At 40.6% G+C, this 60,948-nt stretch overlaps 2 protein-coding genes across 2 annotated transcripts; both read right to left on the bottom strand.

Annotated features, from left to right (window-relative positions):
* Positions 1 to 2,835: 2,835 nt before the first annotated feature.
* fgf4 (fibroblast growth factor 4) lies at positions 2,836 to 9,211 on the bottom strand (the record flags this gene model as incomplete). The annotated part of the gene is made up of 3 exons (XM_084376669.1): positions 2,836 to 3,051; positions 6,870 to 6,973; positions 8,818 to 9,211. 3 exons carry the CDS (start codon positions 9,209 to 9,211, stop codon positions 2,875 to 2,877), a joined length of 675 nt encoding a protein of 224 aa, XP_084232795.1. The 3' UTR covers positions 2,836 to 2,874.
* A 7,489-nt stretch (positions 9,212 to 16,700) lies between these two features.
* fgf3 (fibroblast growth factor 3) lies at positions 16,701 to 19,537 on the bottom strand (the record flags this gene model as incomplete). The annotated part of the gene is made up of 3 exons (XM_084352906.1): positions 16,701 to 17,932; positions 18,264 to 18,367; positions 19,294 to 19,537. 3 exons carry the CDS (start codon positions 19,535 to 19,537, stop codon positions 17,552 to 17,554), a joined length of 729 nt encoding a protein of 242 aa, XP_084209032.1. The 3' UTR covers positions 16,701 to 17,551.
* Between the last annotated feature and the right edge of the window lie 41,411 nt (positions 19,538 to 60,948).

Genomic DNA, 60,948 nt, shown 5'->3' with positions numbered 1-60,948 from the left:
GGTGGCTTTTACACTAATTCTGAAAATGTATACAGTGACATGTATCTCCCAGTTGTGAGCCTGCATTGCTTGGATCAGACTTGACATCCATAATGGTTTGAAAGAATCACAGCCTAAAGCCACTATAGTGACAGTTTGCATTATATTTTCTTGAGCTATGTGTGTCTTAATACCTAGCATGTGCATACAGTGTGGCTGGCCTCTACAATAATGCTAATCAGTTCTACTGAAGGCACTCTTGCTCAACAGAAAAAAAACAGTACTATTCTAAACAGGGGTTTGCTGGTTAAATGCATATATGCTATCATATGTGGAATGTTGAAACTGAGATTTCAAACCTCTTAGATAAAAGACTGAATAAGAAAAAAGGAGAGTATAGCAAAGAAAACTGTTAAAATGTGGTCACCCATCTCTCACCAGTCCCTTTTTTGACCGGGGTTGTTGATGATTGGTAGATTTATTCATCACTTGCACCAAAGCCAGCAAAACAAATGCACCTCGCGCCTTCAGACATCAACTTCCACCCAGCTATGTTGGTTTAAAACTGTCCTCCCCCGAAACGGAATACCAGCACCTTCAGTTACTTCGAGGTTATATTTACAAAATATATAAAGAAAAATATAGGGTTACTGGCCCTAGCCTATAGTACAGTCAAACAGCTGTCCGTAAATATTTCTCCCATGATTATCCTTTCTAAAAGTACATCATAGGGTAAAGATAGTCGGAACGTGACAAGGCGCAACTAGGACAACATGGCCCCAGAGCTAGGCTGCAGTCAACTGCAGAGACTCACAGTGAGACAGAGAGGAGAAAAATACAAGGAAGAAGGAGTCTGGGAGACATGTACACTAAACTGAACTAGTGCATGGAACAGCTTAGTCTGTAGGAAGTTAGCTAGAGCTTGAAAAGGGGTGTTGGTTTTAGTGAAAGAGAGGGTACAGAAGGAATAGCAAATTGGTTGTACCGGAACTGCAACAAGGTTTGTATCCTCACCAAAATGTATTTGTGAGCTTATTTTATCTTGAGTGTGTTGTTATTCATCACTGCACGAGGAAATGACTGGAGGGGAAATTCACTTAGTAAATGACACTGATGTATAGGTTGGGAAATTCCTTTAAAAACCTGAAGGAAGATTGTGCCTCACTATAAAAACATTTACGGAATAGTTCATTATGTAGAAATATGCTTAATTGCTTTCTTGCTTGAGAGTAAGATGTTCAGATTGATACCACTCTCATGTCTGTATTGCAAATACTGTATGAAGCTACAGCCAACAGCTGGTTAGCTTGGCTTGGCACAAGCTAGCCTACCAATATCAAGCTTGTGCACCCACTTTGGATAAGCAGTTACAGTACAGTTGTTTTTTCTTTTGGGGTTGGGGTTGTTACATTTTAAAACAAGTGAGCAGTTAATGACTGAATTTAAATTATTAGATGAACTTTTATTTTAAGCTCACTAACACTATATCTCAAGTCCTCATAAGAATTGAAGTATAAAATGAAGTATAGTCATTGGAAGGATCAGGACAAGCCTTTTATACTGAGTGACATGACACCTGAGAGTGATGACCTGTTCATCTATCCCTGAACAAGAAAGGAAATAAGCATTTTTCCAAGATGTCAAATATTTTTTTTAAATCCAAAAACATTTAAAGTAATTCCAAAGCAAGACAATGTTACTTTTGCTGGAAAGCAGACGTTGTAGCTACAAGTGAAAATGGCAGCAGTAAAATGTAATAATGACTGTTAGTGTGTGTTTTGGTGTTATGAATTCAACCTTTGATTTGTAAGAGTAAGACTGTGGTATTTCTTCTATCAAAAGTTAGATAGAGTTCCTTTAGGTCAAGGCAAATATGACTAGGTGATGGTGATCAATTTTGGCACAAAACAGGCAATATGGCAAATACCTGTTCAATTTTCACAAACTTCCCCAGTCCAGAACAATGTTGCCCAACAATCTCTGCCATCCCCAGCAGAAGGACTTATTTGTTCCCATCCAACAGCTATTGGACAATCAGAAATAACTTGACATTAAGAAACGTCCTATTCCACAGTCAAGGCTATGGTACCTCCATTGTATTTCAGCTCTTTGACCTTGCCTTTACATTCCCAAATTCTCCACTTATATAATGTCAAAGAGGATGCCTCTCTCTATCTGCAGTCTTATAGGTCTGACTGAGATTGACGGCAGGAAAGTTCAGAGTTCATCCCCCCTCGGTAGAGCTATAAACAGAGCGGTGGAGGTTGTGGGGGTTTTCAACTCCCCCCTCCTACTCTCCTCCCTGCCCCTCTCTCCCCGACAGTAAGATGATACTATTTCAATTAGACTCCAGTGCCACACAAAAGAGTTGGAGCGTTGGGCAATAAGTGCCACTTCTGACACCAAAGACACTCGCGCCTCATCTCTTTCTTTTAGGCTAAGACTTTAAAAAGTCCTGTTTTAGTGAAAATGTATATATAAAAAACAAAACAGTAAAGTCATAATGTCTCCTGTGCACTGCTGCATATTTCCTCATCAGTGCAAAGAAAACCAACATTTGATGACAGGATTTCATTCCGTAGCAGCAAATATCTGATAAATTAGAAAATGAAAACATAAATAACGTGTTTAGCATCTTGGATCTTACTGACCCACAGTAAAAAGACAGGCCTTCCTAAAAAATATAAGCTGTGAAACATAAATGTATATATATATATATATATATATATATATATATATATATATATATATATATATATATATACACACACACACACACACAAAAGATTATATCAAATATGATACACTTGCATAAAGCTTGGAGTAAAAGTGCATCATAGTCTGGAGTGCCCCCCCACTGTCTCCATATTGAGGTGAAGTCTATTTTTGAGGCCACTAGATTCTTGGCAAGAAATGTGTCACCGTCATGGCGGGTGACACTCGGTTTCCTCTTTTTGTTTTGCCATTCTTACTCAGGCCGATGTACATCCTTGGGTAGACCACCGACTCATAGGCGTTGTAGTTGTTGGCGAGAAGCTTTTCTCTAAACTTGCACTCGTTGTTGTAGTGTAACTGAAAGAGAAAAGAAGTAGATATAAGGATTATTTGAAAATGCTGATTGTTTGAAGGCAGAGACAAAACAAAGATGCCAGGACAATTTTTCTTTTTTATTGGGGGAGTGGGGAGGAGGAGTCTGCATTGTTCATAGTGATTACTATCAAACAATTGCTTTATTTCAGGGCTATTGTACAGGAGCTGTTTTAGTCAGAGATTTAAACAAAAATGAGATCGTGAAATGATTAATGTTGTGAGTAAGGCAGGATTCAGGATTACATGCTCTGATTGTGCTATTTTCTCTCTGTGGGTTGAGTAATAGCTTATGACCTGGCTCTTTCCAATTTAACTTATTTACTCATTTTTGGCTATTGCTTTATATTTATCTGGTGTTGTATTCTTAACAGAACCAGTAACTGCTGTTTGTAAATTCAACCCAGTGTTTCCCATAAATCAATTAGACTCTGGCAGCACACAAAAGTATAATTTGGCGTGCCATAGTCTCATAATGATCTGATGTAGCACTGTAGATCTGTAGAATGTTTTGTGCCATTGCTTCAGCAAAACATCCTTGACTCCCAGTCAGTCAAGCCCCCCACCCCCTGCTGTACGCTCATACACCGTCTCTCACACACACAAACACACACATACATGGCGTTTTTCCATATACATCTGCCGGCCTGGTTCTCCTCGGTTTGACTTGGAGCGGCAGCCCAGCACAACTGGGATTTGCATTTCCATCACAACTTGGCTACCTGCTCAAAGGTGTGTCTTAAACCAATGACGCGCTTGTCCCGATCCCCGAAGAATCACCGCTAACAAAGTGGCTGCACTAATTCAGGTACGAACACCTTTCATTTCCATAACTTCTTCACAATAAAAGCCCCCGTTATTTAGTCATTTAAAAGCTTTTATTATAAGCAGCATTACAGGAAACGTTGTGTTTTCAGCAGCAGTAACTAAACATGACTCCTGAACAGCTGAAAGTGAGCATAATGAAATAGTCAAACACAGCAGATGCTTGAAAGTACAAACGGGACGAGATAAACTTCAGAGATTCAATTAGAAGCTACAAAAGTACTGAGAGCTGAACACACTGACTTTTATGTCTTTCTCTCAGGTTTCCTGCACAGACATGAAAGTATCAATTTGAAACGCACACTTGTTTGAGGGAGAGATGGGTGAAGTTACAGGTTGGCCGCAGTTGCAAGACATCACCACAGCCCAGTTGGAGGCGGGGCAGGCCCTACTCCGGAGCAGGTCCATTGAGTACACACATTAATATGCACGTGCACTCCAACTGTAGCCTCAACCAGACATGACAATTATTATCTGATCTCTCAGTCAAGTTCACTTAGTAACTAGTTATTAATTAGTAACTAATCACCAGGAAACTCTAGGTGCTGAATCGTAGGCGACTGGACTCGTTTCAAATCACCAGGAAGCAGACCCAAAGCTCAGTGTTGTGTTTTTTCCCCTACATTTTATATTTTCTACTATTTCTGATTTGTGTTCATGTTTTTTATGATATAGCCTCCTATTTTATTTTAGATTGATGCAAATTTTAAAATGTGCAAACATTTCTATCAGGGGCCATAGTTTCATAAACTCCTATGGGAAACACTGCCTTCCCATGTTTGTGTGTAAAGTAGTGTTGTCACAATACTGGAATTTCTAACTTTGGCGCAAAACCTTGAAAAATATTGACATTCAAAACCATCGTTTTATACCATGGTGAAAATACTGACACAACATTTTAGGCTATAACATTAACATTAACATTAACATCAGGGATGTGGCACTCAAATGAAAATAGCTGACCCACCCTTAAGGTCAGCGGGTTAGGCTTAGGGTCACAAGGTTTAACAAACCATACAATAAACTTAAATTCTAAAAACACAAGGGGAAGCATATCACCAGAGTGAATGACAACTGATGCTCTTTGCTAGCTACCATTAGCTAATTAGCTAAGTTAGTTTGTCTGAACCGGTACCTCAGATCACATGGGGAGTCACCAAAGGCAATGAGGCCCAGCTCAGCAGAATTTGACAGCCTGAGCGTGAACACAGCCTCCAAGACCGAGGCACAACACAGTTCATAGGCATCTTTGACAGAACAGCAACACTGTAGTGTCCTCACATTCTGTTGATAATGTTTGGGTTTTGCCTTACACCGCCATCTCCCAATCGTCTTTAGGGATTACAGGAGAGACTTAACAAGTTTAAGCTCAATTACATCTTTCACAGTTTTGCAAAAAGGTTATCATGACAGTAAACATAGTTTACCTTGATCCTGATACATATAGAGGTGTATATATTATTATTTTATCATTATTCTTATTTTCAGTTTCATTCAATTAATTCATTTAGATAACAAGTTTCAGCGGGCTGAATATATTATATGAATGTCCGAATATCGTAATCTATATTTAATCAGTTTGACTAAAGTATTTATTTCACTGTACATACAGTACCTGGATATTCTGCATCTCTGAAAAGACCCTGCCTGACGCTGTGTCAGAGGTCTGGGTGCTGAGGCATTTCCCTCCTCCTCCCGTCTTCTCTGGGGCAGTTTTCTTTCTCTTGTTTGTGTGTGTGTGTGTGTGTGTGTGTGTGTATGTGTGTGCGCGCGCGTGTGTGTGTGTGTGTGTGTGTTTGTGTGTTTAAACAAGTTTGGGGTGGTGCACACAGCCTTCCTACACACATCACAGTTTGCAACGTGTTAGTTTGCAGCTGTGAAATAGCTCCAAACAATGCACCTCTTTCGTTCAACCATCACTGCATGTCAGATTAAACTAGTCAGCTAGCTGCATGTGCACATTGTGCAAGTTGTGCACACGACAGGACAACAGCACAGCAGTGGAGAAGCAAAGAGCAGGCTTACATGTGTTCACGAAAAAGGAACGCTTTTCAACAGCTCTACTCATTCATGACTATGTGGGTTTAACGTAGATAAGAGAAACTGAAATGGATCCTTTTGTATCTATCCAAGTGATTTGATCTTTAAAGGAGTACGGAGTACTGATAGTATTGATATTTTGGGATTGAATCGCCCACCCCTTCTGGCCATGTCTTACAAATTGCGTCATCATTAGTGTAATGATTTGTCATTTACATATATGATATGATTATTATATTTTCAAATCTTTTCAGTTTGCATCATTAATAAATGCATTTTGTCAGGTCAAACATGTCAACCAAATACCATATTACTTCTTTTACTCTTCAGTCCCAACAGGCCATACATCAGCAAGCTAGTCTTGTCTATTGATATAGTTATCTAAGTAACACTTGCCCCTGTAGTCACTGGGTGTTACTATTGAGTAACAACTTCTCTGTGGTGCCACTAATTGATCGTAGTTTTATAACGTTTTCCTCTAGTGATGTGCAAATCTCCATCTAATGAGCATGTTCTAACACAGCAGGTGGTACAACCTGTTCCTGAAAGTTTTGTTTCAGCGATTTAAAGTTTTGTCTGGTGTAAAAGAGTCATCTTTGCTGTTGTTTTTTTGCACAAGATCCTGAACTAGATTTTTTTATTTGAGTCTTAAAGTGTGAGTCATCGCATTATTAGAATTAACCCATTACAAGGGCTGTAGCACACCATGGTCATGTATTTCTCTGGGAATTTGTGAGTTTCATGAATCTGGAGGGACTATGGTGATTATTTGATATTGCTGATTCCAGTATTCTAGACTCATTAGCTTCACATCACTCAGCAGACAAATATAAAATCAACAAAGTCAGTATTTCCCAGAGATTGATTTCTGGCAGTGCAGAGAAGGATTTGAATGATGCATGAGACAGTGGCAGACAGTCACAGTGTTCTACACTCACAGATCCGTACAGCTTTCCTCGCCGGCTCATGGCCACAAACAGTCCACTGCGAACGCCCATCAGAGTCACCACTCCTCTCTCTACTGGAGAGATCTGCAGAATACCTTCAGAGAAAACAAACCACACACACTGAAACATGTTCTTCTGATGGAGAGATCCAATGTTGCTGCTCCATAAATTTGTTACTCTTCCCAAAAGATAAGTTAGACAGTCAGGAGCTCATCAGAAAGCTAAAGAGTTTCCATTTCTATTTAAGGTTTGATCTGTAAATGCTGATGAGCACTTACATCTTCAAACACTTTACAGGTGAACTATTTGATGCTCAACAACAAACAGATTGACTTTAGTTGTCCTTGTTGTTTTATTGGGTTTGCCAGGTGTGGCCCTGTAAGCCTGATCTCATTCTAGGTTCATACCTTAAACAAATTTATGTATGAAAATTTGTGGACTGCATTCAAACTGGGAGAATTCTTACATGAAAGACAACTTCCCACACCTAGTATTTCCAAGTAGTATAATTATTGGCGCAAATATGTAAACTGGATTGTTTAAGTTTTCCTCAGAGCAGTAACTACAGAACAACAGAAAACATGTATTCATTCATTTAGTCTATAATGGAGATGATGCAGACAGAAATGGTGCCAGGCTGTCAGCCTGACTAAACCAATCATTCTTCAAATGCACAGTGAAGCAAGGATTAAAGGGGACCAATCTAATTATTCTCATTATTCTATTGCCACTGTGCAATTAACATTTACTTAATAATGAAACTTTTTTTGCCAGTTTAAGGTTAACCAAGCTATTTTTACACAACTGAACTCTCAAACTGGGCTCAAACTACCTTAAATACCTCAGACTATCTGAAGAAAAATAGTGCAGTCATTTTGTGTGTGTGACATGATGTGAAATTGTGTGGGTTTCACAAGTCACACAATGAACAATATTTCTTCTGAGGTTTGGTGTAACAACTGACCACATACTGTAGCTCTCACTCATCAGTCACTGTGAGTAAATTAAAGCCATTAAATGCAGAGATATTTGAAGATTCAGTGAACCCCTGGTGCAGTTTCTCACTTGGTTTTGACAAGCTGATGTGTTCCAGCAGGCTATGTGTTCCTCTCTCTCTCTCTCTCTCTCTCTCTCTCTCTCCGTGTGTGTGTGTGTGTCCTTTGTTACTGATATCATTTTAAAATGCTTTACAGTAGCTTGAATTCCTCACAGAGATTCTCTGTAATGTATCTCCCTGAATTTGTATGCCTTGTCTTTAAATAGTACAAGGAAAAAACAACAGGCAGCCTGTCAGCTCCACTGTATAAGGCGTTCTGCCTGCACACGGGAGGACGGGGATTAGCTCTGACATGTTAGGTACAGAAATGTTTGAAATGTTCTCTTTATGTCTGCATGTGAGTCGGTATAGGACTTCGTCTGGGCCGGACTGCTTGGGTTAATCTGTCTTAACAGATGGGTCTAGGCGCCATGTCCTAACTTTAGTTGCTGGCTCGCCGCTGGCCTGGATCACAGCGAGCTCTGGTTACACACAAGGCGGAAAGCACCGGCACATGCATGCTCAGCGGCACTGTGGAAGGACTCCAGATGTTGGCACTAACGCCTGGCACAATAGCTTAGCTGTGGCCTGAAGTGTTCACTGACTGACAGCAGAGCAGCATCTCATCCAGCAGCGTATAAAGTAAAGGCTGGGATCAGGTGTCAGCAGGTGCCGTGGGCCCAACAGCTTCGTAAAACATGCTCAAATAACTATACAGTGTTTTAGTCATTCTAGTTCTCTAAAGTTCAGCCTGTTAACTTCAACAGTAACCTTGCTTTTGTTATTTACGTTTGAAACCAGTAACTGTGAGTCAGACCACACTTCCATCAGGCTGAACAAGTCCAAAGTGTGGACCTGGTCGGCAGATAGCCTAAATTATGATAAATAACTGACACAACTTACTGTGGCGGTTTTCGTTGTGTACTCCGGTTATTCTACCGTCCGGTAACACTTGAATATGAAAGCCGATCCCCACGTTGCAATAGAGGCGCCGCAACCTTTTTATGCCCAGGAGGTAGTCACTGTCCCGGCTTATCTCCTCCCGCTTTTCCCCCGGGATCCGCGCCAAGGACCGTGAGTAGAGGGCTTCCAAGCGATCCGCCGTCCCGTTCAGACCGGGGACGCATCCCGCCAGCCCGGTCACAAGGACCAGTACCAAGACGGTCTGCAGGGCCACCACAGAGCCCATCCCGGGTCTGGCTCTGAAAGCAGCCTCCTGACGTTTGCCTTCCCGATGAAGCGAGAAGAAAAAGAAGAAGCAGCGGCGCGGCAGAGAGCGTGTGGAAGTTGCGCTCATTCCCAGACCGACAGGCGCACTAACCTCACCGACGGGGCGACATTGATCTGCATGGACGCTGTGCAACCATGCCTCTATATTTATACCTGCAGACACATTACATCACAGCTCCACACTTAGAAGATTTCTGCAAAGTACATTTTCACATTCCAGACTGGCGCAACAGACGCTTTATTGGAATGAATAGCTGCCTTATCTGAGAGAAAAGTCAGGAGTTTGTAGAAAATAAATGAATAAAGGCGTTATTATAGTAAAAAAAACTTCTTTGTGTGCGGCTTTCATTATCAGCAGCAGAATATCATAATTTATGTATGGGAGGATGTAAAATAGGAAACGGCCAAGTTAACAGACCGTGGTGTCGAGACAGGAGACAGTTCTATAAATGAACAATAACAGGAAAAAACACAGGTCCAATTCAACCGAATGAAAAAAAGCGCTAACTTAAGACGGCAGAAGGGAAATCATGTCCCGGGCCCTTATAGAAAACAATGGTAAGACTAAATAGAGAGTTTGCAGCATGATAAGTAGGCTGTCATTGTCATTGCCAAGAGTTTACACAGTTCTGAAATTACAACTGAAACACTCGTCAAGTTTGTCAAATGTCACGTGTTAATAGACCATGTAGTAGGCCACAAAATAAATTATATATATAAAAAAATATATATATATATAAATATATATACATATATATATATATAGCTATAAAATAAGTCCTGAAGAGTTTACCTGTTTCTTTGAAAGTTGTATTATTTCAGCCATGTTGTGTTAATTTCATTCAAACAGCCTTCACATGATTATTCTTACTTTTGGAACTAAAACCACCTTTGAACTGTTGTAGGGCCACACCAAAATAAGTGGTCTCAAACTTACACAATAGACAGAAAAGACAAAAAGCCTTAAATGCTTCCCTGAAATAATAGATTTTTGTTGAAGCATTTGTTGTTTAAATTATGATAATCATCTGGTGTCATGGCAGCATGTCTTTGATGTGTCATGCTTGACAGTCTTTCAGATGCACTGGTGCATTGCCTTGGATGTCCATTGAAATAAACCAAACTAAATAGCTCACCCTCCCTTTTACTTCAGCTTCTCATCACTGGTATTATCCCTGCTAAATCTATGTTGAGCACTAACATTTACCCCCTCTGCTGAGAGTCCCATTATTCATCTGGATGTTCTAGTAGTGAAGGTCTTCCCTCACCGTCGGCCTAAAGACACAATTCTTTGATCTCTGGGGTGGCTCGCTTCTGCTCCTCAATGACCACGCATGACACATTTTCTCACGTTCACATTTGGCTGATCCTCAATGTACAACTACATTGTTTCTTTGTGTGCTGGGAATGGCTCCCTGAATGCAGTCAGATCTCAGAGACGAGCCTGTGGTGTTGAGGTCCTGGTTGATAACTACAAACCCCCCAAAATGGCTGACATACCAACAAGTCAATAGGACCCAGTCTGGTGGACCAGAAGAGTTCCAAGATGAATGGACCAAATAATAGCCAGTGGCCCATCAAACCTCCATGATGGCTGACAAGGACCGGCATAAGGGCTGCCAGGACATTTCTGCAAACAAATCACATTTGTACGTGTCATAGGCTTCATACCATGTTGACATTTATATCATAAATTTTACATTCATAAAGACTTGTCATATCATATTCACATTACATGTTTATGACCTGATATTCATGTTGGTAGGTTTAGGTGATGGTGGTGGAGTTACAGGCAACAAGGCTGCCAAGCCAATGACTGCAGTTTGAGACTGCATTTCAGCATATGTAAACGAGACTCCAAAAACAAAACAAAAACAGGTATTTTAAGCCAAAACATGATCTTTTCCTAACACTAATCCTAATCCTCCTAGGCTTTTGTGCTAAAACCTAACCAGAGCGTAAGCACAGCATTGTGACAAGAGACATAAAAAAAAATTGAACGAATAAAACACATAGTTTTAACTTACACATGGTTTTGCAGAAATGTACTTTGCCACCATTAATTCTGGTGATTGGGTTAGGGCAACTGATGACCTACTGGACCTGCAGGACAACTGTTTAATCTAGGCTCCAGTGTAGCTGTATGGCAACTGTATCACATCCAGGGGATATCATTGATAACACTATTACACCTTTAGGAAAACTGATGGATCGCTGGACCTCTGCACCATCGAAATGTTGCATAGCTGAAATTCCATCAGCACTCCAGGACAGCTGCTGAATTGTTCGAGCACCAGGACAGTCGATCGATCCTAAATCTCCGAAGCAGAGGTCCACTCAACCTTTAGGGTGAACCCGTGAAGGAGGAGCCAGGTGGACTGGTTGACCACAGGATCTCCAGGATGACTGTTGCAACTGGACCTCCAGCAGAGCTTAAGCTGGCTGGTTCAGACTGTTCTTGGAAATGCAGGGAGGATGTTTGTGAGCCATGTAGACCAGCAGGGCCTGTGCTGTTGCTGTCCATGGTTCTGCAATCCCACTATCAATTTTCAATAAAATGATTTTGAGATGTTGTCTCCTGCTCACCGAGATTTGTAAGTTATTTACAGCTTTATCTTTTGTTTATGTTGTATTGAAGGCATTGTGGTGTTAGGTTGCATGTATGCAGTGAATTATGGTAAGCGAAAGAGGTTTTAGATTTCAGTGTGTGACAGCTGGAATTCAGAGCTTAAAATGTCTCAACATTCAACACAAACATTTGTTCGCTCACTCTTTTATTCATCATTGAATCTTCTTATAATTCATAAATGCAACACATGACCATGCTTTTTAAATTTAATTAAAAAGCATTATCACTGATTATAAATATGGGGAAACTATGCGTATATTGACTCAACAGCACCCTACTCCTTTGTCTTTGTGGTTGCCTCGAGCACTGTTTTCCAATTAAAAGAAGACAACCTTAGAAGATGGAAGAACCTCAGAAAAAAGCTATTTCCAACATATGGTGAGAAAAGTAACGCATAAAACGAGTGGATCTTCTGAATATTGGAACATTATCAAAAAGATTCTCCCCACACGTGTACTAAGTCATAGAAATTCTCAAATGTGTGTCTGACACAAAGAGAATAGTTACCACATCAAAATCCCTATTATGGAACCTATTTATAGTATGACTGTTGCACTGGTGGGGCAAACATTTTTTAACTGTACACTACACACGGTCCAACTGTCCCACTTTTGCATGGTGTGTTATGCATACAGTCACAGAACACAGTAGTGTCATGCTTTCCATAGAGCCCAACAACAAGGCGTACATTTAGTGTCTTACCACTTATTTTTTGTCTTTCATACATGAGCGCACACTCGCAACCATACGGATATAGTTTGTTTTAAGTGAAATATACATTTTTTAGGCCTGTATTATACTGCTGTGTAGTGTAGACATACACATGAACCTAAAAACTGAAATATGCATGCTCACTCATACATTACTGCTCATTGTATAACAGAAAGCTAAATCACTGACTGCAAAGGAGGTCATTTCACATGACCGCTCGAACATGAATGTATGACAAAAACACAATAGAATTCAAGAGTTATATCTTATCACTTAAAATATGTACAAAAAATATTTTTTTTGGACCTATTTTAGATTCAGTGTAGCGACATTCTTCAGCCATGGAGGCCAAGCCCCCCCTGCCTCACTGCAAACCTGCCAAGGCAACTACTCCTTCTCTCTCATAAAACCTCAAGGATATATAAATATGCAAATATTTTTTCATTTCATTAGTTTAACTGCTGGACACAAGATGTCCATTTCCAATGTGGCGAAATGTATACTGAGCTATGAAAAAAGCCTTCAACTGTCAAACATCGTGCAGATTGGTAGAATGAACATGACAGACAAAATAGTATTATTCTTTTTTCTCTGTTGGTAGTCTCTGCTGATTCTAAGCACTTGGAATTACGATGACCAGGATGACAGAACCTTCATCAACATGTTTATGCTCTGATGACTCTTTGTCCAAACACTTGGACTTTACAGGTGTTTCCAGTAAATTAATAAAGGATTTTATCATATTTATTAGTCACTGTTTCTTCATTTGTATTTTTTCTGTGCATGCATCATTCTGCACAGTGAAGCCCAAACATTCAACTGTAGCATCAAGGAGGGGGCCTTTATTTAGATCATTGGGGCAGGATTCATTCCATTTATTTCTTTTCTTTCCCTTATTTCATTATTTATTCCTTGCATTTTTGTGCTGCAGTGAAATAAGTCTTACTACCTAGTGAGTCCCGCACTAAATGTTAATCGACCTGAGTTCATGAATTCATGTCACACACGTCTGTAATTGTTAAATAGGTGTGCTACCTACCAATGAAGTTGTGTTTTCACCCCTGTCAGCCTGTTTACACTGTTGGGGATTACAAAGAAAAAACTGACCGAATTCCCACAAAACTTTGACGAAGGATGGGAATAGACCCCATTAACTTTTAGTGTGGATCCAAATTTTTTTCTCACTTTCTTTACCATTGTGAGATAGAATGTGTTTAGGAGGCTGGTATCTGTGAGGGAGTACAAATAGGGACTGGTGGGCCTTGGTGGGGGTATGCAATCCATTGAGTGGCATTCAAGTTCTTTATGGTTTGCAGGAGAAACACAGTGTTGTTCCTCCCTGCACTAAACTGTATAGAGATTAATGACAATAAAGTCTCTCTTATCTCATCTTACATGCTGGGCTTTCAAAAACCATTACATTTTATACCAGTAAATGTTTCGATGGGTTGAAACATCATTTCAGTCATGAAGAATAACATTATATATCCATGGCCCATGGATTAGATATTTTTTGGGTTGAGTGGCTGTGCATTGCCTGCAGAGGACATTGATTAGCTCTACAATATGAGACTATTTACATTAAATGTTCCTTTACACAAGGCAACATGGCCACCCATGTCTGGAAGAGAGGCAGTTATCTTCCTCTAGGGGTCACTATTTACAAGTGAACATGCCTGTACTGCAGTCACCTACTATGAGCTATGTTTCACCGTCCTACAGTAACTTTATAGTACAGTTTCAAAGCCTCTCAAAGGTCACCAGCAGACTCTGATAAAACTTGTTCAGTTTAAGGTTTGGAACATTTGTGTACTTTTGTGGAGTTGCCACTACTTGGAACAGTTATTACTGTGAGTACCTTTGAGTATTGTCTTATTGCAAGTCCAAAGGTTCTTCTTGCCCATGTATACTGATAATAAGTACATATATGAACTTTCAGTAGTTCTGTGTCACACCTTTTTTTATGAAGACTGCTTTGCTAGTTGTGGTAACACATTCGATTCAACATAATTCTCTCCGGGCACCATTAGTCTATTTTTATACACATGTAACATGATAACTAACATTTTTAGTCATTTGTGTGAAATGTGAGATGAGTGTGCACTCAGTGTAAGAGAAAAAGTATCACCTTCTAATACGAAAGCCTTTTTAAAGGTTTCATATGTTATAAATAACTTTATTAATGGTTTGTAACACATATACTAGTGCTTAATTGATCAATTCTGCCTTTAATAAGAAATAATTTTGAGATCCAAAGGATTGTGAATCCTTTGGTTGGTTGTCATTTGCAATTTCATATTGCTGGCAATCCATAAATAAATGCTTAATAGGTTGTTATTGTGTAGATTTTGGTCTAGAAAGTAGCCACAAGGCATGTGGTCAAACATGTTTTTATTAATGGTTTATAGCTGATCCATAAATATTAGTAAATAATTCATTTTGTTTTTATAAGGCTGCTTATATGTTATAAGGCAACTTGTAAATCTCTATAAAGGCTACATTATTAGAGAGGCTCTGAGCTCTTGTTTTACCTGATCACACAGTTTTTCTGAGGAACTCTCAGCTGGACAAATATGTGTCCCATTAACATCCCAGTTTCTTGCAGCTGTGGTGAAAGTGACCCTCTGTATATCCCTCTCTGAATGATGGGCTGAAAATGATTTAGATATTCTTTAATTGATGTTAAAATGCTATCAAAGTAATCCTTAACCCTGCACCCCAACAGCCCATCAGATATTGTGGATGAATGCCTTTTTCTTTGCCGGGCTGATAAATCTTAGTAGGACAAATTCTTCAGTGGGATGCTATGGACAGAAAGGGCATGTAGGAAGAGATTCAATAGATAAATGTGTCTAAATGAAACAGACAGGCACGGAGAGGGGCCACAAAAGGCCCTAACCTTCTGTAGTCCCACATTCCTATTGAGTAATATTAGAGTTTGGCATTCATAACAACATAGCAAGGTACTACACTTTGTATGACACAGTTTCTGCTTTCAGGGGGACCTGCCTTGTTTATCGAGTCTGTGGCTTTTGGTCGGTGTTTCAAAAAAAGCCCAAAAGTCTCAGGCGGCATCGTTTCCCAGGCCCCCCTTGGGAGGAGCTATTGTCCGAGCCAGGAAGCCTCCCCAGCCCGCAGGTATAGGATGACAAGGCTTTATATGCTGCTACCTATAGATGAGAGTGAGGCAAGGAAAAAACCTGAACATCCAAAAGACTCCGAATGCTGCTTGTGATGAATTTTGCATTGATGGTCGTCTTTGTAGTTTCTACTCAGTTGTGTTGCAGCAACAGGTGCGGCACTTTAACAAATGAGCTGCAGCAGGGAGAAAGGGATAAGGTCTCATGTGGAGAGAGAGAGAGAGAGAGAGAGAGAGAGAGAGAAGGGGGTGAGGGGCTAGCACTCTAAATGCACCCCCTCCCTCCAAGTTATAATAAACCTAGCTAACAGTGTAACAAGCACACCTGTCTACTACTGGTCTACACAGGAGAAACATGGCCCAGCAGGCTGTTCTCCGTGTAGGCCTTTAATCCCCCAAATCATAATAAAATGATATGTGATTTTGTATGAAAACTATGATATTATTACTAATAATTAAGTACTTTTAATTAATCAAGAGACTGCTGATGGATGACCATTTACAATGTATTGACAGTAGCTGTCATGGATATTTAACAGTGAAATTTGATGTAAATCAGGTTTCGTTTGAAGAGGGCAGCTTAACAGAAGATAAGCTGTATATAATTAAGAAAATGTGGAGAAGCAAATTGGGTCAGGATACCTGCTGTTTTAAACTTTTTGCTGAAAAAAACCAACCTTCTTTTGTGTGTTTCAAGCAGCTTGCCCTCAAAGATCTGTGGCTGACAGAACCGAAGAAACACAAACTGAAACTAAGACTTCATCAACTCAAAAAAGTTTTCCACATAGAATTTTTTTTTTTTTTTTTTCTTACAAATATTGACCTTAATTTAAAAAAAAAAAATCAGATTTTAGAGCATAATGTCCCTTGAATGCTGGTGTTGGCATTTGTAAGTGTAAGCAGCTGCATGTTCTACACTGCACTAAACCATGAAAACACTTTTTCTTAAGGGAAAATAACATTTTGAGGTCTGTGAAAAACTTTGGCTATGAAAACGTGTTTCAACAAATCAAAGAAATCAACCAGTTATTTCCTCAGGTCAGTACCATTGTGTTTTATGTTGGAAGCAGGTGCAGAGTGAAAACAAACAGCAACATCGGTAAAATGCAGAAATAGTCTTATCAATAACTTACACCACAGGCACCAAATAAATATTCTTATCATTAGACCAATATACAAATACATCTTTCAGTTTACAGTAGACTATCACATTGTAAGAATGTCACAAATATAAACAGGATCCCGTCTGAGTGTCCATTTGCTTCTTTATGTGAATCTTACAAAAAGTGCTTGGCTGTGTTATGTCTTCTCTTCAGTATCTGTCATGTTTGCAGCACTTCAAAATAGCAAAATATTATATTGTGTTTGTCATTTCAGCTTTTGACAAATGAAAGGCTGTAAATTCACTGTACATGCATAGTACATAATGTATTTACAACAATAGCACTGCTTTGAAGAGGTTGGTAAGTTAGAAGTTGGAAGTTAATGGTAAAATGATGTCTTGAACAAAATTAGAACCTTTACAAAGTATGGACGTTTTCAACTACAATAATAAGTTTGTTTACAAGACAGTAGCATTGTGAAGAAGTCAGATGTCAGTAAATAAAAGATTACACAGCTGTGTGTGTGAGTGTGTGTGTGTGTGTGTGTGTGTGTGTGTGTGTGTGTGTGTGTGTGTGTGTGTGTGTGTGTGTGCGTGTCAAAGTCTCCTTAATAAATGTGCCCCGAAACTTGGGGTGGCCCTTCTTTCCATCTTCGTCTGTGCATCCACGACCGACAAAGGCTTTGAATAATCCAGAGGGCAGGATCCAAACAGTTTTTTTTTCCAGTCATCTTTGTAATAAAGCTACAGTATGTGCCAAGATCAGAGGTCCATGTTTGGATGAATCATAGGGCCATGGGGTCAACTCCCCCCTCTTAAAGTCTGCTCAGTTATCTGACCTTTGGGCCTGGCTTTTCCTGGCACGATGCCGGCGTCTCCGGCGATCACCGCTGCTGCCGTGGTGATGCATGTGGTGGTGTACACTCTGACTGTCCCTCAGTCGCCTCACCATCTCATGGTCCTTGTTGCCCAGAACCCGAGGCAGGAAAAGTGAGGCTTTGTCCGTGCTTCGGGTTTTAAAGCCTCGTCGTGGCCGGCCCTTGCCATTAATGGAAACGTACCACTGTCGCTTGGCACTGGCTCGTCGCTTGCTGCTGCCGCCCCCTGATGGCAGCGGCTGCTCTGTGGAATGGTGGCGGGATGCATAGGTGTTGTACCCCAACTCATGAATCCTCTCCACAAACTCACACTCTCTGTTGAACACTTCCTGGAAGAAGGGAGGAAAGAGTGAGCCACATTTGTGATGGACAACAGGACAATCTCTCAAAGACACTGTGAAAGTTTCCATTCCTCTTAGCTCTGTATGACACAGGGGCCACAACACAGACTGCCACTACTGCCACACACTAAATCAGCCACAAAACAATGCATTGTACACCAGATAAATATGTAATGTTACAGTAGCTAAACAGCACAGCATGTTTGCCTTGTCATATACGAGGCCTTTAACCTGCTGCCTCTGGGCCTGTGTCAAACAGGAGCTAGAAGTGTTGGAGAGAAGGTGACACATCAGATGATGACATGACATCTGTACCCACCGAAGCATACAGCCGCCCTTTATCATTCATGGCCAGATATCTGCCTGAGAAAAGCCCTTTTATGGCCACAACTCCCACATCCACTGCTGTGATTTCCATGATGCCTGAAAGACAGATAAATGTACAACAGTTATACAGCTTAACATCTGTGTGCTGCATGGCTGCGGAGAATATATATCAAATTCATCATGGTAAAAAATCCTTTCAAAGATCATTCTGTTTTTCTCTGTGGATGTCTGAATCTCTCATCCAGGAAATCTTTGAAGCTGGAAAAGCATATGTAAAAATTGCACAGCAAATTGAAGTTTAAATTAATCTTTACAGTAAAATAATAGATTTCCAGTTGTATTTGCCACCTCCTATGCCAAACAGCGCGTTTATTGGCTCTTTTAATCAGTGCTTGATTAGTCAATGGCCTATTCAGCGCTGTAGAAAGCCTCTAATGGCCGCTGATTAGATAAATACATCTGTTAGGACAGCGCCTTTGTCCCGCCCGGATGTTACTTTAGTTGATGCTTCTAATAGAGATAAACCTGCATGTCGGCAGCTATGATCTCTCTCTCTCTCTCTCTCTCTCTCTCTCTCTCTCTCTCTCTCTCTCACACACACACACACACACACACCACACACACACACGCAAACACACACACACACCGACGGACATCTACGGACGCGCTTGACTAGGTCACTGCCAGTGAAACTCTGATAGATTATCATCATAGATCATCTTAAATATCACAACGTGACCTTCTCCCTTAGCAAATATTGAATACTGTAAATCCTGATACATTCTAATCATATATGTAAAACATGTATTGTATTATTTTCGTTTCATTCAACCATTTTGCGTAAAAACACAACTTTCATTTCACAGCTTGACCACATGTCTGATGAAAAATGTTCACCCAATAGATCACGCAGCGTTACATTAACACTCTGTTATTATAGGTCCACTGTCATTAAATCTGTCTGTCATAGTTTTGCCTGTGTTGGTGCAGTTCGCTATTCGTAAAACCAAGTGAATACTCACTGAACGGGTTGTTCTCCTCCAATGATCCATCTATTTTCCCATTAGAATGGATTTGTAAATGATATTTAGTAGCACAGTAGAGCTTCCTGCGTCTCGGCGCACCTCCGAGATGCTCGTATACTCCTCCGCGGCCCCCAGCGTCCCTCCGCTGCCGGGGGTCGCAAGCCTGGCCCGGGGCGCAGCTGACCCGGGGACTAACGGGATCCAACAGGCTCAGCAACACCAGCAGAGGTATCATCAGCATCGTGGCATGGCCGAGGAGCGACGACTGTTGAGAAAAAACGGAAAACTCCTGTCTGGCTCTTGGGTCCCATCAAAGTTTCGGGGCCCCAACGCTCGAGAGCTCCTGCCTTGCGCACATCCGAGCCCGAGAGACGAAGCTGACAGCACAGCCGCCCCCGAGGTCGGATCCGCTCCTTGCCTCTGCTGCTGGAAATCCCTCCTGCGGGTCTGACTGAGAGCGTCTCCTCAGACTGAGCGCAGATATAAAAGAGGCTTGTGGTGACAATGGGCTGAACTCCGACCAATTGATACAAAGGAAAGGGGGAGGCAAAAGGTATCAGCCCTGTGTGAAGTGAGAGACTGCGGCGTGGATAAAATTACACAGTGGCTGAGTGCGGAACAGCTCTCTCCTCTGAACTCCTCTTCTGTAATATCCTGAAAGAGCAATTGGACATCCCAAACTATACAGGGGACTGAGCCAGCGCCAGGGACTGCAACAGGTGAGGAATAAGACTGCTGATGGATGTCCTGGTAAATAATGAACCCACTCAACCTTACTTTTTTTTTTTAAAGAAACCTTAACACACTGCAATTTTTTTTACAGTGGAATTCATTACACTGATGAATTCAGATCCGTAGGAGTTTGACTTAAACACTTTATCTAGGTCTACCAATTTTCTGGTATTTTAAGAAGAATTCTGAATTTTCTGAACAAAATGTTTGGTTTAGTTGTTCCACATCTACCTAGAGTATGAATACATTCATCCCGTTTTATCAGGTGCTTGCCAAGCTTACACAGTAAACCCATTATGACAGGCTGAGGTCAATATCAAGTTTCTGCAATTTGTAATTTGTCTTGAATCAGAGCTCCTTGCTGGCAGCACAGTCCTGCACATGGTGCAGAGATCCACAGAGTTCTTCAAGAGGTGGTGGGAAACCACCACTGCAGGTTGACTTGGGAATCAAATCCAGCCTCTCAGCAGTTAAAAGTTCCCAGCCTTCTTTGTTTCCATAGACTTCTTCCTCCACCAGACCTGTAAGCATTACCTGCCAAAGCTAAGGGTTGTTTTAAATCTGTTAGATTAAGAAAAAGTAGAAATGAATAGTCTGTCACAGGGCTCTCTCCGTGTGCTCCTCATGCCACAGAATCTCTGTCTTATGCGTTATTCTTTATGCTTCACCCAAGCAATGAATTATCCCAGACTTTTCCCATTCTAATGCCCCAGCTCTGGCGAGGCAACAGCCGGTGGGCGGAAGAGCAGCAGGCTAAATGACTACTGCCTAAATTGCTTCCATCTTGGTCGCATTATGGTTTGCATTCTGGTAATTAGCACCATCATCTACAAATCTCTCTGCCCTTTGGCGCTGCTCCACTGCTGCTATGAAGGCCTGTGCTGAGTATCCCCCTGAGAGTCGACAGTTAATTTGTCTTCCCCTCCCATACATCACCCAGCTAGTAGCCTCTGTCACTTTATTTACTCCGACGATCAGAAAAAGGCAGCTCTTTTAATTACAAATGTGTGCACATTATGCTTCTGAGATCCCTTGCAAGTCAGACAGCACACCAAAACATCAGCCAGGCCGTGTGTAGCAGAGGTTGTTCTGGTGGCCATTTCTAAGTGAGACGCTCTTAATGTGGTTAAATGCTGGAAGAGGGTGGAACCTCAGATGTGGTGTGCTGTTTCTCTCAGAAACTATTTTAATTACGCTCCCCTCCACACCGCCCACAAAGCATCCCAGCAATAAGCAGAGCAAACGCTCTCAATTTGTGATGCACTCACACACGGACGCACGCACGCACGCACACACGGACGCGCGCGCACACACACACCTTAAGTGTGTTACTTTTAAGTTTGAATCTTGCAAATTCAATTGTGAATCTAATAAACTAATCTAAGTTTTAGACCTGATTCAGATCCTGTTTCCAGATGCTTTTGAGCAGGACTGCAGGGTCAGGGTTATCCCTGTTTGTGACCTCTGCACTCTGTATTTAACTCCATGATTCATTCTCCATAGTGTTCCCTACACACAGCTGTATACTTCCTGCCAGGCATGAATGAATGAAAATGTTTGCCTGGGCTCACACCAGCAGTTAAAACCAAAGACTGTGCTGCTCTGCTTATGCTCTTCCCAAAAACATAAGCAATTAGATGTACAGATTGCAGAAGTGTCCAGTGCAGTCTGTGGACACTTTGGATTTGAGTGTTGGTTTCAGCCTGGGAAAAATTTTATATGGACATACCTTTAAATATTTTTCTTTAAGTTTTGCATAGCAAACACTATATGACCAAATAATGAAGTAAAATGTGGTAGAGGCCTTCATTGGTCTTACATGTAGGGCCTAATCTGAAACACAACCATGGAAAAGGTATCCAAATCTGAATGAAGGACCTGATCAGAATAGACCTAAACATAACTAGAATGGCAAACAGTACAGTGCATATCTCTGCCAAGGCCCAACAGTCCCTGTATCCATCCCTTTATCTGGATCCACACCAAAAGTTAATGGGTTCTTTTCTGGGCCGCGACCCCTCCTCCATCCAAGTTTCATGGAAATCTGTTCTGTAGTTTTTGTGTAATCCTGCGGAAGAACCAAAACAACAACAAACCAAAACATAATCCCAACTCAGAATGCGATTGACCTGAACACAGCCTTACACTTTTTTCTACACTGGACATGTAACAAGCGGACCATTTGCGTAGTGGTTGTGTTGTAAAAGTTATCTTTAATTGGCCCTAACTTGCAGCACATCAACAGTGCAGGGTTGTGTGAGTCATAACAAGACAGTGTGCTCTCATTTTGGGATCTACAGACTACAGTAGCCAAGTGATAAAGTTACTAAGCACCTGTCAGCAAAATAAACTTCAACAGGGTGATCAACAGGGTTGGAGTTATAATCTGATCTTTGTGGGGGTCTCTAAAATAACTAACCCTAACCCTAACTAACATTAAATAAATAAATATTAGCCAAACAGGTCAATTCACACCTGCCATTAAATGCGTCTCGAGATGTGCCTTGAGTGACCTCTTGTGATCAGATCTCACGTCCTCGCTCTATATGCAAATATACACCTACATCACTGGAACAATGTTTTTTACACAAAAAAAAAAATCATATTTAACATTAGCCAAATTCACAAGTATGCCTAAATAGTTAAGAATGTGTTGTAGACAGCACTAAACAAAGTTTACACAGTTTCCCCTAACACGAAAAGGGAGTCTGGTGACTTTCTCCACGGACGACAAGAAGTAGCCTATGTTAGTTATAGCTTACTTGATGAAAAATTTAAATGTTGTAAAATAAAGTTCAGTGTAAATGGTGTAATCAGTTGAAACAGTGTGTTCAAACAGCTGCTGGGAGTTGCAACGCACTTCAGACACGAACGCAGACAGGATGCGGTGACAAACTGACGCTTTTTACAAGGAAAAAAACATGGTAATCTATTGTATTTAATTCCGAATTTACAAGAAGGCACTAATGATTTAGATATTGCATAAAACTTAACAAACTTTGTGAAATGGCTACAGCAATAACTCTTTAAATCATGTGATTTGTACAGAAGTCTGGTATATTGCCATTACTAGTGACTTCACTTTATAATCAAAGTCCACCACTTTCAAACACATACAGCAGCCCACTTCTTGCAACAATTGTATCAAGTAGATCACAACAACATACCAGCATAATTTAGGTAGGTAGGAAAAGGTATGCCAGCTAGCGCACACCCCAGAGAGCGAGAGGCTTAAAGTATGTGGTTATTGTCACTGTCATGAGAGAATATGGTGCATCGTTCCTCTGGAAAACAGTCTTTTAACCTATAATTTAAAAACATCTTATTACATTGACAAATTCACGAGTTTTGATTAAAATGTTTTGGGTAATGTATTAGTGACCCCCAGAGATCTAATATTTTACTACTTTCATGGGAGCTCAGCTCCCATTGACTCCCATGTATCTCGAACACAAGGTGATTAAGACACTTTATGACGCATTTCTACATAGAGGGGCTAAACACATAGTGTTAAAGCAGCTTCTTCATGAACCGCACACGTTAAGTTTTCAGTGTAGCCAAGGGGTAATAAAGAGATAACACCAACACATGATGGTGTATGATGCGTTATTAATTAAAGAGCAGTCTCAGTAAAAAAGAGTAGCAACATAGCCTACTTGTATAGTTCTCATAGCCAGTTAAGTCACAGGAATTCCCCAAATAAGCCAAATATTAGTCCACTGAAGTATCAGAGCTCATACTGAGTACACTCAGATCTATTCATTTGTGTGTTGAACATATTAATACATAGACCTGAGGACTTTGGCAGTGAAACTAGACCCTTTCCTACCCAATTACAATGGTGCCAGCAGTGTTGTGCAAGTTAACACTTCACTACACCTCAACCAACCTTGTTGTCTGGGGTCCACAATGTCATATACTATATTACAATTAGTTGTATACGACATACTTAATATCATTAGAAAGATGCATGTGTTTTTCTTGTTGCCCAGAAGGATACCGTCATGCTAATGAGGCCACCGGTGCAATTGGATCCCTTTGAGCCGCTTTGTAATCCAGCCTTGAACTGCAGTGTCTTTTTGGAGACTTTCTACTGAGCACAGACACGTCCAAAAGGCGTCAACTAAATGTCTATGTCAAACATTCAACAGACGTCCACTGAAAGGCAAGAATGAAAGTTTTTGCAACGTCTTTTTTAAGATGTCTTTTTAACGTTCACTATTGACATCCTAGTGACATCCTTACAGGGTTCAAAATGAACGTATTTGCAGTGTAATTGTTTGACATCTCTTCAACGTTTACTATTGACATCCAAGTGACATTACAGGGTTCAAAATGTAAGTTTTTGTGATATCATTGTTGAACGTCTTTTCATCCAAAGGACGGCTGCTTATGGGTCAAAATGAATGTTTTTATGATGTTTTTCATTGACTCACCCTCAGATTCCACCTGGGATCTCCTCTTTCATTCACTAGGTTATGTTATTAGTCAAATTACATGGCGTTCCAAGCGAGATTCATACCGCTGACCGCAAGGGATACCATTTACAAGGCAGGCACTTTACCAAGTGAGCTATCTAGCTAGTTAGTAAAGTTAGTTGACTAAATCTGTCAGTGTCCTCAGTGCTTATCTGAGGCTGTCTTGTCTTCATTTACGATCAGCTTTATTGAATAATGTGTTTTGATCGTCAAAACCTTCGTCAGATAGGCTATTGTTCCAAGGTTGGGAGACCAAAACATGGTATTCAGTAAAACTGATTTAAGATAAGGCAGTGTGCTTGCTTGTGAATGATTGAGCCAAATGATCACTTTGTAATTTATTAATGTTTTGCACAGCGTCCATATTTCATTTATTTATTTATTTATTTTCAGGATTGGGGTTGTATAAGCTACAAACTGGACAAATATATCTGATTCCTTGGAAAATGTCTTGAAATTTCCCCAAAAGTCTGCCCTTTTACAACCCTCATGTAATTGTAAATAACCTGACTTAGAAATAGTAGCATAAAATCAAATAGCCATTTTATTTAATAATTGCCATTTTCACTCTAATGTAAAAATTTACCTTCATTCAACATGTATTTCACTTTACCTTTTGTCAAAAAACATATTTTAGTTTACAATAATGGCAATAAGATTGGATTAGATGTTGAGCCTGTGTTAGATGTCTGTAGACGTCCAAAATGGGTCCCAACGAGACGTCAAGATATTTCGCTTTCTTATACGTCCAAAAACATCCGAAGAGTCCGAGCCTGACGTTCAGATATTTAACCTGTTTTTCACGTAAACAGACGTCTTAAAAGGGGTCCCAGTCAGACGTCCAGATATTTAACATGTTGTGCACGTCCACAAACGTCCAAGAGAGTCCCTAGCCAGAGGTTCAGATATTTGACCATCCACCTTTGAACATCCATAGACGGCCAAGAGGTCCCTAATCAGACATTTAAATATTTAACCCATGTTGCACGTCCACAGATATCAAAGAGGGGTCCAAATCAGATGTTCAGCAACTAAACCTGTTTTGAACACATCCATAAAAGTCCAAGAGGTTCTCTAACCAGACATTTTACTGTAATATTTAACCTGTGCTGAACAACTATAGACATCCAAGACAGGTCCCTGTCAGACATTCAGATACCAAACCTGTTTTAAATGTACATCAGACATACAAAAGTGGGTCTGGACTGAGGGATGTTAAAAAGATGTAATCTGAACACCTCCCTCACGTCACAAGTTTGCTGGGTTTGTAAAATAAATCCATAATTGTTAATCCAAAACTGAATGTCTCCTGTGATTATTTATCTATTTTCTGTGTTATTGTTGTTGTTCGCATGATTGTTAGCCCTCCACTGGCAATCCCATGATGCCTTTGGTTGATCATGAACGTGAGCATCGTTAACTCTTGCGAGAGTGAACAATGCTCATGTTCATGATCATTAGTTGCAACTGGGGCCAGATTAGGGTTTGTGCCTCAGAATGTCTCAAATGCATCTTGAGCGATCACTCGTATTATATTTCACTTCCCTGCTTTCTTTTGAATGTGGGGTAACTTCAACCACAGCTAAAAAACAAAACAAAAACACATTTATGTTCAGCCATAGAGTGAGAGGAGACGGTTTTAGCAGCTGTTTGATTCCTTGGCCCGTGTACAGTCCTGAACCTTGTCCGAACTGTTTAGCAGAGGCAAATTAATTGTGTTTGGAAGCTTTGTCCTATCTACACAACACAAAGTTGACTAATTGGTCCCTCAATGTGGCTAGGGACCCATTCGAGTTCACATTACACTGCACACTTGCATTCCTGACCGCCTCACAATGTAGCTGGAATGATCAGATCCCAGCGTGTCCTCTGTACTTTTTGCATGTATTCACACCTGTGTTAAGAAGAGATTAGACAATGAGCAATGCTTTTGCTTCAGGAGAAAAGCTTGACAATTTCTCAATTATTTGCCAAGCTATAATATTTCTAAACATTCCTTTTGCCATCATCCACTTGACAAATGAAACCAAACCTAGCCACATGAAGTGCTTCCCCACAAAACCCAAAAGCATACATTTTAACTTTCTGTCTTTCTCTCCTCCAGCCATGAATGAAAGCAAGAATTTCAGGGCTCCTTTTTTAATTGACCCTCCCAAAATCCCCCCTGCCCTGCACCACTACCCCCAAAAACCCTCTTGGCACAAAAGGTTTCTTTTCTGCAATAATACAAAGGTTATTAGCCAGGTCCTTTTCTTGGCCCCTGCTTTTAGCAGAGGAGGAGGAAAAAGGAGGTACCAGTAATCCAGAGCAAATCAAAATGACCTTTGAACTCTTTTTGCTGTACTTTTTCTCATGGGCAGATTTCTTTGGTGAGGCGGTGATCAGAGGGCTGAACCCAGCCGCTGCCTCTCGTCTCCTGACAAATCGCTGCTGAGCCTCTTTTGTCCCCATGACTTTGATCTCACCTGCTTGTCAGGCACTTCAGAAAGAAGTCTTGTACAGTTCCAGCACACTGCAAACAAATTGGCAACAACTATTTTATTCGACCATCCTCTTTCTCCCTCTCTTTCATTTCAGCTTAACCCAGTTCAGTCTTCAATATTAGCATGTTGGTTTGGTTAATTGTGTTTCCAAAGCTTCAAATACAAATTAAATACACAGTTTAAAACAGTGCTTGAAATGGAAAAAATAATGATGTGTTAGTATGGGGGATGGTATGGGGTTTGCCTGCTCACAGCTGCACAAGCAGACAGAGCTGCCATTGGAACTGTTGGACTGGCTATCAGGAAGACTGGCCAGTATGACTATATTGACGTTTGTGCTGGATACTGTTTCTACTGTTAGTATGTCACGTGTGTGTGTGTGTGTGTGTGTGTGTGTGTGTCTGCTCGTCTCTCTCGCTCTCTCTATTTAGACGCAATGTCCTTATTAATATGAGGAATATTTTTGATAGATTATCAGTGTATTTTCTTGCCATAGTCACTCGCCATAGAACAGACACCAAAACGACTACTGCAGATGACCCGCAGGAAGTGGGCGGTTCTTCATGGCACTTTGCGATGCTTCATGGTATGCCAAAGAGTAAAATCTGAACGTGCTGGTACTGTGTACCAGTGAGTGCCGGCGAACTTCATATCATTAAAAAATAATTCATTCAAATCATTCACTTGTATTAGCTCTAATTAAAGTTGCACTATATAACTTTATTTTAGTCACAACTTTGGGTAGTCCTATGTTCTTGAACTGTAGGATTTCTAGATCGGCAATGTATGTTTTTTCTCCCCCTCACCATAACTAAAAACACAAGCCCATTTTTGTTCTAACGTTTACAAATACATAAGTTAACATATGGCTTAAAAGTACATCTAAAACTCAGGTCAGCTCTTGCAAACAGCCGTTCCTTTTATCAAGAAATCTGTCTCTGTTTGATTATAGGCCTGTTAAGAAGTTGCACAATGCACCTTTAATGAACTCTTGTAAAAAGGCGGCTCAGGAGCAGATAATAAAAAGACACAGCAGAGAAAAAACTAAATGTTTTAGAAGGTAAAAATTTATATGACTAAGTTTAGAGTTCAGCATTTTCCTGGATGAGCAAAAAGGGACTCGATTTATCGGCTAACACTGCTTTTAATGAATGATTGCAGTATCTCAATGACAGATTCTCATGTAGGGTGGAAAGCAGACCTTTGTTGGCCTGTTTTTGCTATGTTTTTCAGGTAAGGTATCTGGTTTAACGGAAAAATTGTCATGGTTGAACACTGAAAATGTTACAGGTGACTTGAAACAGATAAGATGCAAGACTTGAACCCCAGTCTTTGTAGGAGGGTCGAGTGTGGAGCTAGTTCGTAAACTCAGCTTCATTAGACTAAAGGATCAGCATTTATTGTGAACTCATTTAGCCTATGTGGTTTGTCCTTATTTGTTATAAACCCTAACGTAGTTATTAAAACCCAAATGATCTTTACCTAACCAAGTAGTTTTTGTGCCCAACCCTAACCAAGCCACGGCCATTGGACAATATCAATAACAGTCTAAAAGTCAAAACATGTCATTATAAGTGAACTGTTTGACTTTATTTAAAAGTCTTACCCAACTAAGCATAGTATGTATTATTGCTAACTTGACCACGTAGCTTTTCACGTCCAAAACCGACACGAGAGCAGTAGGTAGAGTGTCAAAGTTTGAAACAAAAGGCCACTGGGGCGGCTGTGGCTCAGTAGATAGAGCGGTCCTTCACCAATTGGAGGGTCAGTCCTTTGCCCCTGCTTGCTACAAGTGTCCTTGGCCAAGATATAATATCCCAATTAGCTCCCAGTGGCTCCTCCATTAATGTGTGTGAATAGTTATCACTCCTGATGAGCAGGTCTACACCTTGCATGGCAGCCGGTGGCACCAGTGTATGAATGGATGAATGCTGATTTGTGTTGTAAGGCGCTTTGACTGGTCACTAAGATTAGAAAAGGGTTATAAATATACAGTCCATTTTATCTTTCATTGACTAAGCTGACATGTCTGATGAGCTGGGAGTGAGAACATGTTAGCTAAAATAGATTGTTGGCGCTGCGATCAATAAAATAAAATTAATTGATAAACATAATGGTGTGTGTCCATACAGTGTTTGTCTGGCAGAAAAGAGCTGGCAGGACACTGTGGTGAGAGTGAAAAATGCTTTCACTAAGGCTACTGTTTTAAAATCAAAGAAATCATTAATTAATCAGAGCACTCACATACTGTAACAGTGAAACACTGGCACTGCGGCAAATATTTTTTGAATTTATGAATGATTGTCAAGATAAACGGGGAGTTTATGGCTTGCCGCTCTCTCTCTCTCTCTCTGTGTGTCTCTCACTCCAGTATTGGCTTGGACAAATTTGTTTTCCCATTGTTATCCACACTTTTTGCTTTTGTCTCTGACACATGCCCCGCTGTGGTGCCTATATAGTGTCCCCCTCTCCAGATGTAAATTAACTTAGACGCTGTTGCTCTTGACCCACAGTTCACAAGTCTAGTTATATTTATCTTTTAATAGAAATCTAAAATTTGATGCCCCTAATGTTGTGTCAATTCTTCCCTGTGGTATTTTTCAGGGTATTATATTGAAGTTAGAAATTCTAGTATCTTTACAACACCACTAGTAGTGGCATGACTAGTGCAGAATTACCAGGACCTGAGGCCTGTGTCTAAAAGCCAGTTATTTTGGTGTGTTAACACAAGAAACCCTCCACAATAATATCTAGGTCTACATTTCATGACAAAATGCATCAATATAACAACCATCTACCACCTTTCATGAAAAGCAACAAGTCTCAAATGGATAATGTACATGCATAGCTGTATGCATGCTTTCTTTAAATCTTGACCACATGTCAGTGATATTGGAGTGAACACTGTTATAGTTGAACAGTAACATTTGAACAAGCAGTAGACATGGATTTTTCTGTCACATGCACACATCAAAGTCAAAGGATTCCCTTTATGAGGATATAGGAGAGAAAGACAAACAGCAGGATTTGTCTGTGTCTCCCATGTATTCATTGTGGTATAAATTGGTTCTCATGCAGAACAGGGAAAGGTGAGTGAGCAGACAATGCTGAAAGAGCAGAAAGTTGGCCAGAGGGCAGAGGAAACCTCAACAACTGTGTTTTGCTCTTTCAAAAGAAGCGGTATATTCAGAAGATCGATGAAAATAACAACCTCTTTAATGTTTTACACCCTTTTGTCGTTCTAACACGCTTTTCTCTTGCTGGCTACTCTCTCTCGTTTTTGCACTGTCAATCTTTGTCTCTCATTCACTAGCTCTCCCTCTGTAACCAGATAGGTCTGTCCTATACTCCTACAGCTCTTTGATTGTTAGCTGCAGGTTTCAGATGCCTGCAAAGCGGCTGCACCTTCCAACAGGCAAGTGATTGTGGAAGAATGAAACTCTAGAGGCCATCAATGGCTGTGATATACTTGCACACGTAAACTTCCACACGCAAAAAACAAAAAAACTGTTCAAATACAAGCAACACGCACACACGCACACACACACACACATTACAAACTGTATACTACATGAATGTAGTATATGAAATATCCCCAATATACTACACCCCCAACACAACTACACATGTGCACCGTCCACATAAACACATTCGGTATGTAAATACCAATGAAAATATATACAGAATACCACACATAAACATGTGTAGACATGCAATACACGCACAGAAACACAGCCACAGTAAGTATTGTCCATGAGAGTGTGAGATTTAGGGTGGGCCGATCTCTGTGGAGACCACTAAAGTAGTTGTGGTGTTAAGTGTTTAAATAACGGTTTATCTGTTGCAGTCCAAGAGTGAAGCTTTTCTTTTTCCAGAGACAATTTATCATTAATTATATCTCTAAATATCTCTAATATATTAGTAATCAATCAAATGTATGGATAGAACCAGTGTTTAAAAAGTAACGTATTATAAATTACTCATTCCTTTTTAAAAAAAAAAAAAAGTAACGTAATTGCCAGTTAACAATATAACGTTAAAACATGCCCGCATATCAGGCCAAAGTCCCTATCCAAAGGAAGACATACACAACATCTTTCTTTTATGATCTTTATACCACAAAGCCGACATAGAAGTTGGTGAAAAACCAGCCCATAAACCACTTCGCAGGAAAATGTTGAGGCAACAACAAGGCTCAATTGATGCCTACTTTATTGTTTCTAATAATATGGACTTTTTTATGATTATTGAGACATGACTGTCACCAGGGTTCACTATTCCACTGGTTGAGGCTGGGCCACCAAACTATGCATGTTTTCACATTTCAAGGTCCTCTTGCAGATGAGGTGGTCTTGCTATTTTTTTTATAGTAGTTAGGTTCTAAGTGTCATTCTGGTACATTTGGTAATTTTATTCATTTGAAGTTTTACATTTTTTAATTACTGACCCTCCTGTTTTACTCTGCGTCTTAATGTATGGACCACCAAAATCAGTACATTTTCCTCTGAATTTTCTGAGCTTTTCTCAATTGTCACACCTAGATGTGACACAGTGCTTTTTCTTGATGATTTTAATATACATGTATGTATGCATTCCCTCACTCTTCTTTTTTTTAGATCTGTTGTACTCTTTTAATCTCATTCAATCCATCAGAGAGGCCATCCATTCTAAAGGTTACACCCTAGACCTAGTACTATCCTCTGGTCGCTCTGCTGAAACCCTTAACTTACTTGATGTAAGTGTAACTGACCATAAAGCTGTTGTTTTAAAGTTCCACTGCCCTCCAACTTGTTTTCGCATTCTCAATTCCAATTCTGCAGTTACATTTTGTAATGCTTTTCCTTCATCATCCCTCAATTCCACCATATCTTTTCTAAATCCTAATGCACTGTTAGACACGATAAAGTGAAGCAGCTGTCCTGATGGATAATTTGCTGATCAAATGTGTCATATTTGTTACAGTGATATTACTGCATGCATGGAAACGCTTAAAATAACTGAAAGCAGCCTCTGATCATAAAATGTGTATGAATAAGTGTATGCGTGTTGTGAACCCACCCATGTAAGCACATCTAACCATCTGAATAATGAGCTCTTTAAATAGCAGGAAAAATACTGCGCCTTTGAATTTAGACCAGCTTTTCGTTGTTACTTTCTGCTGCTTCAAGAAAGCAATGCATCTTCAATGCACCTGACCAAGCCTCATTTTAAAACCTACACACCCGGGGACGCACTGGTTGGCGCAGATGCAATTGCTATTTACACAATATGCATGGATGCAATGTAATCATTTGGGGCAACTTTGACCGTCAAACCTTCATCCATTAAAAGTGCTTGTTTTTGCCACTGACAGGTTGAGGTTGTTGTTGTTGTGTCTGATAACATTACAGAAACAATTCTTACAGAGAAAGACCTTTTTGTTAAATAAGATCATTTTTGTAATAGGTACACAAGTGTCTTGCAAGGAGAAGTCTTGCTCTGAAATCATGCAAGAACTGAGTTGCTGCTGGAAGACAACTGTGGAAACGTGAGTTAGTGTGTTGGGGAGTTTACCGAGAGGAACCGCCAGCAAGAATTTATCTCCAAAGTCATGGTTGAATATTTAATGGATTTTGACAAACTAGATGGCAACAACTCACCTTATGAGATTTCAGATGGAAACAAGCACTTTTGGGGGATCGTTCGCTCACCAAAACATGTAGATATAGGGCCTGGGTTTAAACATACTGTAATATAAGTAATGACATAATTATTTTGATTTGTAACTATAAGGTGATTACTGAATTTAGGAACAGTAGGGCTTGGCATTACTGCATTACGGACATGTGATTACTTACTGACACTGGATATATCACCTAGAATCAAGTTCAATTGCAATGATAAAAACTGTTCATATACCTGAAACGCCTCTGTTAAAAGCTCTCTATGAATGACTGATGCTTCCATTTTTTAGAGTCAAAATGCTTCAGACAGTTCTCTTTACCGACCCTAATAAGCTCTGTCTAACCCTCTTCAACCCTAACCTAAACCTACCGAGGAAACTCAGCACAATGGATACAATTTTCTCAATCTCTTACACTGGAACTATAAAAATAACTACAGTGTAAATGCTCTGTAAATTAATCCCAAATGTACAGATTGCTAAATAGACATACATACCCTGTAAAAATAGAATAGGTACCCAGTAGTTAAAAACAACTACAGTATAAATTCTGTCTAATCTTACGGGACCTTAACCAGTGTGCTTTCAGAACCAACTGATCCACAGAGCATGCCATATCCACTGCCCTTCACTCAGCCTTCACACACCTGGAGAATAAGAACAGCACCATATGAATGCTGTTTCTTAATCTCAGCTCAGCATTCAACACAATCTCACCCATGAAGCTGATTGGAAATCTTAACACTCTGTGCTTGAATACCACACTCTGCAACTGGATTTTGGACTTCCTCACAAGTAGACCGTACAGATTGGCAGTCACACCTCCTCTACATTATTGCTCAAGACCGGAGCCCTCAAGGGCTCTGTGCTCAGCCCCCTCCGGTTCACACTGTACACCCATAACTGTACTGCCAGACATAGTAAGAACTGCATCTGAAGTATGCCGATGACACCACCATCATCTACTGCATTACAAACAACGATTAGAGTTCATATCGGTAGGAAATTAACAATCTTGCAGATTTGTGCACAGAAAACAATCTACTGTCATGATTGATGATGATGACTTGATTTGGTTCATTTTAGAAAAAAAAAGAGGCAAAGACACATACGACTTCCATGAAGCTGAGGTGGAGGAGGTGGACAGTTTTAGGTTCCTCAGAATTATCATCACAGATAATCTGTCTTGGTCATCATAGATCACCACCCTGGATAAAAATGCACAGAAAATGCTATACTTCCTGAGGAAACTTAGGAGGGCTAAATTCCGGAGCCAAATTCTGGTTTTACAGACCCAGATCCAGCAAAATTGATACAGCCCAGATCTGGTCTACACCAGAAACGTTCATCTGGCCCACATGGTGTGGAATGATGGCACTTGGGCGGTCCCTTTCCTATTTGCCAGATCTGAGGTTTGAGGTTCAGTTTGCTCTTGGCTGATACGTGGACATGGTTTGGCCTGCTTGAGGATTAGATCTGGCAAACTGGAGTGGACAGCACAAGTGCCATCATTGCACACGATATGTGGGCTGGATGGGGCTGTCTGGTACAGTTTTGCTATCTGGGGAGGAGCAATAGAAAGCATCCTGACTGGAAACACAACAAACTGGCAGGGTTCGTGCATAACATAGGACAGGAAAGCCCTGCCCAAGCAAGTCTGTTCGCCGGCTGCCATCTGGCAAAAGATACAGAAGTATCTACTGCCTTACCACCAAACTATGAAGCAGCTTCATTCCTAAGGCTGTGAGAGTTCCCAAATCATCCTCCATACACCAGTTTATAAACAATATATTGTTCTGTTTTCCCCTGTGCATGTAGCTTAAATGATTCAAAACTAGTTTTGTTTTTGAAACCCTAGTGGTGATAATAGTTTACCCTGTACCTTGTAGCTTGATGAACTTAAGGTGAGGAGGAGTTTCACTCCTTTGCCTCAAATACAGTCGCCTGGTCAGTGGCCCTGCACTTTTAAGTTGGATGCTGTATGTATCCCTCTAGTGTCAGTTCTTAAAGTGCCCCTCTAGTGCAGTAGTATAACAAGAAAGAGAAGAGTAAGGGGTCGGCTGGTTTATTCACAGAAACCACCTGTTTGTGTGCTGGTTGTTTATTTTAAGTTACTAGCGTGGTGTCTGTTAAAAGGTGCCTGTTCGATTGCTGCTTGTACCCTTCTCAAGAACCGGTCATGTAAACTACTTCACAATCACATTTATGAATATCCAATATCCAGACACCAACTGGGTGTCTAGCTTTGATGCACTCTACATCAAAAGCTAACAAAAACATTATGTTTCAGGGAGTCTACTTTTGTTTTGTTTACTACAATTCAAACATAAATAACTCACCATCACCAGTATGAAATGAGATACAGAACCCAAATGCTAGTACTCCAGGTCCACAGTTTCTCTATGTATAGCTATGTAGCAAATCTGCATCCGTCTGGTCACATTTCTCGCAGATTGGTGACATATCTTGGAAAATTTTATGTAACCACACCTTTGAGTAATGCAACCGGTGCAACATTTTAAATTGAATCAAACAGTGTCAGGCGTTAAGGGAACAGACATTCACATATTTTAGACCCTTGTCCCAGATTATTTCTATCCCTAATTCTTTTTCCCAGTCCTTTTTTATACAGTTCATACTCACTTGTCTATGTTCCTGTAGTATATCATATATAAATGAAATTGCATGTCTTTCCACTATGCAAAGACACTGGTCCAGTCTGTCAGGTGTTGCACTCTCAAAATTGTGAAGATTGGTCTTCACAAAATGCCTAATCTGGAGGTATCTAAAGAAATCTTTCTTCGACAGACCATATTTCTCCTGAAACTGCTGAAACGATGCAAATGTACCCTGAATGTACAGATGCCCAATGCAATACAGTCCTGATTCCTTCCAATGATCAAAGGCTCCATCTATAATTGAAGGAGTGAATGACGGATTTGCTGATATTGGTACTGTAAAGGATAGAGTTCTAAGCTTAAATTGTTTTGCTACTTGTCTCCAGATCTGAATAGTACTGTGAATAATGGGGTTATAGCTGTAATTTGAATTTTTGAGACAAATTTGAGACATTACAATATTTGTGTGTACTCTTAACAGTAGCACAAGAGTATCTAACTTCTCTGGTGTGATGACATTTCCAGCTGATGCATCCGAAAGTTGGTCACCATGCCTCAGATAAAGATCTACAGGAGTAGAACTGGAACAAGTACTTTATGACAGGAGTGACATGTAGGGCTGGGGTTGGAAACACTGGTGTAGACTCTAATTTTTTAACATTTTTGTCTCTCTCTCCATACAGGACATGATTTCCACCACATAAGCAAGTGGGGACATGAAAAGAAGTGATAGTGTGGTTTAGAGTGCTATTGTTTGTCTATCTTCAGAAAAACTTTTCTAAAATTAAAGATCTTGCATAACTATAGAAGTTATTTTTATGTTATTGTTTGAGGTAGTGAATGAACACAAAGGGACCATGAACACAGTTTTTATTTTACTCTGAGGTGCTTGTTTGTAACCAAAATAGTTCCCAAAGTGTCACTAACAGGTCCAGGTCCTGCTCTTCCCCTGCCCGGCACTCCACCTGCACCTCAGCCTCTTCCAAATGCAAAAACAATGAAAATAAATAAAATGGCTACTTTTATTGTGTCAATTCCATATCTGAGCTGTTCTAATTGACACCTCCAGTGAAATAAACACTGGTAAGCTGTAGTGAAACAGCAAGGTTATATTTTTGTCAGACCCATATAGTACAGTAATGTAACTTGAAATAAGCAAAACTCCGGTATTCAAGTCTTATTTTTTGCTACATATCTGTTGTGTTTTTGCCCACAACAAATTAGAAGCCTGTGAGTGCCGTTGTTTTGTTTGTTATGATGCTTGTCACTACTTTGTTACAGTTTTGGAGCAGTGCAGCTGTTGTTCTTTACTACACCAGTCACGTAACGTTACTTTGCCATAATTTGAATATTATGCTCAGATATTAGTGCGATGATTCAACGAAATAAGTTTAATGGCAACACACTTCATGGCAACTTCTTCATCAATCATCTTCAATCATTCAAGAAAGACAGCTAAGCTAACATTGCAGAGCCTCTCGGTGAACGCTGGGATATTATATATACATGTAGTCAATGTATCATGCAAAGACAATGGATTTGTTCCATATTGTGCTAGGTGGAAAGCTGATAATGCTTTATAAGGTCTTAGCAGGGTGGTGGAGAGTGTAGGTCTTAGCAGGGTGGTGGAGAGTGTATGACTGCAATCCTATACACAGGAAAACCTCCTAGAGTAAACAGTGATGTATCTGTGGAGTCTATCCAGGGTTTGAGAAGGCACAAGCAGGAATTCAATTGGCACAATTAAACAAAGATGGCATTGTCTGTTAAGAAATGAAACATAAACATGGAACAACATTTTTGAGGTTAAGAGATAAAAGCTGGGGTTGGTAATTCTGTTCAGAAGCATTTTTATTATTTGTGGAAAATCTCTTAACATCCAGACAGCAATCAAAATATAAAATGCTTTGGGGAAATAAAGGGCAAAAAATCCATGAGTCTGTGGCAGCGGCAGGGCTGTAATAACTTAATCCAATCAATTTTAGTGGCCCGAAGATATTGGACAGCCTACCTGTCGATCAATCTGTCCTTAGCTGCCCACCCTGCGCTGACTCCGCCCATCACTCATTGCGCGAGACCAGTGTCTATTCATCGCATTGCTGGAGCTGTGGGGGAGTGAGTTCATTGTTTACGGACAAGAATCACAGAGAAAGTACAGACACAAGTTTCATTTCCAGCTGATTACTTTCTTTAGAGCAGCAGATCCACTGGCAGCAAAACAGCCCCACAGCATAATACTACCAGCACCCTGCTTGACAGTAGGTTTGGTGTTCTTGGGGTTAAAGGCCTCACCCTCTCTCCTCCAAACATATTGCTGCTCACTCCGGCCAAACAACTCAGTTTTTGTTTCATCTGACCACAGAGTTTTCCCCCAGAAGGTTTTTTCTTTGTCCATGTGATCAGCAGCAAACTTCAGTTGAGCTTTAAGGTGCTGCGAGGGAGGGCTTCTTTCTTGCGCAGCAGCCTCTCAGCTCATGTTGATGTAAAACACACTTGACTGTGGACACTGTCACCTGTCTTCCAGCAGCTTCTAATTCATTGCAGACTTGCCTTTTGGTGGTTTTTGTTTGACTCTTGACCATCCTGACCAGTTTTCTCTCAGCAGCAGGTGATAGTTTGTGTTTTCTTCCTGATTGTAGCAGTGACACAACTGTGCCATGCACTTTATACTAAAAAATGTTTGTACAGTTGATCTTGGGACCTGTAACTGCTTGGAAATGGCTCCAAGTGACTTTCCTGACTTGTTCAAATCAATAATGAGCTCTTTCAGATCAATGCTGAGCTCTTTAGACTTTCTCATTGTAGTGTTTGTGGCTATGTCTAATGGGTGTATCAAACAAGCCCTGAATGGGCCCAGAAAAGTCATCAGCTGTTATCAATCAGAATCACTCATCACTCAAGTTAACAGGCCATGCTACAAATAACATTTGATTCACGCAACTTTGTACATCACCAAAATGGATTGTTCAAGTTACTGTATGTATATTTTTGATCCAGTAGATTTGGTCACATTCTCAGCAGACCTATAATAAATTAATTATTGAACCAAACTTCATGATTTTTTTTTCTGTTACAACTTACTGTAGTTTGCGTTCCATTCATTCGATCACGAAATCATTGGAACTCAAGACTGTCAGGATATACAGTACATGTACTTTGCAAGCGTATGTAAACTTTTGACAAAGATTGTATACAACACTTTTTATATGTATGTAGCCTGTTTTTCAGTTTGTGTTAAATTAAATAAAAAAATGTAAATTAAAAAAACAAAAATGTATGACATCCATGTAACCACTCCACATTATGCCACATTACGAAGTGAATTAAAAGTAAATTGTCATGAGCACTGTTCTGCTCATCTAACAAAGGTAATAAAATACATCAGAAGGCAAAACAATGGACACATGATGCAGCTGTGACACACGTCATATTTAATTGATGTTGCTTTAAAATGACACTCTGGAGCGCAGATGTCTCAATTAGTCAGAAGACTTCTCTCTCCTTCTGTGTCTTCCTCACATCCTCTGCTCGCATTTCATGTGGGAGGGACTAAGACTCAAGGAGACAAGGTGAGGTGCATGGAAGTGGCATGAATCAACAGCGAACAAAACTCCGGCACTGTCAGAGAAGAAATCTTTGTTTTGTTGTGGCCAAAAAATAAACATGTTTCAGCGCTAATGATGAAGGCTTAGTGCTGAAACGCATTTGTTTTGGCCCACAATAAAACAAAGATTTTTTCTCTGACAGTACAAGAGTTTTGTTCGCTCTAAATCATGTGATGACACATTCTGGTTGATTCAATTTGCTTAACTAGCAGAATAAACAAAAAATCAACAACAAAAACGCTGTACCTTCGGTTTAGACCAAAGAGAGAAATAGCAGGTGTGATCACTGCTGCTGCTTTTGTTGTGACTATGTGTGTATGTGTGAGTGCTTCTCTTATACACAAACTGATTTGAAGAACTTGAGAAAAGACAGAAGACACACTGTCTAGGTCTACGGTAAGTTGAAGCAGGGTGGGCTGTCTAATTAAAAGCAGACCGGTGTTAATGTGTGTGTGTGTGTGTGTGTGTGTGTGTGTGTGTGTGTGTGTGTGTGTGTGTGTGTGTGTATGTGTGTGTGTGTTTGCGCACTGTGCTGCATAACTGAGTAAGGTGTGACACTATGATGCTTACTTTCCCCAAATAAACACAGGGCACTTCCTGTTTCCAGACTTCATACCAACAGGAAACTTTGAGGAGGAGTTGTTTTTATTCAGAGGTTAGACTATTAGAGTATTTGAAAGAATGAAGTGAAGTGAGGGCCATTACACTCCCCATGTTTGATATATTAAAAATGCATGATCAAACATTATATTTAGTGTCTTTGCCATGTTTTCAGTTTGTGATTATGTGACTTCCTGTTTTACTTTGAAGTTTTGCCCTCATGTGTCATGTGTTGCTTTTCAGTTCCGCCTTTTGTGTAATTTCCTGCCCTTTTGCTGTGTTCAACTGTGTCTTGTTAATAATCAGCCCTTGTGCGTATAGGTTGTGTGCTACCTGATGTCTTTGTCAGTTCGTCCTGCATTACTCACCTGTGTTATTTCCTGAGCCTGTTCCTGTGTCTTCCAGTGTTTTCCCGCGTCTCCCTGTGGTAGGTTTTTGTTCCTGGCTTAATGCTTCTGCTTTATTCCTCGTGTTTTTTCTGGATTGTATTTGCTCCTCTTGGTTGATACTTTGTTTTAGTTTTTGTGTTGCTACTTTGCGTTTTTGGGATTAAATGATTTTTGGATTTCAGCTTTCATTAAATAAAGCTTGCTTTTTCCCCAATCCTGCCTGTCTCCAGAGTGTCTTGCATTTGGGTCCTCATTCTTTTACCAAACCTAACCGAATGAACTGACCAATATGGACCAAGCAGACACCACCACGCAACTAATGGATATATGGGACAATCTGTATTTCATTTGAAAATAACTCGGACATTATTGAGATGCTAAAGGCCATTGGTAGATTTGAGGTGAAGCTGATTTGTAAGCCCTGGCTGCGGGAAGCACCAGGCTCAGTTAAATTCTTATCTGGAGTGGCTAAGCTTGAAGAAACTTTGATGGGCAAACTACATTCCAATGGCTCCCATACAGGACTCAGTATGGAGCCCGCAAGCCTCCCATCAGCTCCAGTGTCTGGAGCAAGGCCGACTCAAGCTCCTTTTCCTCTGTCGGCGGCCCGGTCGACTCTGCCAGTGGTTCACAGTCGGCAGTCCTAACAAAACCTAACAATCTTTATGAAAAAGCATGACATGCTGCCCTAGTGAATCCTTTCTTTGGGCTGTGAGGCACTAATCCTAACATTACAACACCCCTTTACAGGTGCTGTCTAAGAACCTGGTCCCAGCTTTGGCTCCTTATCCCAACATTGTTCTTTCTGATGGATGTACCGAACGCCACTAACACAGTAACACATGTATTTCCTCTGAGTTACTTTGCAAATCAGAATCAGCTTTATTGACCCAAAGAATACAAGGAATACAAGAGTGTTAGATTATACTCCAGTTTAGTTTTAAGTTGCTCTCAAATATAATTTTCAATTATAAAAAAGGTAGAAATAGACACACAGATAGACAAGCTAAACAAGGGTAGACGAGTATAGGAATAAATAAATAAATATGACAATTTTGTGGAATATGATTCATTGATGTATATTAAACTGAACTGTTATATACTTACCAGTATATAAAACCTCTTGTGAAGCAAAACGATTCAGATGCCTCACTTCTAAATAACTACAGACTAGTATCCAGTTTTTAGGGTAGGTTGTTTTTAATCAGTTTAATGGTTTTATGAAGACACACAATATTTCTGTAAAAAAAAATAAACCAATCTGGTGTTTGGACTAATCATAGCACTGACACAGCTCTAGTCAAGGTGGTAAATGACCTTAGGTCCAACATGGATCTGAAGAAACCTTCAGTATTAGTGCTACTTGACTTAACTGCAGCTTTTGCTTTTTACAGCAGATCACTCGATTCTTTTAGGTAGACTTCACAGCCTGATTTGTCTCTCTGGCACAGTTTTGGACTGGTTAAAATCCTATGTTACTGATGGAGAGTTTGTTGTGAGCATAAATCAATGTTCATTCAAGAGCTATAAGATGAACTGTGGTGTTCCCCAGGGTTCAATTGTAGGTCCTACAATTGTTAATCTTTATATGCTGCCATTTGGAAATGTCATTAGGATGCACGGCATACAGCGATGCTGATGACACACAGCTTTACATTGCTGTCTCCCAATGACTCAGGACCAATAGATTGCCTTTTTAACTGTATTTTAGTTATCAAGCTATGGATGATTAAGAATTTTCTACAGCTTACGGACAAAACTGAAGTCTTGGTCATTGATACTGAAACCCAGAGAGCCAAACTCAATGTGAAACTGCAAGCACTGGCATTAAATCCCTCTCAACAACTTTAAGACTTAGGTGTTATCTTTAATTCGGATCTGAGCTTTGAGCCTCACATAAGAAACTTAACTTAGACTGCCTTAAATCATCTTAAGAACATTGCCAGAGTGCGGCCGTTCCTCTCACAAGCCAACATAGACACATTAATGCATGCTTTTATTACATGCATAATTGACTATTGTAATGCTTTACTTTCTGGTCTCCCTAAAAAGAATATCGCTCAGCTTCACTTACTTCAAAACTCAGCTGCAAGAGGACCAAAAAAAGAACACACATTATACCAATTTTAAAATCTCTGCACTGGCTACCTCAGTGAGCCTCAGAATGTTAGTGGTCTTGGTCCAGCTATTTATCAGATTTGCTTTTAGCCTATGAACCCTCTTTAACCCTGAGGTCTTCTGATAGTGGCATTTTAATCATTCCTACAGTCATAACAACAGGTGGGCGTGGGGATGGACTGCATTGTTTTTATTGTTCTCATTGTATAACACTTTGTGTTACTTTGATGTATCAGTGTGTACATGTAGTGTATTACATGTACACACAAATAAGTGTTATACAAATAAAGTTGATTTAATTGATTGATTGATTGATTGATTAATTGAAATGCTTATTGCACATGTAATGGCTATGAAATAACGACACCATCAGTGTTTTGATTGGTACCCTACAAACCTTGCTTTCACCCTGCATGCCCTCAGAGGGAAATGAAGGCTGGCGGGCAATCCAGTCAGGCTGGAAGCCTGGCACCAATTCTATTTGCTTTTCTACTTTTAGATCTCCATTATAGACTAAATGAATGATTAAACTTGTAGTAGAGCAATTACTACCCTGAGGGAAACAGAAATCAACTATAGACTGTAGAAACTAACTGTATCTTAAAGTAAACATATTTGTAATGCTGTGATCCTACCCTCTCACTGAAGTTACACAGTGAAACTAGCACCACATCTAAACATTCCTAAATGTGAATCTTCATGTTTTCTTGACCAGGCTAATTGGCTGAAATATGCACTATCTACTCACAAACACAACTTTCAGAGCTGCTAAAAATGTCCAATACATCAATCTTTTAAACTTGTCAGTGCTATTTTCTCTATTGGTCTCTAAACAGCATATGGGGAATGAAATAACAAGAATTAGAATAAGAGATTAATGGGAAATGAAGGGCAATAAAATGTTCTTTTATCGTTCAGCAAATGTAAGTATACTGTAAATGACCACAGAAATGGATACAATTTCAATTATGTGACAATTTATGCTGTGGTGGTTAGTGTTGAATGAAAAGCTGAAAAAGTTTTATGGAAACAATTTTTTGGCAAGGATACCTTTACCAAGTTTAAAGCCACTCACACTCTAGGGATGGTAAATGGAACTATAAATGGACTTGTGATTATATAGCACTTTTCTGATCTTTGAACCACGCAAAGCGCTTGCCACATTCACCCATTAACATGCACATTCATGTACTGATGGCAGAGGCTGCCATGCAAGCTGTCGACCTGCTCATCAGGAGTAATACAGCGTTTTAACTAAAGCACCCCACAATATTTCTATGCTCAGCTATTGACACATCTACTCACACACCTATGGATCAGCCATAGGGAAAGGGAAATTTTGGGCATGGTATCTTGCCTAAGGACACTTCAACATGCAGCTGGAGCTTTTGGACTACCCACCACTTTGGCCGTCATCAACCACATGGATTGGCATACAGTTCTATAAAGATATTCATGCTCTCATGAAAACAAATCCTACTGACTTTGTTGATCCATTGACTTTTCTTTCTGTGCCACCAGCAGGTCAAGTGGTTTGAGAAAAATGTCTTGGCAACTATATGGTTGGATTTCCATAAAATTTGGCTCAAACATTCATGTTCCCCTTAGGATGAATTGTGATAACTTTGGTGATCCTCTGACTTTTCATCTTGCACCATCATCAGATAAAAAAAAAAAAAAATCAAATTGCCCAATATCATGTAAAACCGATGACATTCCCACTGGTCCTTGGCTGTACTTTATGACAAACTAAAAGGTTTTAATTCAGTAACAATTACTAAATAGCAAAACTAAAGCTGTGCAGTGGCTTCTTCTGTGGCCTGGCAGGAACAGGAGGAAGGGGTGTATGTCAGTATCCTTCCCCAGGTAACCCTACCTGTCCCTGAGGAAGGAGTTTTCCCTCTCCCTTGCCCATGCACTACACTCTAGCTCCTCCATTTGCTGCACTTATAGTCCGCCCGAACCACTCCTGCCATTTGTTGGCCCTTTTGTTGTGATACCTACTTAAAATATCAAAGCAGAGAGAGCCTTCAATGAGATATCTGAAAACTGAGAAACACTGGTTTTATGTGTCAATGCAGCACAATCCAACACCCCCACCCCTGTTCGGCATGTCATTCATACTGTCCATCTCTTTCTCTCCCTCTCTCTTTGGCCCAGCTCACTCGCTCTGTACATGTATCCTCAGTTGCGAAAGGGAAAGAGTAAAGCAGGCTTAGGGTGGAACATGAATGGGTGACATGCTTGGGACCAGAACAATAAGTGGAGTCAGGAAATCAAAGGCTCTAAATACAGGAAACCAGGTCAAAGGCACTACCATGCTACTAGTGCTACACTGTGTGTGTGTGTGTGTGTGTGTGTGTGTGTGTGTGTGTGTGTGTTTGTCTGTTGAGGCCAATCAACATACTTCCTCAGAGTGATTAGAGTGACCAGACACAGCCTAAACTGCCTTCTATGTGTTTGTGTGTGTGTGATTAGGGGGGAGACTATTTAAAACCTAAGGCTTCTCACAGTGCCAAGCCAGGCCGACATTAGTGTCAAAGAGCAACATGTGCATGTGAGTCTGCTCCATCTTCTTGGGCTCCCCTTCTTTTGCTCTCTGAAACTCTTCGACAGCACCATCACACACAAGCATTTTTAAATTTCCAAATAATGTTGATAGATAATACTCATTTATGGGCGATAAAATGTGCATTGAAGCCGGTACCCTGCACTTTTCAGGTTGATGTGAAGCACCATCATTTGGAGTTGGGAACAGCATTACTTGATTGTTTTTACTTTTACTTTTATTTGAGGTTATTTCACTTTGTATGTACTGTATATCTTATCGGATCTTTATCATGTACAGTTGAGCTCAAAAGTTATCATGCACTTGTAAAGAACATGTACTGTATATCATAGCTGTCTTGGCAGTCAAATTTCTACAACTCTTATTTTTCTGTGATGGAATGACTGGAACACATACTACTTTGTCACTAAAAACATTCATGAATTCTGGTTCAATAATTGATGAGTTATAGGTCTTCTGAAAATGTGACCAAATCTGATGGGAAAGAAAACGGTTCAAAGCAGCGTTTTCTGAGGGGAAATCCTCCTTCTGCAGGGATATGAGAGAGGTTGCGCAGCTCTTCTCTTGATCTGGAGCGTGTTTGGTAGACACAGGGCAGTTTTGGCTCGTCCAGCGGGGTTAAGGTCTGCGGCCTAGGCAGGTAAAATGTTAATGTTTCTGTGCTCCCTTGTAGTCACAGTTGCGCAGACAAAAAACGATGTTCCCAACAACACATTACGATGGGACTGGCGATGAAACAACCGTTCAGCTGTTTTTATCTCCTCCGTGTATCCGGTTGCTGCGGAACTGACGATGTGTTCAGGTGCCCTCTCAGACAATGGGAGATGGGAGTTGTCAAACCTGGGGGGACTGTGACAAGCAGGGGGCACCTACTGGACATTAGGGTTGGTGCACTTTCTTTTGCCTACCAGGCTTTGTTAGTGCAAGGAGGCCGCATTTAAAGTGAAACTCTCGCCAAAAAACAACCGAGGCTTTATTTATGATTGGGTATGAGTCAAACCTTCACGTACAAGCACACTCATGACCAAAGAGGCACTTTTAAGATTTACCGTAGTTTCGTTTTGGGGCAAGCTCATTTTGAACGGGAGTACATAGGGCATACCACGACGGCATCAAAATGTCTATTTTTAGACCACTAAGAAGGCTCCACACATCATGAAACTTTACTGGTAGCATCACCAGGGTCTCTACTCATGACACGAGCAGTAAGAACATTGTTTGTGTACACAAAGTGTGTGAAAAAGACGGTTTTGAACTACTTACGCTTAGCTACTGGGACTCCGGCGCGCCGCCGCCATTCCAGGCAAAAAGTGTCGATCTCCGAGTGCGGCCATCATGACGGAGAGTAACGGTGGGACGCAACAACATGGACGTCAGTGTTGCTTTTGACTAACGACAGAACAACGAATTATCCGCGAATTCATCTGGAAATAAGCCCGAGGAGCGTCCCACCGTTACTCTCCGTCATGATGGCCGCACTCGGAGATCGACACTTTTTGCCTGGAATGGCGGCGGCGCGCCGGAGTCCCAGTAGCTAAGCGTAAGTAGTTCAAAACCGTCTTTTTCACACACTTTGTGTACACAAACAATGTTCTTACTGCTCGTGTCATGAGTAGAGACCCTGGTGATGCTACCAGTAAAGTTTCATGATGTGTGGAGCCTTCTTAGTGGTCTAAAAATAGACATTTTGATGCCGTCGTGGTATGCCCTATGTACTCCCGTTCAAAATGAGCTTGCCCCAAAACGAAACTACGGTAAATCTTAAAAGTGCCTCTTTGGTCATGAGTGTGCTTGTACGTGAAGGTTTGACTCATACCCAATCATAAATAAAGCCTCGGTTGCTTTTTGGCGAGAGTTTCACTTTAAGCTTTGGTCTACATGCAGGCTGCTCTATTGTCGGAATCATATGGTGAGGGTCCCAACAGTATGGAACACACTAGCCCCATTCACACTGCCCTTTGAGTGTGGGGATCCTGCGCCAATTCTCCACATCCTCCTCTGTGTGAAAGTCTCAGATGCGGCAAGGGGTGAAATTTTGCTGCGCCTCTGATGCCCCTCCGGAGGTAGCATCAGAGGCACAGCATTGGCGAACCGAGCCAGTGTGAACGGATAAGCCGGTGGCGTGCCATCTGACAGTCTGATAACTAAACAGATCCTTCACTCAACAAAATAAAGAGAAATGTCCCACAAAGCAACGTCACAGGACCAAACAACAGTAATGTAGTAACTGATAGAGTCTTTGGCAACTTTTATGAGGAAGAAATACTGCAGTTATACGTGGAGAAGTGTCTGTCATCCTGTCTGTCCTACTGACTCTTTTTCACATGCAAAAAACTTTAACTCGCCATGTGTTTGTCTCCTTCCATTATTGTGTTGTTGTAGTTACTGTCTTGAAAAAAATCACTGCGATGGTCAGCCCTCCCGACTGAGACTTCAGTGAACTGCACAGAAAACAGCCTCCCTCCCCGAGTCAGACAGCGTCCTGTTTACTGATGGCGATTATGTAATTATGTAATTTAGAGCGAAAAACGCAACTTCGTCACTTTCCAGGATGTATGATGGGTTAGGATCTCAATCACAACACATTAAAACTGCATCCATATGATTATAAACAGTCAGAGGGTACATGTTTACCAGTAGCGGGGGAAACACGTTGAAAAAAACACACAGACGTCATCATCATGACGTGTACCGTCACACCTTTTTTGGAGCCGCAGCGCACACTGGTGCACACTGGTGCAGCTTTACGCCGGAGCTGCTTGGAGAATTGGCGAACCTCCGCTGCAGCGATAATGAGGAGTCTCTGTGTGAAAAGGGCTACTGTCTGATGTCCTCCATTGCCCTGCTTCAACTTTCAGTAGCTGTGGTTAAATGGACAATATTTCTTCAATCCAATTGAAAGTATTATTATTACATTATTATGGAGGAGATTCCGGCATAACTGTTTTCATGGACACTAAATTAAGTGATGAGATAAGATGTGATTATGTGCCCCAAAGCATTTAAACAGAATCTTACTTTTTTGACATGACATGGCCCGCTCTGAGGTATCTAATCTGTGGGAAATGTAACAAGAGAAGAACTTTATTGAAAAAATACAATTCATTTATTCATTCATTCATTTATTAGCTACAATTTTCAAAGTGGACCCCCATCAATCATGCTGACCTTATGTCAAAATCTTTGACAAAAGTTTGTGCAAAGTAAGGCCATGGGCCATTGAATGGGGACATTTAGTTAGCATCCCCCTTTGATTTTACTTTCAAAGAAGTGGCTTAGATAAGTGGGCTCTATTAGGAAATTGACCCTTCTTGGCAGTGCAACTGGTGAGTGAATTATTGAATGAATTATTAAAAATAGTAATTGGCAAAGACACAGGTAAATAACAGAACTTTCTGTGTGAAAGAGCATAGATATGTAAAAGGAAAATGAGAGGCTGTGTGGAGTGCTAGCTTTGGCTTAGGTCTTATCACGGAGGTCCGCTCAGTGCACAGTGGGATGGTTCAGACTACAGTCAGAGTGGTTTGCAGGGTTTCAATTAGTGAAGCAGCAGGGAGGGCTTGTAACTTACATGACACTGGATCACCATCAAACGCATCTGATTTCTTGCTGCTCACAGTGACCCTTGTTTCCTTCCTTTATTTTTTTCCTAATTCCATGATGTAGTTAGTGACAAAGAAGAGTTCCACACCTCACATGGTTATTTATTTTGATGGTTGTAATATATTCAGTATTTCTGAGACTTAAATCATAATGATGGTAACATCTTCCATAACTTCAAAGCTTCCCTCAACAGCTTTGAGAAGCTTGTGATGGAAAATCTGTTGCTCAGACATTGAAACCAAAAATATAATCAAGGTTGGAACATAGTAAGTTTTAAGATGTTCATCTGTTTTTAAGCAGGTTATCTTGTTTAAAATAAAGTCTCTTTATGGGAATAAGTTCCCACTTTTTCTCCTGCCTTATTCCCTCTGAACCTCTTTCCTTGTCACTACCTCTACTGCTGAAGTGAAGAGGACTGCAGATAGACATGTGCTATATCCATCACACGTCTCCATACATTTCTTTTTACATGTTAATAATAAGCTTTACCTGCAGGGTAGCCATCATCAAATTCCCACCCATGAACACTGCCAATCATGTTCAATGTAACGCATGACACAGGTAGAGAGAGGTACTGTACATATACTGATACCTGGCATTGAAGCTAGTGGTGTGGTTTCAGGGTTGGGGCTGTCAGGTGGTCGGTCCACAGCTTTGGTCCAGACTGTACTATCTTAACTGCTAAAGGGATTGATGATTTTTTATCCCTCATGTTGTTCCCCAGAGGATGAACCCTACTGACTGTTGTCATGCACTGAACTTTTTCTTAGCACTATTGACTTTCATTTCAACATATTACAAATTTTTCTAGGAAATATTCAAACTTTATTCTTCTCCCAGGCGGTGGCCCCTATAGAGTGCAGCAGGGATGACCTATTTTGAAGGCTAACCCAGAAGTTAGCCTCGCCCTGGTTCCCTTGTCAGAATTGATTTTTCCATTGAATTTTGAATTTTTGAAGAAATGTAATTGTCACCAAAACTAAGCATCTTACTACACTATACTATACTGTGTGTAGTTAGAACAGTTTGCAACTTAAGTCCGCCTGTCAAGACAGACTGTGATTAAAATGAGTCTCCATGTTCAGTGTGATGACATTTAATGTGCCTGTCCACCTCCACTTCAACTCCATTCTTAAAGACACGTAGACGCTTTTTAATTTAAACGTGGTGTATGTATTGATGTCTTCTATGTTGTAGAACAAAAAATGAGAACATTTTAAACCACAGACCTTATTTCAGACATTTAACAACAACAAAAAAAAAGATTAAAAAAACCCTTTGACTCTGAGAAGAGGGAAATGAAAGTACAAAAATGCTAGCTTGTTTCTGTGTTTTAGGACTCATTCCGGTGGCACTCGATATGCCAGCCTCAAAGGCATGAAGAGCTTGGTACTCAGAAATAGATTTTGGAATATTAGTTGGAAAAATCTTTTAGTGCTGGATACTTCAGTTGCTGCTTGTTGTTTGTTCTTCCAGACAAGCTAAGCTGGAGCCTGACCTTTCCTCACATGCTACACCAGTTGATTTCTGTGCTTAGATACTGTGTGTGTGTGTGTGTGTGTCTCTGTGCGTGTGTTTTAGTGGGTGTGGTGGCTTGTTTGAAGTTCTTGCTTGTTGCGTCTGTGTGTGGTGAGACAGACTGACAGACAGACAGACAGACAGACAGGAATGGACGGATAGACTGCGACAGGCCAAACAACAGGTGTGTCTTTTGAACATAACCCACTGCCATGAACGCCCTCTTTACCTTAGCCCTACTGATTCTTGTTTTCATCAGCAAAAGAAAAGACTACTCCTCCTCCTTGTCGCTGACTATCTTTCATCTGTGCCAGAGACAGACAACTCCTCTCTCTGTGCCTTTATGTCTCTGTACTGTCTCTCTTTATTGATGCTCTCATTCCTTTACTTAATTATGACTATGCTTGGACTGTACATTTCTTTGTCATGATGACACACACAGATTCATAAGGTGAAAACATAACCAACCGACCTTGTTGCAGCTGGTAAACAGCCCCAGTGCAGTTAATTAGGGCCCGGGCACTGAACATTGCGAGGACCCTTTTGAAACTTCAGAAATGATTAGGGCCTGAGCACAGAAGCAGGAAATCCCCTCAACTCCACTGTACATGGGCAAATCTGCCCATAACTTCACATGTTTGATAAGAGTCAGAGTTTCAACCCCTTAAAGCTGGGGTCGGTAAATTGGAAAAACCATCAAGCCCAGGCTAGATTTTGAAAGTATCCATTTACCTGTAAGTAAACACCTAACATTATCATATTGAGCATAAACAACCAACCTAGCCATTGCTAGCACTGATAGCTGTCAAGCTAGCTTTGTTAGCATTCAGACATTGTTTTGAAAGTGTATTATGATGTTGTAACCTATTGCTGGTTAGCTAGCAGCAGCTGGCTATAGTAACATTAGATATGGCAAAGATAAAACATCAAGATTAGCGATGGGCCTGCTACATTTTTTTTTCACAGACGAACATGAATATTGTATTGGACTCATGATGATACGATGTTTTGCATGTTAGAGCTTCCACGATGAGAGCATCGCTGACTCTGATGATGAAGACACGCCAGAGCGAAGCACATCATCAGGTCAGAGAGAGGAGGCAGGACGAGACATGAAGGCATCTGATTGGTTCTTTCAACTCGGACCGAGAGGGAGGGATTGGTCAGAGTCTTTACAGGCCTGCAGCTGCCACAGAGGTCTGATTTATTTCAGTCCTTTTTCTGAACACATTATGTATGGACTACTCTCAGGATGGAAAGACCATTTCACCCAGTATAACAAAAAGTGTTTCTGAACAGGATTACCAACTATACCTTTAAGTAAAACATTACTGGTGTTTTTTTTCCTGATAAACACCACCTACAACTATTTGTGTTTGTACAGTATATTGACCAGTCATGTAACTTGTTCACACAAGTGCCCTAATCAGAATCACATTTTTTGCCAAGTAGTTTTCCACAATTTGAATTTGAGTTTTGGTGCATAACAATAAACACAGTAAGTAGAAACATGTAAAGAAAGATAAAGGGCCCTCAAAAAAAGGTTATATAAACTGGGACATCTGTACAGTTTTGTCCAGGAATGTCTAAAGTATTGACCGTTGAAAGTGTATATGTTCACAGTATGCTGAGGACAGTCTGACTGTTCCATAAAAAATTCTAATCATGTTGCTCATCTGTTGCTCTACAGTCCAGAATTCAAGGACTACGTTTGGAGCAATCACATCAAGTGCTGGAACTCTGTCGTTCTATATTTACTCCTTGTTTTGCATTATCTCTAAATTGTTTGAATACAGTCTTGAAAATGATAAATGCCTTTTCTTTACACTTCCATCATAAACAACCAACCCATTACAGTTCTTACACTTTACATGATGCACTAATAATAACAACTGAATTATGTTAGATTCTTGTTTATTCCATTTTTTGGAACACATGTAAATAAATAACACTACAAATATAGTGTACCTTTTATTGTTTAGACAATATACAGTACAATTAGCATAAACAACAATATATGACTGATTATGAACACAGATCAGTGTTGGCTGCTGATGGCAGTGCTGTCTCAATCCTCTACTGTTTCAGCAGTGATTGTCCTGTAGAAGGAATAGCACAATTACTTATCTGACAGTAAATACAGCTTTTCAAGGACCTTGAAATTAATTTCAATTTATTATAATGCCACAACTTCAGTTGCATTTTATGCAGTGACAAATATTCCTAAAAACAACCAGAAATAGCCTCTGTTACATCAGAATTTTACAGTCATTTCATATTTACCAATTCTACTTTTTGGAGGGTTAGCAAAATATCACTTTCAGAGTAATTTACATAGTTTCACATTCTCATTATTTTTTCTATGCATTTTGACAGTAGTGTGTACAAGCTGTACTTGCTGGACTTTTTGTTGTACACCTTGGAGTACTTGGCCTAAGAGAAAGGAGTTCCATCATCTCTGCAAACATTATAATGATTACAGAAAACTGGATAAGGATGGAGAACCTAATGTGTTTACAGGACATAAAGTTACATCTAAATGTGTTTATGGGGCATAAAAATGTTATTGATTCTCTCAAAGACAACACAGGACTGTTGCTATGTAAAAAAAAAAAAGAAGTCTGAGTTAGGTGGGTGATGGGAAGCTAATGTGATGGGTGGCAAGTGATTATTTATAGGGACTGTCAGGTGCATTCTATGTTTCCCACATTCTACTGTGGTCAGCTGACAGTCAGATCATGAATTGAAATGCAAAGTCTATTTTCTTTTAAAAAATGTCTTACTAATATGCAATAGTCTCAAGCAGTAGGCTAACATGTGACTGCTAGGACCAGTACTTGAAGCCTTTTCCTGGTGCAGCTTATGAGATGATGCCATTCCTTTTTGTATTGTATCCCTGCTAAGGAGCACATTCATGCACATAAAGCAAACTAAACCAACTTGATATGAAAGACGGACACAAGCATATATGAAATGTATCCATCAAACACACATATTACATGAACAACAGTGGTCTGATCCATGTTGCTTTCAGCATCAAGTTACACTCACCTGTCTGAGAGAGACTCTACAGAAATAGTGGAAACATCAGGGCATGGTTCTGCTCTGAACTGATGCTTCAAGGCTGGAAGTTGATGCGTCCCTCTCATAACTATAGGACACAGAAATAGGCAACATCAGCACATTTGTAAAACGTCTAGTTCAAAGTCTATATGAATGACGTCACATAATTATCATCTAACAACATCGGCTCACAAATACAATGCAAACTATATTCACAGACATATGTAATCTTTCCAGGACCTCCGAACAGTGGACTTGGCCTTTCACATGTCTAGCACTCAAGAATTAACGTCACTTCCGGTGGCAGCTAAAAGTAATATCTTGTCTCGATAAAGTTGATTCACTAGAAGCTGCAGCGAATGAGGCTGAAACAAGGCTGTCAAAGCTGGAGCGTGAGAATAAAACACTGGCTATGGAAGTCTCCTTATTGAAACAGAAAGCCGAATCACTTGAAAACCAAAGCCTAAAGTTCAATGTGAGAGTACTCGGACTACCGGAGGAAATAGAACAAGGCAGACACACTTCGTTTGTGAACGACATTCTGCGTGAGCTGTTTGGTCAAGCGGACTTGGGCCCACTACCGCTGGCCAACATCGCCCACCGCATCGGCGGCAGGGACAAGGTCTCACGCTGCATGATTATACGACTGTATAGCTTTGAAGTAAGGCAGCGTATCATCCGACTGGCAACGGAAAGGAGAAAGCAACCAGACGGGCTAAAGTTCAGAGGACACAAGATCAGCATCTTCCCGGATTTAACAGCAGATCAACGGAACCCTCATGGTGACTCACTCATTGCCCCTCTCTTCCTTTTGTTTTTTGTCTTTCTTTTGACATTAGGGGTGGACATAATTGTTTAATAATAATCCTCTTTTTTCCCTTTTTCTTTCTTACTGAGTGGCAACAATGAATGAATGGAATAGGGCATCAATATTGGAGGGAACTGCTGATTGCGGACCCCATGTCACATTTCTCGCATTAAATCGAGATTAGGAAATGCTGGGAAGGGGGAGGGGGGGAGGGGGTGGAAGGGTGAATGCAGGAGGTATGGGAGGGATGACGAAGCCGAGTGTATAGGGATGGGCTTCTCTGGGGTAACAGATTTCTGTAATTACTCCCTGTGTTTTTCTCTTTTTCCTTTCCATTATGTTAATTATTTCGGATCCCCGGTTCCCAAAATTAGCCTTAAGACTATTGGTCATGAAATGTGTAAAATAAAATCCTGTAAATTAGTTAATATAATCTGCAAATGTTGAAACTCTCAATACTTTCCTGGAATGTACAAGGTATTAATAAGAGCACTAAATATACAAGCTGCATTGAATTTCTGGATAGGAAAGGAATTGCTATTGCTCTGCTTCAAGAAACTCACATAATGACAGTAGACATAGGTAAATTAGATAACAGCAAATATGATGTTGTCTCATCTTCTCATTCTATCAATAGGACAAAGGGAGTGATGATTCTAATGCGCAAGACTTTTAATTTTAATATAGCTGAGCAAGGAAATGACTTTGCTGGTAGAATTTCCTATATCAAAGGTACTCTTGCTGATAAAAAGATGGCTTTTATATCAGCCTATGCTCCCAACATTTTTGACCCTTCATTTTATGCACAATTGACAAAGAAGTTACAAGACCTTTCGGACTGCTTAATCCTTTTAGGTTGTGATATGAATGCAGTGCTCGATCCTCCTATGGATAGGTCTGGAGGGCAGGCTGTTCACAGTACAGGTAATCTAACGCTGAGAAAAATGGTAGATACTGTTTCCCTGATTGATGTCTGGAGAACTTTCAACCCTCATACAAAACAGTACACTTTTTTCTCTGCGAGACACAGAACATATTCTAGAATAGACTATATTTTGGCGACGCCCAATGTGTCCCGCTGGGTCAGAAAAGGGGAGATAGTCTATACATCCTTATCTGACCATCATGCCAACAAGTGTGAATTAGTATTTGAGAATAACTCCAAGCGTGCTCTAAGGTGGAAATTTAATTTAACTTTATTACAGGATACTAAGTTCTGTGAACATCTAAAATCAGAGCTTAATGCATTTATAAGTTTAATAAGAACTCAGTACTTGATGTAAGATACTTATGGGATGCAATCAAAGGAAGTATCCATAACTATACAATTTCATATGCGTCAGCACGCAATAGGACTCATTTCCAAGAATTAGCAAAGCTGGAGATCAGATTTTCATCCCTAATCTCTCAACAACAAAACAAGTACGATCAAGAGAGGGAAAAAGAATTAGGGGAGGCTAAGGCTGAACTAAATGCATTTCTTATGCGAAGAGCAGAGTTTCTAGTTCATAGAGCGAGAGAAACCAAATATTTAAATGGAAATAGACCTAGCTTTGTTTTGTCAAGGAAAATACACTGCAACGATAAAAAAGCAGACATTGTCTCCATTAAAAACAGAGAGGGTGAAGTGGTATATGATCCTCTGAAAATTAATCATGAATTTAAGTTATTTTATCAACTGCTGTACTCATCAGAAGCAACTTTCACAAAAAAATGATCTTGTTTCCTTTTTTGATGGCTTAAATTTACCCGAATTATCAGAACAGCAAAGAAATCTATTGGATTCCCCATTCACTATTAATGAATAATCTGAAGCAATTAAATGCATGAACCATGGCAAATCACCAGGCCTGGATGGAATCCCCCCTGAGCTGTATTTAAAATTCTGGGATGACTTGGGCCCATTTATCTTAGAAATGTTTCAACAAGCCATCAAATTAGGATGCTACAATAGAGACATAAATACAGCTATCATCACTCTGTTACATAAAAGAGGCAAGCATAGCACCTTATGTTCCAGTTTTCGCCCTCTATCACTGCTTAATGCAGATGTCAAGCTCTATGCAAAGGTCTTGGCCCAAAGACTCGAGACAGTCCTGCCAACTCTGGTCCATCCCGACCAAACAGGTTTTGTAAAACAAAGATATGCATCTGATAATATGAGACATCTTTTACACATTGTTAATGCCGGTACTAACATATTCTCACCTTGTGCTGTGCTGTCTGTAGACGCTGAAAAAGCCCTTGATGGGCTCGAATGGGAATATCTGTGGCATACTCTGGAAACTATGGGTTTTGGTGATAATTTCATTGGCATGCTTAAAACACTGTACCGTAACCCATCTGCTATGGTCATTACATCTAAACAATGCTCTAGACCTTTTACTATTGAAAGAGGAGCTCGCCAAGGGTGTCCAGTTTCTGCGCTGCTGTTCACATTATCTCTGGAACCCTTAGCACAAAAAATCAGAAACTCAGATGAGGTAAAGCCAATAGCAGTGAGTAGAACTTATCGTAAGACCTCTCTGTATGCAGACGATTTATTATTATTTCTCAATGATGTGCTTTTTTCCCTCCCGGCCGCATTGAAGATTTTCCATAATTTTAGTTTAATATCTGGACATAAGATAAATCTGAACAAGTCCTCTTTGCTTCATCTGAATACCGCCACGAGCAATCTGCAGTTAGATGTGGGGATTCCAGTAGTTACACATTTTAAGTATCTTAGAATCGACATATATCCATATAAGTGTCTAAAGAAATCAATATCTGATGAATTAAATAGATGTTCTGCATTATCAATTCCCCTCTCTACACGTATATCAGTGGTTAAGTCCCATATACTTCCCAAGGTCAATTTCTATGCAAATATGCTACATTTACCCCCACCAGCTGGATTTTGGGAGAAGATACAGGGGCTGGCATTTAAATTCATATGGCAAAACTAGCACCCAAGAATTAGTAGGTCTACGCTTCAGAAGAGTAGGACCTCAGGAGGGCTATCAGTACCTAACTCTGAAATGTATTTTCTATCCTTTGTGCTGAGATCTGTATCAAGGTGGTTTGACAAAAATGCAGACATACCTTGGGTGAACATAGAGAATCACACTGTATCCCCATATACGCTTAAAGGAGAATTCCGGTTATTTGACACCTGGACCTTATTTATAGGTGGGTGTGTGCTGGTATACTCACACAGACGATTGTAGCGCAGCTCGGAGTCCTTCGGAAGTTATTTACCTCCAACCGATCGTGACCGCAGCTCACCGGGGCCACGGCAACGGAGCTTTTAAATATGAGTTATCTGCCGCGAAACTCGCTCATTTTACCTACATTTTGTCATAAATGGTCAGTGTTATCATCATGTTAGCTCAGCTAGCTTGTTGTCGTCTTCACCCAAACAAACTTTTGATGACGTCATAGGCATGCGCCGCCAAAACTCAGCTGATACTCTTTGTACCGTGCCGTCCACGCTGTTTTACGCTCGGCTGCACTGCTACAAACATGGTTCGCCATTGTGTATTTCCACTTTGTCCAAACAAAATGACTAGTTCGTCAAAGTTCAGCTTCCACCGGCTTCCTTTGGACTACCCGGAGTTACTAAAGCTCTGGCTTGTTGCGCTCAAAATGGATACGAATATTGAAGTGGAAGAATTGAAGCGGGCGAGTCATCGGGTCTGCAGTGCTCACTTCGCTCCGGAGGACTTTATTCCCACGAAGCCAAAGAAAAAAGGCAAGCAACCACAGCGTCAGAACCTCAAGAGACACCTCTACATCAGGTAAATACTCTGCCATGTTGCACAGAAATAGCCGACGAAAACAAAGTGAAACAGCTGAGTTTTGGCGGCGCATGCCTATGATGTCATCAAAAGTTTGTTTGGGTGAAGACGACAACAAGCTAGCTGAGCTAACATGATGATAACACTGACCATTTATGACAAAATGTAGGTAAAATGAGCGAGTTTCGCAGCAGATAACTCATATTTAAAAGCTCCGTTGCCGTGGCCCCGGTGAGCTGCGGTCACGATCGGTTGGATGTAAATAACTTCCGAAGGACTCCGAGCTGCGCTACAATCGTCTGTGTGAGTATACCAGCACACACCCACCTATAAATAAGGTCCAGGTGTCAAATAACTGGAATTCTCCTTTAAAGATGTTCTATTCTCGGGCTTTTCCCAAAATTCTGTCAGAACAAATTTGGACCAATTATTGCAAACTCATTTCTAGTTTGGAATAACATAGCCAAATCGTTTAAATGGGATAGAAAGTGGCACTTAGATACCCCAATTTTTAGAAATAAAAAAGGGGGAAAAAGAAAAGAAGAGAAAGGAAAAACAAACAAACAACAAACAAACAAACAAAAACTTCATGAATGTGTCCATGTACTGCTGTTGCTGTGTGTTTAATTTTGTTTTGTTCATTTATTATTTCATGTAACCATCCTTAATGTCACCCCCGAGATAAGGGTGCGGGTAATGGGTCTGGATGAATGGCGATGTAATGAAATAAAATGAAATAAAAAATTGATCACAAAAAAAAAAGAATTAACGAATAAACTAAATTAAGTAAAAAATTAAGAATAAACGTTGGCCTGCGTGTAAACAGTGACGTTACATGTAAATATGTCTCATAAGGGAGTAGTCTGCTATTTTAGCTAGCTAACGTCAGCTACAACCTGCTAATGTTAGTGTTGGGTGAATACATACGACAGCAATATAAGGAGCTAACGTTAACTATGTTGACTACATAATGCAGAGTAATAATACATTTCCCCAACAAAACAAACCAGCTCATTACCTGTCCAACAGAGACACAGCTACCATGGAGCCAGCGGCGTCACGTCAATAGAAACCGAGGGGGCACGTGCCCCCTCAGATTTGAGGGATGATTTTTTTCAACCAATTTTGTTTTACTTACTTTACCTTACTTATTATTTTACCATCTAGCTATGATCAGTAGTCATATTGAGTGAAATGTATTACAAATAATGTCATAGTCCATCTCAAAAAGACATCATTGCCTTTTTCCAAAAATCACAACCCCCCCCTTTTTGATGGATGTGGTCTCTTCCGCCCTGACGCACACATGCACGTTGCCTGCATCAGTCTGTGCTTGGGGAGGGGAGCTGTACCTTCCATGGAAATGTGAGAGCAGTGTAACATTAAACGGTGAGTAGAGAGAGAAATCCTCTTTCAAACATATGAAATAAGTTTTTTGAAGTGCATCCACCTTATTGTTCGACATTGTTAGCCAAGATAACATTTCTGAAATTCAGTTTACCAAGTTTTCGGTCCCCAGCACTAGCGCTAGCTAGCTAACGTTAGCTAGCTAAGCTAACGCTAGTTCTGCTGACTCACTGCTGGGGACTGAAGAGCAGGGTTTTTCCTGCATAGAGAATTTGGTGGCGGCCACCACCGCTAAATTTCTCACCGCCACCAGCTAACAACTCTGTGTTTTTTTTTTCTTCACCCTCAATTTTCGCCGGAGCTGAAAGCTGCCACTCTAATCAATGAGAGCATTTCCACCAGGCGGAAGTGCCCAAAATAAGTGATTTGAGGGCATCCCCAAAAAAACTTTGCGCACGCTGCGCGCGATAGCACATTCATAATCACTGTGCCCCCTCCAATTTTTGGGTTGCATGAGGCCCCTGCATGGAGCCCGTCTTCAGGTCTTCACTGCATCAGTTGTCGGCATCTGAAAAGCCACTCCGATGTTGACTCTCATTTTACTTCTTGCGCTGTCTAACTTCTTTTTTAGTAGCCTTCTCGAGTTCAGTCTTTCTGTTCTTTCTTTGTTCAGCAGTGTAAGGTGCTGTTAGAGTTTAAATTCTCTGCCCGAGCCCGAGCCCGAACTTGGGTCAGGTCGATATTTCCCGCCACTATCCTCGGGCCAGGCCGGGCTGGGCCCTTGATCAAGCATTTGTGTTTTTTTTTTTTTTTTTAATTTTTTTTTTTTTAATTTAATCATTACTTTATTAGCCTACTTGGGTGGGGAGAAAGTTATGCCATAATCACATTTTTTTTTAGCATAATAGCAAAGTAGGCCTAAGTAACAAATGTGTACAAAGTTGCACAAAGTTAAAAAAACGCAACACGGATCGCAGCGCACGTGTCTCCTCCACTCGCATGCATCACACCGGGCCTGCTGTGCTGTATTGTGTAGCTTAAGTGCAACATGGAGCTTGAGGATGTAAAGAAAAAAATAAAAACAGAAGAATTAACTTTGAGCAAGTTTGGAGGAAAGTCGGAGGTATGGAAACATTTTAAACAAGTCGTGGGCAGTGACAACATATGTGTCGGCTTTGTCAAGTGCATTAACTGCAGCATGCTGCTCGCCTATGACAGCAAATAAAACAAGGACTTCAACGATGAACAGACACATGAAGCAGGCTTGCCATGGCAGAAAGGATGATAGTCAGCCTTCAATGTCCTCTTTTGTTACTTCTCCAAGTATACCCCTGAGGGTGAGGCAAGCCCTCACAGAGAAATGCGTTGAGTTTTGCTGCAGGGACATAAGGCCATTTTACGTTGTAAGTAGCCAGGACTTCCAAGAACTAGCTCAAGAATTGATAAGTGTCGGTGCTACATATGGTCGTGTATCGGCCCAGTCCATCCTGCCTCACAATAGCACCGTTTCCAAGGCTTGCCTAGAAAAGGCCGATGAGAGGAGGGAAGTTCTGACACAGACAGTCAAAGATGCTCTGAAGACTGGAGACGTAGGGATGAGCATGGATATGTGGACTGATGACTACAAAAAGCTCAGTTACATCGCAATAACGTGCCATTATATCACCGACTACTATACATTAGTTGGTAAAACTCTCACCACAGCAATGTTTCCCGTGGAGGATGCTAAAACAGGGAAAATATCAGACGCAAGTTAGTGCGCATGCTGGTCAATAAACTTGGCCTCGACCCTAGCTCCCTCAGGTGAAGAGTGTGGGTAACAGATCAAGGCAGCAACATAATCAAGGCCCTGGAGCCGTACAGGAGGCTTTCTTGTCTAGATCATCTAATTAATACTGTCCTTCGCCACGGTCTGCACGCCAATGCACTGGCCGACAACGCACCTGATATAGGTGAGACCATATCTGCTGCTAAAGGACTCGTCAGATATTTAAAACAATCTGGCCTGGTTGCGCAATTATCGAAGACAGTACTACAGATGGAGGAGACACGATTTAGCACAGTTTACCTCACACTCAAGTCAGTGCAGAACATATACCTAGAGCTACGGGAGAAGCTGGAGACCCGCAGTGAGCTTGAGCGCATCGAAAATATTGCACCTGACTTATTGACCTTTCTGGTCAAGTCAAATTCAACAAACTGAGGATGATGTCTCCTGTAGACATGTCTGAAGTACATGCCCACGTTCACACCCTACTCTTGCCTGTGGAGGAAGATGCT

Source organism: Pagrus pagrus (genome assembly GCF_965226575.1).
Source record: "Pagrus pagrus genome assembly, chromosome: 1".
Taxonomy (NCBI): domain Eukaryota; kingdom Metazoa; phylum Chordata; class Actinopteri; order Spariformes; family Sparidae; genus Pagrus; species Pagrus pagrus.
The sequence above is the reverse complement of the archived record's forward strand: the minus strand, read 5'-3'. Positions and strand labels throughout refer to the sequence as shown.